General features: G+C 41.1%; 1 protein-coding gene across 5 annotated transcripts; it reads right to left on the reverse strand.

Annotated features, from left to right (window-relative positions):
* Window positions 1-10,495: 10,495 nt before the first annotated feature.
* On the reverse strand, window positions 10,496-60,149 carry SSX2IP (SSX family member 2 interacting protein). Of its 5 annotated transcripts, none has more exons than XM_032798886.2 (15): window positions 60,018-60,149; window positions 37,880-37,937; window positions 35,217-35,348; window positions 34,284-34,453; window positions 33,839-34,039; window positions 31,289-31,399; window positions 30,075-30,210; window positions 28,887-28,962; window positions 28,626-28,803; window positions 22,573-22,723; window positions 16,173-16,309; window positions 15,501-15,677; window positions 13,920-14,031; window positions 11,744-11,864; window positions 10,496-11,503 (listed from the first exon to the last, which is right to left on the reverse strand). In XM_032798886.2, the coding sequence occupies exons 3-15, from the start codon at window positions 35,257-35,259 to the stop codon at window positions 11,386-11,388; spliced, it is 1,731 nt and encodes a 576-aa protein (XP_032654777.1). In that variant the 5' UTR covers window positions 35,260-35,348; window positions 37,880-37,937; window positions 60,018-60,149; the 3' UTR covers window positions 10,496-11,385. The 5 variants fall into 5 exon arrangements, with proteins under 5 accessions (XP_032654777.1, XP_032654782.1, XP_032654781.1 ...); XM_032798891.2 differs by lacking the exon at window positions 60,018-60,149 and adding an exon at window positions 47,885-47,945 and having other exon boundaries at window positions 15,501-15,626; XM_032798890.2 differs by lacking the exon at window positions 60,018-60,149 and adding an exon at window positions 47,885-47,945 and having other exon boundaries at window positions 15,501-15,674.
* Between the last annotated feature and the right edge of the window lie 11,940 nt (window positions 60,150-72,089).

The raw sequence follows: 72,089 nt of genomic DNA on the forward strand, positions 1-72,089 counted from the left end.
ACACACCTGTTTGGGGTTAGTAACAGATTGGGTTATGATGCACACACCACAGGCAGACTAGAATCTTTGATGTGACTCAAAGAGCCAGGTGTCCCATATGATCTACATGCTAGATCCCCTAACTGGACAAGAGTGTTGTCTGAGGCAGAGTAGAGGAGATGCCAGCTATGTGGAGAAAAGGGCAGGGGTGGGCTTTCTTGCAACAACACAACATCTGAAGTTGTATCCTGCTTCCTTGTCTAGATTGGCCCCTCAGAGACACAGCAGTAAAAGACTCTGAATGCTGGCTGAGCAAAGCCTGAAGTACAATGAAGAGAGCAAGAAGATCAACTGCCGTTCCCACCTCACCCCACCCCCACATGCGAAAGCATGCAAAAGTACATTTCATCACCCCAGAAGATATCAGTAAATATCAGCCTAGGTCTGAACTAAGATCAATCACACGAGCTAAACCTTTGGAGAAGCAGTTGTGAAAATCATCTGTAGAGCAATTCACAGGGGTTCAAATTACTCTAGCGCCCACTGGAGCATGTGTGCATGCGCATGAATGCATCTCTCTGTGTGTTCTTAACTGTTTCCCAAGCAGATGCTAAAAGCCAGAGCTGTTACCAAATCAGCAAGGGATCTCCAGGTTAAATCAGTATTGTTCTACAGCTGCTGTAAGTGCAGGATTTTAGAAGCTATTCTGAGCCTGTGCCAGGCTGCCAGACAGACACAGGCATTGTGTTAAAGTAGGGAGGAAGATATATTAGATAAGCAAAGTTTAATGTAATCTGTATGAACAGTGAGGTTAGCAGGAGAAAAGAGCAGCTAGAAAGAAGCTACCAGGAAGTTATTAGATGAGCGGCACTTCCTGAAAATCAAGGCAAGGAACAACCTTTGCCGCCAGCAGACATTGAGCTAACTGGTCAGGCAAAGGGAACAACCTCTCCCCTTGTCCTTCCTGCAAAATTCTAAAAGGATTGTTTTTAACTTGCTCATCAGAATTTGATCTAATGATTAACTAATTGTAGTAATTGGTGAGGCAGATAAAGTGAACCATTGACCTATTGGTTATATCTTAATTGTAACCTCAGTTTGATCATTGTGTTATACTTTTATAAATTAACTTAGGAGAACTATAAATTAATGCAGCTAGTGACATATTTCACTTAAACTCATATTTGTTTTATAACTGCTAGCTTAATTCTTTAATACTTGTATAAAAGATACACTGAACTGGTTTATTTCCCAACACTTCAATGCAGACAAAGTAACTAGTGTAAAAGAAAAAGGTAAAATCATGAACAATCCATTCCCGAGCCCATCCTATTTTTTAATTACTTAAAATAAGACTGAGTGAGGGTGGTTTTGTCACAGCGGTGATTTCCATGACAAAACCCATGAACTTGGAGATTTCAAAAAATAGTTAAGAGCCACAGGTTTTGTCAGTGCTTTTTTGAATAGCCAGTTCAGTGCATGGGTTTGAATGCTCTGTTTCTTTGCACAATAAAAAAATGCCATCTGACTTGAGAACAGTGAGACTCCTGAAAGAGGCTTCACTCTGGTTCCCTATCCCTGGAATACTGTGATCTTGGGAAGGCGAAGAAGATTAGGGCTGCTGAGAATAGAAGGTGACATGAAAGATCAAATATATTCTCCAAAAGTAATTGCAAATGAAGAACCATTCACTGGGGACATTTCTAATTGGGTCCTGCTGTTCGTGGCCCAATACTATTCAATATCTTTAACAATGAGCTGAAAGAAAACGTAAGATCATTACTGGCACAGTTTGCAGACAACATAAGAATTGGTGGAGTGGTAAGTAAATAAATTATAAAGGCAAGTGTGACTTGATCACAGTCTGTAAGTACCTATTTGGGGAACAGCTTCAGTTTAGTAGACAAAATACAAGATCTACCGGTTAGAAATCGAAACTAGACGAATTCAGACTTGAAATAAGATGTGAACTTTCAACAGTGAGGGTAATTAACCACTGGAACATTTATCAAGGACTGCTGGTGGATTCTCCATCACTGGAAATTTTTTTAGAGATCATATTTTTTTTAAAAGATATGCTCTAGTTCAAATAGGAATTATTTTGGGGGGTGTTCTATCACTTGTGTTATACACGGGGTCAGATGAGAAGATCACAGTGGTCCCGTCTGGGTTTGGAATCTATGAACGATTGCTGGTAAAGTCTGCAGACAACACAGAATTGGCGGAGTAGTAAATGATGATAAGGAAAGATCAGTTCTACAGAGGGATCTGGACAGCATGGCAGGTTGGGCTCACTCAAACAACATGCATTTCAATACAGCCAAATGCCAGGTCACACATTTTAGGAACCAATAATGTAGAGTCCCACTTACAAGATGGGGGACTATTTTAGAAAGCAATAATTGAGCAAACAACTCAGGGGTCATGGCGGATAATCCACAGAGCATAAGCTTGCAGTGCAGTGCAGTGCTAGGAGAGCAAATGCAATCCTTGGATGCATTAGTAGGGGAATAATACTGCACAGAAGTAGGGAGGTGTTATTACCACTGTCCACAACATTAGTTAGACCGTCACTGGAATACTGTCTCCAGTTTTGGTGTCTGTGCATTAAAAAGGATGTTGACAAGCTGGAAAAGGTTCAGAAAACAGTGACTAGGATGAGTCAAAGCCTGGAAAACCTGGCTTATAGTGAGAGACTTAAGAAACTCCGTTTATTCAGCTTGCCAAACAGAAGGTTAAAAAGATGACTTGGTCACAATCTGTAAGTACCTACAAAGGGAAAAAAAATGATAGTAGAAGGCTCTAAAATCTAGCAGAAACAGACATAACGAGAGCCAATGGCTGGAGTCTGGAGCCAGTTACATTCAGACTAGAAATAAGGCACAAAGTTTTATGTGAAGGTAATTAACCACAATTGGTGAATTCTGCATCACTTGGAGTCTTTAAATCATGGTTGGATGTCTTCCTATCAGTTATGCTCTGGCCTACCCACAAGTTTTGGATTCAGTGCAGAACCCACCTGGTGAAAAGCTCTCCCCTGTGTCATGCAGGAGGTCAGACTAGAGGATCTTAATGCACTCTTCTGGCCTTGAATTCTGTTCAGCTGTGCTGGGACTGGAAGATGGGAAGAAGAAGAAGAAAAAAAAAATCACATACCACAAATGTTGGTAATTTTCTCCTACATATAACATAATAAAATCCCTGCTTTGTTGTAAATTCCAAATAGTAAGTACACACAGCAATGACTGATCAGAATTCAGATAGGCATTTTTAAGGCTGTCAGCATGTCTGCCTAAGCACTGAAATGTTAAGTAATTTACAAAATAAGCAGAATGCTCATTTTCCTTTCAACAACAAACCTTTTAAATTGATATTTCCAGAAAGTTTATTAGATCCCAGTTAAAGTGTACATGGAATACTTATGATAAGATCTTGGCTGAAGGGTCCACATTTCTTCCAGTATAATCCATGGGGAAATTCACAGCTATTTTTAATGCACCTTAACTAAGGCAAAGTGAAACTCCATAAAAGCTGTTGTAAGCTCTTCCCAATTTGAAGGCATGGATTGCTTCATAGAGAGGCATACACCAACAGCTAATATTCTTTTTAGTATGGTCAAGAATGAGTTTAAAATTGGGGCTGGAGGAGACAAAAACTTAAGGAAAAGGAAGATTTGTAGCATAAGGAAGGGAGTTCCATGTACAAAATAGCACTGTCAGGCCTTGTCCATTCAAATGGGAGTAAAGTGTTTTGGTTTGTTTTTTTCCCCCTCAAATGAACTCTCTGCAATCTCCATTAAATCATGTAATAAAAGTTTCCAGAGCCTGAGCCATAGTGAAGCAGCACTTAGTACAGCTCATGAGTGAGACAATTTAAGTATGCACTACACCCGTCCTGGGGCTGGCTCTATGCTGGTCAATTTCCCATGCACAAACTGGAACAGCCTAAGGGCTGCTCTAAATTATGCTAGCTGCTATTGGCCCCAGGGGGCTGCTATGGAATCCACAGATTGCCATGCTGTGGGGGACAGAAGGTAGCCACTTTGAAGACTCTAGTACATGGAGAATCCCTTTAGAGGCAAGGCACCTTCTCAGAAAAATTCATGGAGGAAGTTGTGTCAGTTTATATTTTATATCCTGCAAAGCCCAGGTGGAGGGAGTGAAAGACATAATGGAGCATACAGACCCATAGAAAGTTGGGGAAGCAATGTCCCTTCTGGCCCCATAGCAAGTGACACCTCTGCTTACAGAAGTGCACAGGCAAGTGATCCCATTGTAGCTGATCATGCTAGCTTTAGGGCAGCTTTGTACTGGTCCCCCAACCAAAACTGTACTAATGCAACTCAGAACTTGTCTCAAAACCTGAGACACTGTGCCTGCCCATTTGCCAAGAGCATGTGTGGGAAGGTTTCCCTTTCCCGGCTGAATTTAACAAATACTTGATTTATGTTGTGGACATTTTTAGCTAGCATAGTTGAGGGGATCCTGGTCATCAGCTAAAGCAGTCCCTGGCAGATGGTGATTTTTAATATCTCTGGTCTTATAAACAGATATATGATTTTCTCCCATTACAGCAAGTTTCAGGTTTGTAGGTAGAACAGTCTCTATGCAAAAGAATAAATAGACACAAATCTGACATCAGGAATCATAACATTCAAAAACTAGTGGAACACTTCAACCTCTCTGGCCATTCAGTAACAGATTTAAAGGTGACAATTTTGGAGTCAAAACCAGACTCCAATGAGAAACTGCTGAACTTGAATTGATATGCAAACTAGATACAATCAGTTTAGGCTTAAATAGAGACTGGGAATGTCTGAGCCATTACACACATTGAATCTATTTCCCCATGTTAAGTATCCTTACAGCTTCTTGTCAAACTGTCTTAAATGGGCCATCTTGATTATCACTACAAAAGTTTTTTTCTCCTGCTGATAATTGCTCATCTTAATTAATTAGCCTCTTAGAATTGGTTGGGCAACTCCCACCCTTTCATGTTCCTTGCATGTTTATATGTATCTCCTCACTGTATGTTCCATTCTATGCATCCGACGAAGTGGGCTGTAGCCCACGAAAGCTTATGCTCAAATAAATGTTAGACTCTAAGGTGCCACAAGTACTCCTGTTCTAAAAGCACCTCTGTAACTCTCAGACAGGGCCAGCTACAGGCACCAGCCGACCAAGCACCTGCTTGGGGCAGCACCTTGGGGTGGGCGGTGCTCGGGGTTTTTTTGTTTGTTTGTTTGTTTGTTTTTTGGTTCAGCCAGGCAGCACTGGAGGGTTTTGTTTGTTTGTTTGTTTTTGTTTTGGCTGGGCAGCACTTGGGGGGGCAGGGACTTGGGCAGTGCAGCACTGCTGGGGGGCAGGGGACTTCAGCGGCGCAGTGCTCGGGGGGCGGGGACTTGGGCAACACGGGTGTGGCATTCGGGGGGGCGGGGCACTTTGGTGGCATGGCTCTCAGGGGGCTGGGATGCTTCGGCGGCATGGCGCGGCACTCGGGGGGGGCAGGGGGCTTGGGCGGTGTGGCACTTGGGGGGGTTGGCAGTGCTCGTTGGGGGGTGTTACGGTGGGATGGCACTCTTTTATTGCTTGAGGTGGCAAAAAAGTTAGAGCCGGGCCTGCTCCTAGGGAGACAGGCACCTTACTTGTGTAGATGCTTTTGAAAAAAATCACACTAGACACTCATCTACATTGTCCAGTGTCCAAACACCTTTGAAAACCTAACCTTATGTCCTGCTGGCTGGTGTTGGTTCACTTCCCAGATCACAGTTATAAGTCTGGTCTTCTACACGATTCTGGTGAATCATGAAGTACAGGAACAAATGAGGCTACCTAGTAAAATAAGAACACTGGCAATGCTAAAAGTTTGGGGTAATCTCTTCTGGCTGCTTTCCAGATTGATGATGGATAAGGCGAAACCTTTCTTCGAAGGTAAAAGTATCTAGTTCCTCACTTTGGGCCAAACCCAGTTGCTACTGAAATAACCAGAAATCCTCCATTATATTAAATGGGCTGGTTGGCCTCAACATAATCCAGGATTTAACAAAAAAGTCAAGCATACAATAATGAAATTCCTATTTCTATCATGGATATACCACATTGTACTCCACCATGTTTGTAAAGTAGATGGGCTTTTAGGCATTGAATCCCAGTGCAGCTTTTAATTTGTTGAGCATGGTACATTTTAGTTAGCCATTTTATGACCCTTCACTGCTAAACTCATAACAGACTAAGATCCAGAACCATGAATAACTAAATCCAGGCAAATAATCTTATACCTGGTCAACCTCCCATACTTGGAGAAAGCAGTATTATTTTTGTCAAGAAGATTGACAAGGTAGCCTAGCATCCATAGTGTTACTTGCTGCAGACTAAGGATTCTGTGGCAATCCTATTTCACCACACTATTTCTATTAAACTCAGAACCGGCCACCTTAATATTGTATATGTGCAATATTACTTCATCCAGTAGTAGTAATATTCGCATACCGCATGCAGCTCTAAAGTACATACTATTACACTAAATGGGTGAACTCCACCCCTAATCTTCTCAGTTTTCAGGCCTCGGTCTATCCATCCCCTCACTCTGTGGGAGTGGAATCACATGCTTCTCCTACTCTCAGGGCACGATCCAGATTACAGGCCCCTGGTAGTAACTGAAATTTCCTCAGCAGGCCTAACCTAGGGCTTGGCTACACTCGAAACTTCAAAGCAGTGCGAGTGTGGTCGCAGCGCCACGCTGGGAGAGAGCTCTCCCAGCGCTGCAGGTACTCCACCTCCTCATGGGGATTAGCTTGCAGCGTTGGGAGCTGCACTCCTAGCGCTGCGGCACTGTTTACACTGGCGCTTTGCAGTGCTGTATCTTGCAGCACTCAGGGGGGTGTTTTTTTCACACCCCTGAGCGAGAAAGTTGCAGCGCTGTAAAGCGCCAGCATAGCCAAGGCCTTAAGCTCAGACGTTCCAGTTCTGTTGCCTCAGAGAACAATATGACGGTGGTTAATACAACAACCAGACAGTTCCGTAAAGCAAAGTTATCTAATTAGAACAACAAAACAGGCTGTACTCGTTGCTACCTTTCATAGACTTATAGACTCATAGGTCAGAAGGGACCAATATGATCGTCTAGTCTGACCTCCTGCACAAAGCAGGCCACAGAACCCTACCCATCCACTTCTATACAATCCCTAACCTATGTCCGAGTTACTGAAGTCTTCAAATTGTGGTTTGAAGACCTCAAGCTGCAGAGATGTCCACCAAGCGAGACCCATGCCCACACTGCAGAGGAAGGCGAAAAACCTCCAGGTCCTGCCAATCTGCCTGGAGGAAAATTCCTTCCCAACCTCAATATGGCTATCAGCTAAACCCCTGAGCATGTGGGCAAGACTCACCACCAGCACTAAGGAAGAATTATCTGCAGTAACTCAGATCCATCCATCCAACTTCCCATCACAGACCATTCAGCAGACCTTATCGCTGATATCCACAGATCAATTGGCCAATTAAACTATCTATCATACCATTCCTTCCATAACTTAATCAAGCTTAGGTCTTAAGAGCCCAGATATGTCTTTGCCCCACCTATCCGCCCCTCTCTCCGCTTTTTCTCCACTTGGAAGCTTGTTCCAGAACTTCACTCCTCTAATGGTTAGAAACCTTCGTCTAATTTCAAGTCTAAACTTCCTAATGTCCAGTTTATACCCATTTGTCCTTGTGTCTACATTAGTACTAAGCTTAAATAATTCCTCTCCCTCCCCAGTATTAATCCCCCTGATATATTTATATAGAGCAAGCATATCCCCCTGCAGCCTTCTTTTGGCCAGGCTTACCAATCCCTGGATCTGGGAAGGCCCAACTTCTTCCGAGTCTCTCCTCTGGGTCTCTCTCCATGTCAGCCTGTCTCCCTAGACTACTTTTGACAAGTTAACCCTTCTTGCCCTGAGAAGGGCTTTCTGTTTAGTGCTCTTCATCGCCAGGCTCCTAGCTTTGGCAAAACAAGGCTGGCAACTTGTTGGAAACCAGAGAGAGGATCCTTGAAGCTGAGAGCTTACCTCCACTGTCTTTCAGGCATGAGCTGGGGTATCATTATCTAGATCTATTGTGTTGCTTTCCTGTTTGCTCTTCCCACAGCCCCCATGTTACCTCCATACAGGTTCACAGGAAATTCTAATAAACCACCATCCATATACAGCAACTTTACCTCACTGACCAGGTCACCTCCAATAGTCATACCGTTACTACAAATCAGTATTTGTACATTAACACATAGCAGATCTGTGACCATTCCACACACACTAGCCCAAAAACTTCAAGACTGATTATAGCTCTACTGTTACAGGATATTGTCCATGTTGGCAGAACTTAAAAATTGGCCTACCAGTTCACCACAGCGTGCCTCAGTTACATACAGGCTTGCAACACAACCAGCTTTCACGGAGGCATTAAAATTACATTTACAAGTTTGCATGACTCTTCTGAGGTTTTCCCTACAACTAAAATGCATGTAGTTTGCAAAATTGTAAGCAAATTATTACAGACAGCCCCCAGTTGCTACTATTCAACAAGCACAAGAAATTTGATGAATAAGAAACACTTATTTAATCCTTCAAAATTATTTTATTACCCCCAAAAAATCTAATGAGGAGAAAGTGTCAAGTATGGGAGTCCAACTAAGTTCTTTAACAGGAAACTGACTAAGCTTCCCAGAGTCTCATCATATACAGAACACCATTTAATTAATTTAAAACAACAGCAGCACCTAGTGGCATGCTGGAATTACCAGTCTTATCATAGAGCTTGAATATTCAATTATATGAAAACAGAATAAGAATTCTATACATGACTTTAAACTCCTGGCACATTCCTTCCTCCCTTTTGAGAGATTTTTACAGCTTTGAATGTGTTCTTTATTTAACGGAAAGCCTGAGAGCATAAATTGACCAGCCAAGTTCTGCCCATTGACTTATGAGGGTTGTTGATGGGAACCCAGTGGCATTTGGGAACTGTTATTCAATTTCAGTAGAGGAAATGGCTCAAACTCACATTGATTAATTGGGAGGAAATAGAAAATCAAGAACTATATTGTTAAAGATGCTGTTATTTTGAAAAACCTATGGCATTAAGACAATCTGAATGACTAACCAACTAACTAAGGATGGCTAAGAGGCCTTAGGCCTTCTCTAGGCAGACCAAAATTCACTATGCACGTGGCTGCCTGCATCCTTAAGAGCGCTTCATGCAGAAGATATTATACTTGTGCTCTGGAGTTTACACTGGCTTCCAATTCATTTCTGTTTGAACTGGAGATGTTGGATTGACCAGGAAAGTTCCAGTGGTTTCCATCTTGGCTCCTTTAGTGACCTCTTCTTCCCCTCTCTTCTCATGTGATACCACAGCGGTTGAAATCAGCTGAGTCACCTGAACCAACTGCACCCAGGTTTGAAGGAGACAGAGACAGTGGCACTGAGGGCTCTTAATGCTGGAGTTCATTTCCCTGCCCTTAGTCTGACAGAGGCACACTTTTCTCAGGCTCCCTCTGAAGGAGCTGGGCAGGCACATGTACATGAAAATATACACATGACAGAGACCAAAGAGGGCTTACATTCATACTGGCTTGGGGGTGCAAAGATTTTGACATAAATAAATGATAATTTGGTGCTGGAATATATTAATTGCACTTGGAGCAAAGACAAGGCACGCTTTAAAAAACCAAAACAAATAAAATTACACTAGGCCAAAATCACACATACCCAAAGAAGAGAGATGACAAATAAGAATTAAGGATTGCTATTCGGGACCCTAGGGCTTCCTTGGCACAAAAAAGGAAGCCTCTGCAATTTAACTCTGCAAGGCAACAATGCCTTCACAAAACGTCTCTAGATCTGTTTCATTAGATGCTGATTTTAGGTATAGGCACCTATAACACAGGGCTAGAAGCAACACATTCTACTAGTAAACTATTTATGCATAGAAGGCTAAATGCCATTAACATCTTAACAATGCTATCCTGCTCTGAACTACTGTACCGGGAAGGAATGGAAACATTTTTACCCAACAGTGACCTTGATTGCCTCAGTTGTCCCTTCAAAATAAATCAGTTAACTCAGAAAACATTTTTTCTGCGATCATAATAGTTGTGATTCTGTAGCAGTATTTATGGCATATGCCTCAGTAAAGTACCTTAATATGAAAGAGCTGTAGAAGCTCCAAATGGAGAAGTGAGGTCATGAAATGAAAAGCAATCACAGAAGACACCAAATGCTTTGCTGTTGGTACCTCAAGTTGAAGGTCAAGTTGAATCCCATCCCTTTTATCTCTTACACAGTTTCAGAATTCTGTCATATTCTCTTCTTCCACCCTCCCATCCCCACTGTGAATTTTTATTTTTATCTCTACCTACCCTTTTGCTAAGACATCTCCCTTATGTACGACCACTTCATGGAGTTATGATCAAAATGGATTTCCTTAAATCAAGGCCAAAGTAACTCGAGTCCATTAGAAAGAAACACATACCATCCAGATTTGTTGATGTAGGACCATGACTGTTTACATCTGGTTAATACAATAAGATCATGCAGGACTGCAAAAAGTGAATGCACATAACATAGGCGAATACATTTCTTAGAATATACTTTGCACATTTATTGTCCAATTATGTTTCGAAGAATTTGATTCTTGACTGAAACAATTACAGTCCTAACACATCTGTAAACAGAGTATCACTATAAAACCAGCTTAAGTTGGCATGTAAAATACTATGATTATAGATGCATGTTTCATTTCATGACATCTTAGCAGAATCATTTATACTGTCTATTTACAAACATATAAAGATCTTGCACTTTAATCATTGGAAAGCTATGAAAGAGGTACTTTCAAGTCACATGACTTAATAAATATATAACCTGCTTTGTTAAAAATCTACAATATACTGTACATTCAAGTTGAGACAAAAGATTCAATGCTAGCTATACTTGATATAAATGTACATTTACAATAATTAAACAAGTCCTAAAAGTGCTACCTTTATCTGTGATGAAAAGAAACACTAAGATTCTAGTGTTTCATTTACAATAAAAAAAAAAAAAAAAAAATCTCATACATTCCTTTATTCACAGAATCTGAGTGCCTGTTACTAGAATATCCAAAGCTTTTTCTTTTTATTTAAAAAAAAAATCTCTCTCAAAAGTTGAAGACAAAGAAGGGGCAAGAAATTGTTTAAAAAATAAAAAAGTCACACCCACACACTGCAACTCATTTAATCTCTTAGCTCACTGAAAGGATGATCAAACTCATAACACCTTGTTTCACCTTAGAAAGAAAAGTTTATGGACACATTTCTTTAACAAAAGACAGCAGACAACCCTAGAAAGTCTAAGGCAGTTTATCTACATAACAGAGAACATGAATTTTAGAAATCTTCTGTGACCGAGGTCTTGATGCATTTTTCAGTTTCTGCTTTGTTGAGTCCCTTCCATTGTTTTGGCTTGCTGTCTTCAGTAGTTTTATTCAATACAACACTCGAATTGCTGGAAAGAGAACGTTACAGTGTAACTAATATTCCCCTTTACAAATATAAGTAGAATAACTTTGATAGTGGTTGAAAGTTGTATATTAATTATGCTAAATAATATATTTCACTGTAACTCTTGTCAATCCCTAGTTCAGAACTTCCCCAAGCAATGGTCCCTTTCTCTAATCACTACTACTCCAGCTGAGCAGATCACACACACTATAAAAGTAAAAATGGGTGATATCATTTCAGATACCTGTTGTGTGGGATATGCTGAATTGTCTGGCAAAATTCCTCTGAAGGAGGTACACTAGGCAAACAGTGAGGTTTCTTTTGCCGAGACCTGAAGTTCATTAACTGATTGTCTGGGTCAGAACCTGCAAGACATACAAGTATATTATTAAACAACAACGTTGTTATGAAAGTATCTAGAGAGAGAGGAATTCTTCCATGACTCTTATCTTCTCCCAATAATAAAAAAATAATAAATATGCACATCCATTATTGTTAAGGCTACGATTTTGCCATGGATAATTTTAGTAAAAAAGTCAGACACGTCACAGGCAATAAACAAAAACAAAAAAAATTAAAGCAGCCGTGACCTGTCCCCAACTTTTACTAAAAACATCCCTGGCAAAATGGGGAGAGAGGAGGGTCCAGCATACTGCTGCACCCCCCTCATCTCCCGCAGCAGCTGCGAGCTACAGGGACCCCATTGCCCAGTGGCTGGGAGGGGTCCCCCTGCTGCCCTGCAAGGCTAGAGCTGGGGAGTAGGGCTACCCCCAGTGCCCTACGGGGCTAGGAGATGTGGAGGGGGCGTTCCTTGCCAGCAGCAGCAGATAGGGAGCTGCTACTGAGCAGCTCTGGGGTCCCTGTACTGCCAGCGGCTGGGAGCTTCAGGCCCCCCCCCATGGCCGCTGAACAGCTCCAGGGAGCTGTGGGGGGGCTGCAGCTTGCAGTAGCTGAGCAGCTTCAGGGGGTACCCCTGCCAGTGGTGGCGCCTGGGGACCTGCTGGGCCCCTCTCCCACCCACTGAGCAGCTCCGGGGTCCCTCTGCTGCCAGAGGAGGCTGGGGACTCGCAGGGTCCCCACGACCACCATGATATAATCTTAGCCTTAATTATTACTGGATGTATTGGACTATAAATGATATTGAAATCGGCATAGGTACACACACATACACACACAGTACTGTGTGTTACGTTTTTGTAAATATTTAACTTGAAAACAAAAAAACCAGGAATACAAACAGCCACACTGAAGTCCATGGGACTATTCATGTGCTTAAAGATACTCATATGAGTGTTTTCTAGATCAGGTTTTTACTTCTTGGTTAGCAAACCTTATTTCAACTGATTCAAGGATTACTTCTGAGTCCAGGTTACCTGGCAACACCCATGCAAAAGTCACTTATGTCAACATGAAAGCTCATAAACTAGCCCAAAATCCAAAAGAAATTAAATGGAATAAATAGCATTGCTTAGCACTTTCTATTCTAGCCCCTCATTTAAGTGAACGAGAAGATCTGCATTAACTACAATGAGAGGTGGATCAGGCCCTGGAATTCCTTTTCATTTTTAGATTTGAAAAGACTTCAAAAAGGTGGGCAAGCAGAATTACACAGTATTACACGGCACTTCTTGTAGGGTTATAGTACTTTGGAGTGTAACATAACAAAGCCTTAAAACTAAAGTAAAAATATATAGTTTTTTAAAAATCATTCTAATGAAAACAGTTATGTAAAGGTATCCAAATAGCATTATATCAAGATGGTGATCCTTTAAGTGGCAAAGGAATTCTTTAATTTTTATATTCTTACATACCCTCAAATCTAAGCTATGGGCAGGGCTGTTTAATGCTACATTCTCTCTTAAAATGCACTTAACATCCAGACACACACAAATCCATAAGTATGAAAACAAATCAGGAATGCTATAGCACACAAGTCTGACAACAATAAAATATTCTTTTTTAATGACAGCACCCAAATAATCTTATTTCTGTCCCTAAACATAAATGTTTTATACCAACGAAAAGAATTCTACGTAAAGAGAGGTCTATAGGAAGACCAAGGGTGCTGCACATTGGAGGGAGCAGCAGGGCCTCCCATTTGATTCACTAATTAAACATGCTATATAATGCTAAGAGTTATGTTATATAATGGACATTCAATGGGTCCCTTCTCAAAGGGACGTTTATCATGTAGCCATGACTGGATTATCAGAATTCCCTTCTTAGGTGAACTACCAGGAGAGCCTAGCAGCCCTGACTTGCATACAGATTTTTAATGTTTTTTATATATCACATCATGAATTCTCTTTATACTTAGGAAGTCTCCATTTCCTTGTGTATGTATCTTCCAGCTGAGAGAGACAAAATAAAACAAAGATAGTTTTATGAAATGTACAAAAGTTAGTGAGTTAAATACTTGCTTCCTGAGTAGGCACTTTGAGTTTTCACATGTTCAGAGTTCTTGTGATCAGAAGTCATGCTCAAAAACTGTTGCTTCAGCCAAGTCCCTCTATCTTCTTCAAATGCCTTTCTCTGAAAAGAGAAATGTCAATTTATATTCTGTACAGAAAGTGGTAGGTTTATAATGATTGATTTGCTTTGCATGTGTTCATTCTTATATTGAAAAAAGTGGGCAGTTTAACAGAGACCTACAACTGTGAGATCCCTGAAAGGATCGAATGGCAAGGGTGTCTGCAAACTGAACCCCATTGTTTGGCTCACAAGTATGTGCTAAGAAGGTCCTTGCAAGTGCCTCTTACTTTACCTTAGGGCAGGGGTTCTCGAACTGGGGGTTGTGAAGTTATTATGTGGGGGTCGCGAGCTGTCAGCCTCCACCCTAAACCCCGCTTTCCCTCCAGCATTTATAATGGTGTTAAATATATTAAAAAGTGTTTTTAATTAATAAGGGGGGGGGGGTGTCACGCTCAGAGGCTTGCTATGTGAAAGGGGTCACCAGTACAAAAGTTTGAGAATCGCTGCCTTAGGGCTTTTGGCCGGGAAACTACCAGTCAGATGCTAAACCCACCTTCTATGCAGCTGCCAGAAACGACTACAGCTCAGTGGCGTAAAGGTAAAATAAATAAATTGGTAAACTAATCTATACTCAACTCCACATTCCCCCAGTGAGAAGTGGGTAAATGCTATTTACCCTCCACTACAATACTACGGTACTGATCATCTCACAACTCCAAGTGACTTCTGGGAAGAGAAAAAAGAGCTGGAAAGTAATCCTGACTACTCCCACCCAAATCTGAGAGAAAAGAATGAGGATTTCCTTTTCATGTGACTCTGTAAGCAAGGGAGGAGAGAAGTGATGTCAATATCAAGCAGTCCTCAAAAATCCAGATGGCAGCAGGATGGGGAGGAGACAGTTCCTGTACCTCTTAAGAGACCAGACAAACATGAAGTACCGAGGAAGAGAGGGGACAGGATGTAAGAGCAAGGGAGCAAATTTCCCCATTGTTCAAAATTTTTCTTCCTATGTCCAAGGAGACACAACAAACCCCAACTCTAGGCTCAGGGACTGCTGCAAATTTTTCATAAAGATCTACATAGATCACAGTACAGAAACAGAAACAGCCTAAAGTTAGGTTCCTAAGTCTCTATTTAGATACCTAAATAAGTGACCTTATTTTCAAAAGCACATGTGCAGATATTTGAAAAATCTTGGCCTAAGCTTATAAAAAGAAAATGAAAATTAGTTATCCTAGGTCAAGCAACTGTATTTGCCAACGTCTGTACACAAAATGTAGTATTCTGTTATGGGCGAACAGAGTGATCCATCATATTGTCATTAGTCCTGCATCATATGGTTTACAAGATATGGTGGAGGAGAGAGAAGAGAGAGACCTTCCAATAGAAAGACAATAGCAAAGAGATAATACACACAAATGCATATTTTCAACATTGGCTAAGTTTTTCCGCTTACTGAGGTTACAAGACTGGCTAATCTTCAGCATTAAAGATCAAAGGCCTATAAAGATACCCTCCCTTTTGAATACCTCAAGTCCTAATCTAATAGCAGCTTCTGTAAAACTTCTTCGCTCTCTCTCAAAGTTCTTTTTTTGTTCTCTAAATAGTTTCCATTCTTCCTGGAGGCGCTCTCTTTCTTCCAACAAATAACAGTCCTGTAGTAACACAGAGGTATCATCATCATCACATGGAGACATAAGCTGCTGCTGTAGATATAAGGAACACAAGTCAGAAATGTTATTTAGAAATCACCATTCAGACTTAAAATATGTTTCTACAAGTTTAGATTTAGATGCGAGCAAAAGTTTATTACATGAAAGACAAACAGGCTTGGTTATAAATGGGCCACTGGCACAGGAAATTACAAAGTGTGGAAGAAAAAACTGCAGAAGGCAAACGAAGTTCAGCGCCCTATTCAGAAAGCTTTGGAAAGTAGACGAGAAGCTTTCTGAATAGGCTGCTAAACTTTGTTGCCTTCTGCAGATTCTCCTTCTATATGTTCTAACTTCACAACAAAATACTGTTTGCCAAGGTGAGAGTCACATCCCCTCTCCCTCTGCTCCAGTCTCCACCATTATCAAAAGCAGGAACACCCAAATAAAAGGAGACATCACTAGAGTGATGCTTCAATTCCTACCCGAAGAAGGGAGGAAGAGAAGAAAGTACAGTTAAAAAAAAAAAAAACATCAAAAGATTCCGACCTGTAATAGTTGTTGCTGAGTTTTGATCATTTCTTTGCACTGCTGAATTTCTAATTCTAGCTTTTCAGTTTCCAGTTCATGGTCCTCTCTTGAAATTACATCGCTGCCATTCAAAGCCCCTGAATGCGCACGTGACACTAAAAACAGGAAAAAAGAAAGAAGTTGTTTTTTTATAAATAAAGTAAAAGAGGCAGCCAATGGTAATGTCTTTCAATAAAGATGCTAATTCAAGATAAAACATGGTTTACAAAATAAATTAAAAGGCATTTTAATATGTATCTGTCCAATCTTGGAATTTGAAAGACCCTGGATATGTCTGAATAATCACAGGAAATACTGAATAAGTTCTAGCAGAAATATACAGTACTGGATCTCTACACAATCAGCCAGATATAAATTACAATTCAGTGGATCATTTTATTACAGAGAAAGACAATACCACTGAAATACCCTTAACTATTTCACAATTTCTGAACTTAGCAATTGTCTCTCTGGACCCCTACTTGTAAAACAAGTAGTGTGCTTTCAAGGCAAATAGTTTAGACAAAGTCAGATAGGAAGAGTGAGGGAAGAGCCCATTTAAAATAAAACAAACTCTCCATGGTTTAGATAATACTTTTAGTATAAACCTTGTTACCAAGCTATTTGAAGATACTGTAAAGAAAAGCAAGTTTAACAGGTTTTGAACAAAATAAAAACAAACATTAAGAAATCAACACTCAGACAAGACAACAAGAACAACAAAATAAACTCAGGGAACTATTTCCTTATTACACATCTTAACTTTTGGATTATCCTACCCACTCCTGGTGGTCACCATTTGGTAGCATACAGACCAGGGGTAAGCAATCTATGGCACATGAGCTAATTTTCAGTGGCACTCACACTGCCCAGGTCCTGGCCACCGGTCCGGGGGTTCTTCATTTTAATTTAATTTTAAATGAAGCTTCTTGAACATTTTAAAAACCTTATTTACTTTACATACATCAACAGTTCAGTTATACATTATAGACTTATAGAAAGAGACCTTCTAAAAATGTTAAAATGTATTACTGGCACGCGAAACCTTAAATTAGAGTGAATAAATGAAGACTTGGCACACCACTTCTGAAAGGTTGCCTACCCTTGATATAGACAGACATGCACTATGATCTGCCATTCTCTCTCTGGGACAGAGAGAGTCCTTTTAGGCTAGGTATTAAGAGAAGTCTTAGACTCTGGTGACAGCCTTTGCCTAGACCACAAGCAGGCTCCCCACTGCCTACTAATAAAGTCTCTCCAAGATAGCTTCTGAAGCTTGCATTCTACATTTCCATGGAAACAGCACGTAACCACCAGAACATTCTACGGCACTTGCCATTTCAACTTCAGAGAGTATATTGTAGTTCACAACATATGTGCCTCATTAATCAGAATTCAGATATTTTAACCACAATAAAATGATTAGTATGACACATGAGCGGGCTACACAGATCTCAATACGAGATCAAAATCTGGACTTGTGCAAAGCCTTATTAGCTCTTGAATTTAGTATTGTAACAGCAATATTATGGCCAAGAAAGGTCAGGTCCTTTCCATATGAGGGTGCAACTTCTATGCAGGAGGGGAAAAGTAGTTCCTGTTCCCCATTCCCAAAAAATGTTATTAGAGGTAGGTGAGTGAAAAGGTCAAAAGGTCTGCATGGACTCCTCCTGATGGTTGAAATGACAGACTGGACTTCTACATAGAGTGCTTCCACAGATGTGCACAGGCTGAAATTGTGAACAAACAGCATCACTTGCTCCATAACGTCAGCCATACAGAACACAACGCCATCCACAGCCTCAGAAACAACTCTGACATTATAATCAAAGAGGCTGACAAAAGAGGTGCTGTTGTCATCATGAACAGGTCGGATTATCAACAGGAGACTGCAAGGCAACTCTCCAACACCACATTCTACAGGCCACTATCCTCTAATCCCACTGAGGAGTACCAAAAGAAACTACACCATCTGCTCAAGAAACTCTCTGCTATGGCACAGGAACAAATCTACACACACACACACACACACACACACCCACACCTCTAGAGCCCTGACCAGTGGTATTCTATCTGCTACCCAAGATCCATACACTTGGAAATCCTGGACGCCCCATCATCTCAGGCATTGGGACTCTTACAGCAGAATTATCTGCCTATTTGGACTCTCTCCTCAGAACTTATACTACCAGCACTCCTAGCTATCTTCGAGACACTACTGACGTCCTGAGGAAACCACAATGCATTGGTGATCTTCCTGAAAACACCATCCTGGCCACCATGGATGTAGAAGCTCTTTACAACAATATTCCACATGAGGATGGACTAAAAGCTGTTAGGAACAGTATCCCTGATGAGGCCATGGCACACCTGGTAGCTGAGCTTTGTGACTGTCCTCACCCACAACCTTTTCAGATTTGGGGACAACTTACACATTCATGTCAGCAGCACTGCTATGGGTACCTGCATGGCCCCACAGTATGCCATTTTTATGGCTGACTTAGAACAATACTTCCTCAGTTTTCGTCCCTTAGTGCCCCTCCTTTACTTGCGCTACATTGATGACATCTTCATCATATAGACCCAAGGGAAGGAGGCCCTTGAAGAATGCCACCTGGATTTCAACAATTTCCACCCCACCATCAACCTCAGCCTGGACAAGTCCACACAAGAGATCCACTGCCTGGACACTACAGTGCAAATAAGTGACGGTCACATAAACACCACCCTATACCAGAAACCTACTGACCGCTATACTTACCTACATGCCTCCAGCTTCCATCCAGGACACATCACACAATCCATTGTCTACAGCCAAGCCCTAAGATACAATCGCATTTGCTCCAATCCCTCAGACAGAGGCAAACACCTACAAGATCTTTATCAAGCACTCTTAAAACTACAATACTCACCTGCTGAAGTGAAAAAACAGATTGACAGAGTCAGAAGAGTATCCAGAAGTCACCGACTACAGGACAGGCTCAACAAGGAAAACAACAGACCACCACTGGCCATCACATACAGCCCCCAGCTAAAACCTCTCCAGCACATGATCAAAGATCTACAGCCTATCCTGGAAAATGATCCCTCAATCTCACAGACCTTGGGAGGCAGGCCAGTCCTCGCTTACAGACAGCCCCCCAACTTGAATCAAATACTCACTAGAAACTATACATCACACCACAGAAACACTAACCCAGGAACCAATTCCTGTAACAAACCCCATTGCCTTCTCTGTCCCCATATCTACTCTAGCAACACCATCAGCCACACCATCAGGGGCTCATTCACCCGCACATCTACTAATCTGATATATGCCATCATGTGCCAGTAATGCCCTCTGCCATGTACATTGGCCAAACTGGACAGTCTCTATGTAAAAGAATAAATGGACACAAATCAGACATCAGGAATGGTAACACACAAAAACCATTAGGAGAACACTTCAATCTCCCTGGACAGTCAATATCAGATTTAAAAGCAGGGTGGATAAAAATCTATGATGTTGTTTTTTTTTAAGTAAAAAAAAAAAATCAGAATTTTTAAATTTAAATCAGATGTTTTTGATAAAATTTTGATAAAATTGAGGAAAATACCCATCTAAAGATAGTTTTAATTAAGATACATTATAGATCAAAAATATCTCATCATGGAATAGGGATTATAAATTTTAATTCTATAGTACGAGATAATATATTCATGCAATGTTTAAGAAAAGTTTTGGAAATGAGTTCCAATTGTTCATGGATTAGGGACCCAATCTTACCGTTTCCAGGGGCTTCTGTATAGATTATTTAGGTTAATCTTTCTACCTACCCAATGGGACTCAGTGCTCAGTCTTGAAGATACCATCAGAGATGCTTAGTTTTGCAGTTCTCAAACTGTGGATTTGTGTCTCCAGAGATAACATGCTTGTTAACAGAAAAAAATGTTTTTAAATAAAATAAATAAAATATAAAAGGTGAGAAATAACAGACCTCAACCATATTGTCCCTCTGCAAATTTGTGTACACAGGGTCACAATCCCCTACCTCTCTAAAAGTGCAAAGTTTCAGAAAGTTCAATGAACAGAAGATTGTTGGAGGCGGAATAGATCTGGACAAGTAGAAAAGTCTGGAGATAAATTTAAGCAGGGAGGGAAAGGCAGCAGAAACAAAAGTGAAACTGTTTGAACAGCATATTCCAGAAGTCTTGAGGTCTTTCTGAGTGTAGCCTTCATTGATTTGAGATCTACCATACCATTCTCTCACTAGAAGGGAAAATCTGTAATGGCAGCAGGCCATAAAAGAGACCCAGTTTGGGAATATTTTAATGAAGTTCCTCTACCTGTGATGAATATGTATTAAGGTTGTAACAACCAACAAGAATGGACTTTTATGTACGAATCCATGATTAAACAGAGTCTTCCTAACCAGTAAATCCACCCTGTTTAAAAGTAGCCATCCTTCAACAAAAAAACTTCAAAAACAGACTTCAAAAGAGAAACTGCAGAGCTATAATTCATTTGCAAACTTAACACCATTAATTTGGGTTTCAATAGAGACTGGGAGTGGCTGTCTCACTACAAAAGCAATTTTCCCTCTCTTGGTATTGTCACCTTCTCAATGTGGGTGCGGAGCACAACCACCTTGACTGAATTGGCCTTGTCAGCACTGGTTCTCCACTTGTAAGGTAACTCCCTTCTCTTCATGTGCCAGTATATTTATGCCTGTATCTGTAATTTTCACTCCATGCATCTGAAGAAGTGGTTTTTTTTACTCACAAAAGCTTATGCCCAAATAAATCTGTTAAATCTTTAAGGTGCCACCAGACTCCTCACTGTTTTTGGGGATTCAGACTAACATGACTACCCCTCCAATACCTAAATACAAATGTTAAGCATTTTTATAATATCATCCTTAGATCAGAGTCTCAAAGCAAGTGATTCAACCTGAAAGATATAAGGTTTTAGATCTTTTCAAGGCAGGATTAACATTTTAATTGAAAAACATTTGCCTTTTTCCTCCATGGCACAAAATGAATTCCATTCAAGAAAATCTGATTTCCAAACATCACACCAAAAAAATAAAAAAAAATAAAAGCCAGTTTCTACATTTATACTGAATCAGGTAAACTGAAGAAACCTTTTAACTGAAAGTTATCCAGTTCTTCAGAATCCACTATATTTTTGGAGTTATTAATTTCATTATAAAAACCTAGAGGGGAATTACTGTAATATAGCCTATTTTTCATTGGAAAAGTAAGGGCTCAATGTATTCTATGAGCTTTATGAAGGAAACACAGCTCAAACGAAAAACATTAATACATTATTATGATTATAACCTTTCAAACATTTATCCCAGGAAGGGGGAAGATTGGAGAAAGATGTCTTTTTTCCTACAACAACTGCCCCCTTGCATATACATAATATTTTTTAATTATTACATGTTATGTTACTTTAATTTCAATGTGCAGACATAGCCATTTGTATATCTGGATGACTGCATTATGAGCCAAATCTTGATCCCACTGAAGTCAGTGGCAGAACTAATGACTTTAATGGGAAGAATTTGGACATTGGTGCACACATACTAAACCAAAAACTGACGACAGAAATGCCCAAACATGCAAAATGATCTTTTCACTCCGTATAGCTGCCTCTCAACCAGTTTCTCCTCTACTCCCAAACCTACCAAATCAATATTCTTCAGAGCCAACATTCTCAAACATTATCATAGTGTGGACAAATTTTAATACAGGCATTTTTTCATTGACTATCTGCCTCCCATTCACAGTTTCGTGGGTGACCTCCCTGCTTATTCATGATTGCATAACATCCACCTGATAGCTAATGGAAAAGTAAAAATATTTATGTATTTTAGCTATTTCTAATGCTATTTAGCAGCTAGAAATTAATAGAAACTAGTACTATGCCACCAGCCAGTTCTGTCTAAAAAGCCATGTGAAGCCCAAAAACTCTGAAAATGATTTAGATACTTTTTGTGCTTAATTATTTCAAGTTCTTTTATTTTCACTACACTGGTAACTCAAATAGCCAGGATGACAGACAACAGAAGTCAAATTTAACACAGGCCACCTTTCTACTAAAGCCAACAATGAGAGATATCTTCCTTCAACAAATAACCTCAGTCAGGGATAACAGTGTCGCTACATGAGAATTTCTCAGCGCTCCTGTAATTAAATCTTTCGTATTTCTATTTCTGTTGCATGGCACTTGAGGCAACCTACCATGTCATGATTTTTTTAATGTTCTTTCAAAAACTTTCTAGCTTGGGTATTGTTATGTCAGATGGGTCAGAGTATAACAAACACCACTATGGAAATGGAGTTGCCACAAACATCATGATGATGCAGAATACAGACTTATGATGACACTCACCTTGGTTATCCAGTTTTTCAACATGATTTTTCAGCATTCTCCACTGCTTTCTAATGCTGTTGGTAAGCTGTTCTCGCACAGTTTCACAAGAAAGTTCCCACATATTCTCTTTATTTAATTCTACAGCATCTTCCTCCATGTCTGATAGTACCTGTAAAAGCAAAAACAAGAGTCTGCTGAAGCACTCCTCTATACTTTCTATGGGCCTTATTAATTATGAGGGAACAGGAAATTCTGAGTTTCCATTTAAGTGCATTTGCCCAGTTTGTACCTGGCAGGGAGTTTGACTCCCTAAATGCATGGATTTCAGGAGTTCTGCAGGGCAGACCTTCCACATTACTTCCTAGCTGCTCTTATCCCCCAATATGCAGAATGAATATCAGCCAGCAAGATACTGATGACACAAACACATATACCGCTTCCTGAAGTAGACATTTAAGGTTCCGAGGAGTCAAGCTCCTAAATCTTCACCCTGGCAACTGCCCTTGAAACACCAATTCCGAGAGTGAGGAGCTCACTATGCAGCATGTGACATGTTTTAAGAACATGGGGGTGGGGTTTGTATAATCTTGTATGTGGGGATTACTCATCTAGACATAGGCAAAGATTTATCCTGTGGAGAGCAAGTAACTAGTTCTGCCTCCTCATCCATAGTGCACCAGTGGAGGCAAAGGCAAGATGAGTGAGAAGAGGGGGTGAAGTACAGTGAACAATGCTGTGGAGCCAGAATTCCCTTGTCCCACTTCTCTTTAGCATCCCTAGGCCTGATGCCACCCAATGTAAATCCTCTCTACTCAGAAGCAGACAGAAAAGATTGGATCCTAAATTAATTCAGACAGACAAAACTGTTTAAGAGTGGAAAAAATGGTTCCTCTACATATGGTGCAACATTTACTCACTAAATGAAATTTAGTGCTTCTGGGGGTTTTGGAAACCGCAATATCAGCAAAGGAGGGAACAGAGAGAAATTTAACATTCTACCTAATTCCATCAAGTCAATTTTTCTTGAGGTTCCTATGTGTACAGTGCCTAGCACAACGAGGTGTCATAAATAGATAGCTAAGGGTTAATGTTTCTTTTACCTGAAAAGGGAACCAAACACCTGACCAGAGGACCAATCAGGAAACCGGATTGTTCAAAGCAGGGGAGGGAACCTCTGGAGGTTTTTGCTTTTCCTTGTCTCTTTGGTTCTTTCGGCTATGAGAGAACAGCTTTTTTTCTATCTCCAAGCTTCTTCTACCCTGCTGTTACCAATTGTGAGTACAAAAGGAAAACAATAGGTCCATATTGTAGTTTGTATTTACATGTGTGTACTTTGCTGGACTGGTTTAAATTGGCTATTCTTGAATCAGACTGTTTATTTCCTATTTTCTTATAAGTCAATGCTCTGTATGATCTCTTAATGCAGAGTGATATTCTATTGTAATTTCTTTCTTTTATATAAGTTTCTTTTTAAGACTTGTTGGAGTTTTCTCTCTAGGTAGATTAAGGGCAAGGGGAGGGAATTCTCTTTGTGTCAGATCTACGGAGGGTAGCTCAGCAGCACCACGGAGTTGGTGGGAGGGGGAAAGAGAGATAGGATCATCTCTGTTTCCTTGTATTTGGGGTTTGTCTCTGTGTGGAATAAGGAGACATGCTTCTTGGTACTGTGATGTAAAGAGATTGCATCAGCTCTCTCAGGTTAGCCCAGAGAGGAAAGTCTGGGTGGGAGAGGGAGGGGGAAGGGAAGTGGAGGATTTCCTTTGCCGGTAGACTCAGAGCTTCTGGGTCTTGGGGGTCCCCCCAGGGAAAGGATTGGGGAGACCCGGGAGAGTTGATCAGGTACTCCGAATCCTGACTGGTGGCAGCGAGATCAGATCCAAGCTAGTAATAAGCTTGGGGGAGTTTCATGCTAAGCCCCCAGATTTTGGACGCTAAGGTCCAGATTTGGGACAGAGGCTTATTACACGAGGGCCCAACCCTGACTGGGCCTCTGGCTGCTACTGTAGTAATAAATATTAATATCAGAAGTACCCTAGTCCAAAGCTCTGCATTCCAGTCCAATAATCTCACAGGACTCAGTATAATGCTGCTATGTAACAAGAACCCAAGCCACCGGTGTGAACATTGGGGCAGCAAAAGATGTTCAGGATTTTTTGTTTTAAACCGAAGTTCATTTAGGCAAGTTTGATTTGAATCAGTAATAACTGCTTTAAAAACAAAACAAAGAACCTCAAATAGGTTTCAGAGGGTAGCGTGTTAGTCCATATCAGCAAAAAGAATGAGGAGTACTTGTGGCACCTTAGAGACTAACAAATTTATTTGGGCATAAGCTTTCGTGGGCTAAAACTCACTTCATCGGATGCACAAATAATGTGTTGTCTCTAAGGTGCCACAAGTACTCCACGTTCAAATAGCTACGTTTTCCTTTTTTACATAAATAATTTAAGTATGTTTTTTATCATTTGATTACTGTACATAAGTATCAATAACTAGCACTGCTTTAGCTGGAAGTCTACCAGAAGATGATTATAATTCCATTTTTAGAGGTTTATCAAAATTTCACCCCGGAATGAGTAGAACTGTAGAAATTTGGTTCAGTCACCTAAGAACATCTCATTGCAAAGCATAAAGTCCTGTTATTCCTCCAGTTTGTCTTGGTAAGCACATGTATGCCTCAGTCCTGAAGCTGGATCTGCAGGGTGGCCCACAAAGTTTGGGCCGAAACCTACTGTCTTCACTGCGTCCCAGCCGGCATGGGAGTCCACCCGTGCATAGCCATTTACAGGACTGTAGCCACAGTATGTAATATGCATCCTGTGCATAAATGGCGCCTTAGCAGCGGAACAGTTCCACAATACTGAGTTGCAATACTACATTACAGTGGAGTTGCATCTTACGCGGGGGTTAGGTGCTAAAGTCAGCACGTAAGGCGAAAATTGCGTATAGTCAAACTTACCCTTGAAAATGCCTTAAATCGCCCATAAAGTACAGCATACTGTACATGGTTTTGTGTATACAGTAATAAGCATAAGTGTATAATGTATACAGTAATGTACAGTATATAATAAAGAGTACATATGTAAAATATAATTTTACAGTACTGTATTTTTAATTACAGGGCATAATTACAGGGGGTCGTCAGAGCTTGATGTCGATCCAGGAAACGGGGGTGACAGAGCTTGAGTGATGGAGAGCAAGTCGTAGACGAAGTGGTTGGCTCTGGTTCAACTCGAGAAGTTGATTGCGTAGGCTCATCTGCTGCTGGCTGTTTTTCCTTGAAAAACATGACGATCGGCAACTGTCGCTGTTGTCTGCTCAAACATTTCTTGATATGGTCTCAAATCATCCATAATACGACGTGTGATTTTGAGGATTCATTCCACAGAGGAATCATAATCAGAAATTAAATCATTCAGGTGTTTCACTGTTTGGAATACTTCAGCAAATTTATGAAGATTCCAACTTGCTGGCTCTTCCTGTTTGTCGTCATCATCTTCATCTTCTGTAGACGATTTTATCAGTTCCTCTAACTCTTCGTTAGTCAATGTTTCTCTACGGCTCTCAATTAATTCTTCAATTTCTTCCTCAAGGATGTCAACAAAGCCATCTCCACCCACTTGCCTGGCCACCTGAAAAATGTGTTTAACTTCTTTGTCAATTGTTGGGAAACCCTTAAAATCATTCACGCAATCTTTCCATAGGTTTCACCAACATGCATTTACTGTTTCAGGCTTGATTGAATCCACTGCCTGTTTAATATAAGTGATGCAATCAGCAATGTTGAAGGACTTCCAACACTTCATTACATTAAGATTGGGATCAGCATCCATAGTGCTACATATCCGTGAGAACGTAAGCTTCATGTACGTAGCCTTGAAACAGCGAATCATGCCTTGATCAAGAGGATGGAGGTGGTATTAGGGGGGAGAAAGATGACTTCAACGTCGTTATGTGCAAACCAGAGTGACTCAGGGTGGCCAGGAGCATTGTCTACAATGAGCAACACTTTAAAGTCAAGTTCTTTCTCTGCAAGGTACCGCTTGACCTCCAGAATGAAACACTTGTGGAACCAATCCAGAAATAATGCTTCCGTCACCCAAGCCTTTTTATTTGATTGCCAGAACACAGGCAGGAGATATTTGTTCTTGCCTTTAATGGCATGGGGATTTGCAGCCCTGTAGAGCAAGCCCGGCTTTATTAAATGCCCAACCGTATTGCCACAAAACAACACAGTCACACAGTCTTTTGCTGCTTTGAAGCCAGAGGCTTGTCTTTCTGATTTCAAAATGTAAGTGTGGTTGGGCATTTTTTTCCAGAGGAGCCCAGTCTCATCAGCATTAAAAACTTGATCCAGAAGATAGCCCTTTTCTTATATGATTTTCTTTAATTGTTCGGGGTAGGTTTTTGCTACCTCTTCATTGGCAGATGCAGCTTCACCGGTAGTCTGCACATTTCTGAGGTTGAAGCAGGTCCTAAAACTATTAAGTCAACCTTGGCTGGCTTTGAATTCCTTCTCAACAGAAGGCTGTCCCTCTTCGGCGGGAGGTTTGAACAGCACATAAAGGCTAAGAGCGTTTTCTCGCAATGTGTTGCCATCGATAGGCACATGTTTACGATTCATGTCTTCCAGCCATAAGTTTAATGCCTTTTCAGTCTTCACTAAAGTCTTATCACGCACCTGGTTTGTCACTTTAGCAGTTACTGGAGTACATCAAGCAGTTATTGGAGTACATCAAGCCGCGGTGTGAAGAATTTCTCTCTCTCGAATCTTGATGGCATGGATGCTAGATTTGTTGCGACCATATTTACGCACCATGTTGGCGACTGACATACCATCTCTCAATAAGTCCAACACAGCCAGTTTTTCCACCAACGTTGGAATAGATTGCTGTTTCTTCGGTTGAGCACCAAACGAAGTAGATGGCTTGCGGTTAGGGGCCATGTTGTACGAAAAATCTGTATCTTTAAATACTACGATCACACTCAGAGCGGCAAGATGCTCACACTATGAGAGGCATGCGGGAACTGAGACCAACTGAGGGAACAGCAGATTCACGTCTCCCATCTCACGCTCACTCCGGGGCATAAGCTCATTGGGTGGAATCGCTCGCACTATTTACAGGTATCTCATTGTTTTTATTTTTTTTGCCGAGCATGTATAGTTGAAATCGTGAAAGTTAAATGCGCATATGATACAACTTGCCTGTATAAAGTGGAATTTCAACCTACAGTAAGATTCTTTCCTAAAGGAGTCAGACACTTAACATACTAATTAGAGCACTAAACACACCGTGGTCCTGTTTTGCCTGCTGCAGGATATACGAGTAATTCTCAGTGAAGTTAAGGGGAATTACTCATACCCTGTGGCAAGAATGCCAAGCCCAACGTAATATCTCAATTACAGTAAAATGCCTAAAACTACTGAATTCCCCAAAACACCACTTAATCAAGTAGCTCTGTTAGACATCTCATCCACAATGGTTTTGATTCTAAAGCACATTTAAAAGATTCCTTTATGATTATATATGTTTTCATATCCACTTTTGCCACAACATTTACAAGCAATAAAGCAATGTGTGACGGCCCTAGTGTGAACAATGGAAGGGAATTACTAGCAGAACTGAAAACCATTCTATTTAGCGATAAAAGTTTTCCTGATAGCAGCTGCAGATTTTTAGCAGAAACATTGATTCATCTAGCCTGTCAGACTTAGAGCCTACCCTATTTATAACCACCATGTTTTTCTAGACACATTACATCCTGGAAGTACAGTTTTCCAACATAAGCACCTTAAGAGGTTGTCCAATCACATTAAGGCATTGAAAATCAGCACTGAAGTCCATTTTCCATACTCAAATATTGATATGAGCAAACTGCAGGATTTGGACAGCCTAGTTAGGTCCATTTGAACAGTGGGCTCCTCGTGAGACATAGTAACTAGTGCAGGTGGCAAGTTTTAAGAAGCAAGGGTAATATTTTTGTATGACCCAATGACCATGCATAGTACTAGTTCAATATACAGTAAGGTTTAAAAAAGAAGTAAAACAAAAACAAAAAAAAAAGACACTTACAGGCCCAATGCCATCTTCAGCTCTTTCCTTAGGTTTCTGTTTCTGTGGTGGGAGAAGTGAAATCATCTCTCTCTTCATTTGCTGAAGAACTTTCTTGAGCTCAGCATTTTCCACTAGAAGTTGTTTTTGGCGTTGTTCATAGCCACCTAACAGAACTTTGTACATTTCTTCTTCATTCCTGAAAGCAGAAGCCTTACGATAAATAAATAATTACAAAATACACTTTGATTAAAATATATATTTATATAGGTATCAACTTACCTGGCTTCTGTTTTACCAGTTCTCCAAGCACCTCTCTTCCCATCAACTCTACCTACGTAATTTAGAACATCCATAGCTACAAATGAGAAGGGACATTAAAGACATTTCAGAGTGAAGTAAAAATCCTCAAAGTATATCTAAATATTCAGGTAACCCTACATTTGCCTTTACATTAAGAAGCCTTACAGGACTGAATATAAAAATCAATCTTTAGATTCACACGAGACCAAAATTCCCTGAAAACAAAACAAGAAAGGGTATCATGGAAACAAGAGAAGAAATTTTAATGGTAAAGTTATATGTAACATCTAAAATTAATAAATGAAAAAGACTTTAGAGTTTCTCACATGATGGTGTCTCTTTTAGACAGGCTAAACCAGACAGTGTTGGACACTTCACTGCCCTCATTCCCACATGCTCATTATGAAGAGTTTTGCATATTAAAAGAGCAGTACTAATATCTCATGCCCAAAGCACTGCATAAATTATGCTGCGCACAGAGCTTTTGTAGTCACATGCTGAAGACATCTGTCTTGGAAGAAACACTCTCACTATGTGACAGAGCAGCATAATGATTGTTATTTGCTTCCCCCTTCCCCTCCATAGGCTGTGCCTCCACTAGTTTTATTTCCTGTCTAGAATCGCCCATCTTTGCTAACATTAGTGCAGTTCCAGGCCTCCATGTGGTTGCCAAAATTTTAAGCAGTTTTGATTAAACCTGCTCATAGCTGGTGGACACAAATATAGTACTTAAAGTGCTCTTTACAGCCCAGTCTACATTAGCACTCAGAGTTGTTCCTACCACCATCAGAGCTGAAGTGGTATTAGCAAAGAAAAATTATAAGGATGAAAATATTTTCATTTAGGAACTGATCATGATTCTCATCAGGCAGCCAACTGGCCTTCTTTGGTTTGTGCCTATCAAAACAAGGGGAGATACTCAAAAACTGTTACAGGGCACTCTTACACTAGCAAAAATAGAAGATCAGTTCTCTTTAAGTCTACGAACAGTTAAGTTTAATTAAATGCTACATTTTTAATGCAAAACCTTCTTTGTGATCTACTATTCTGGATACCAAAGTGCATTCTAAGTAAGGCACTTGGCACATTGTTAATGCTAGAAGCTGAAGTAAATATCTTGAACATGCAGCTTTGCTGTATCACTACGATGTGGAAGACTTTACTTACCTATTTTTTTATCCTTTTTGTTCATGACTAGTTGATGTAAGCGCTCTTTTAGTTTGTTGTATTCTCTTTCTTTCCTCTTCATATCATGATTGTACTGAGTAGCACGACTTGCAATAATATTTTGTAATTTTTGTACCTAAAAAACCCAGAACCCCATACATTTTCAACTAAAGTTCACGCACATACATTTCTTTAAAGATAAAAACAAAAATAAAAGAGCTTGGTATAAATATCTGTATAAAATATAAATTTTAAGGCCTAGTAACTTTCAGTGTCTGTCCAATATTTTAAGCTGAACATTAAGATGCTAATTACATATGGACACCACTGGGATAGGCACTACAGAAAAGCTAATTGTGTAAATGTCCAGGTCCATGACTAGTGCTCCTGGGCATTGTAATCCAAATAATAATAAACGTATTTACATACGTGTGCGCACACAACTTCTGCTCAGGTTTTCCCTAAGCACCATCCAGTTAATTCAGGCAAAGTATTGTTTAAAGTAAACTTCCAAGTGGATTCTAGCCTTTCCCTCTTCCAGGTTCAAGGAGATATTCCAGGTTTTGACTGCAATTTTTGTTTGTTTGCTCTCCTATATATATCTGAAGTGTTACTTTGGTTTTGTTATACATTACTAGAAAGGATTTGGCAAATAGCTGGGTCTCGGAGCCTAGCAGCCAGGCTTTAGCTGACTTATCTCAGAATGATACATTAAAAAAGGCATCACAAGACTGCACATGTACTTATGCAATGAGACCACCACCATTTTTATCATTTGAGCCCATCAACCCTATTCGCACATGAATTGCACCCCATTAGCTCCGTGGTTCTCAATATCTTGTATTGGTGACCCCTTTCACACAGCAGGCCTCTGAGTACCACCACCCCCTTATAAATTAAAAACACTTTTTTTTATATTTAACACTGTTATAAATGCTGGAGATGAAGCAAGGTTTGGGGTGGAGGCGGACAACTTGTGACCCCTATCATAATAATCCCATGACCCCCTGAGGGGTCCCAACCCCCAGTTTGAGAACCCCTGCATTAGCAGCTAGCATGCCAAACTTCACAATGACCACACATGAAATTTGACAATTTTCTCTAGGCAAGCCTATGTATTCTTTTAAAATAAAACGCTACTAAAAACCTGAGGTTTTCTGTAAGATCAGTCAAAACTGTTTGAATGATTTGTGTAGATGTACAGGCTGACTCACCTCATCTTTTTCATTTTTAAGTAACTGGTGCAGATTTCTGTTCTTACATTGCTGTTGTCTGTCTCTTTCTTGAAGTCCCACTATTTCCCTTCTAGAAGCTTCCAGTTGCTCCTAAAAGAAGGACCCATTATTCAATCTCAATTAAAATTTACAAAAGAAAAAAATTAATTTGAGACAAGTTTGTTCTTGCTGAAATATCAGAAGTCCAATACACAGGCAAGGCCCCTTCATGGCAAATTAACCTTCATTTCTACAGCAAGAAGCCTAGATAATATGGTTACCCCAGTGCACCAGATTGTTCTATAGCAACTCCACTTCATGGAGATTTTTACTGAGTTAAATATGGAAAAGAATATAAGCAATACAGCATTATTACTTTTAGTCTGATACTGAATGCAATTACTCTTTCACTGCCATTAAATTATTAAGTATTCAATATGCTGCAATACATGCCTTCTCCACAGAAGTCAGAGGAGAAGTTAGATGTTTTGGCAGTTGGAGCTTTTGTTGGCTTGGATAAGTACATTAGCTGGATGTTTCTGCTACAGTGATCATTACCACTTTTGGAAGGGGCAGGAAGGTACACACAAAAGTTACATATTGTGGGCCAAATTAGGGCCGCTTCAACACAAAAGCACTGTGGAAGTAAGATGCAGTTTCTCTCCTTGAATACACCTGCACATGGGGTAAGTAGTTTGGCTGACTTTGCTGGGGGATTAATATAATACATAAGGTACGTTTTTTAAAAGCAGGAGTGCAGTTGTACAATAGCGTTTTAATGTTACATGCTAGCATTGTTTCCATGCAGATTATATACTCCTCAGGATAGAACTGTTGTCTTCCTCTGGATTCATGCACAGTGTCTAGAAACATGGCATCGTGATTCAAACTGTGACCTCTGGGTGCTACTGCAATACAAATAATAGCAAAAGTGGTAGGGGTAGTCAATCTCCTTGCAAAGTAGAACTAAGGAGGCTGAGTAAAGAACTGAAAGCAACAGCTGCCTTGCTAAGATGTTCCCATAGAAAAGAAGCTTATTTTAGAGTGGAGACAACTCAGAATCTGCTAATAAAGCAACTATACCTACTTTCAAATAAGATTTTTCCATTCAGTTCATGCCATCTAAGACACTAGCAATAACTGACTGTCATTTGGCCTAACATTTTGGGAGATGCTGGATTGTAACAGGTTATGGAGCCTCATCTACCAATTCAGTCTAAATTCAAAACCAGTAACCAAAGGTGTTGCTGACTGCTTCTGAACAGACACTGCGACAGGACAGTTGCCCTCAGGTCTCTCAGGGAAGCCAAAAACTGAATGAATATGGAGAATGAGCTATACACTAGCCTTTGGAGATGGTCCTTTGGAATTAGAATGAGGCATGTTAGAACAGCAACATGAGTAAGCTTGCTATACTTCTTATGGCTACATGAAGTGATTTATTTTCTAGGGTTGAAAAATCTAGCAACACTCATAATATCCCATTTAAAGATAAACCAGCCAAATCTTCCAAGATCTTCATTTCCATAATGAATCACCACCCTCTAATCCAGTGGTTCTCAAACTGGAGTTTATGAACCCCTGGGGGTTCACAAAATGTTACAGGGGGTTCTTAGGAAAAAATTCCCCAATGGTGGACATAGCCGTCCTTAGGGTCCCCTGGCCTGCAGCCAGAGCCCCTGGACTTCCAAGAGCTCAGCAGATCAAAGCAAGCATTGAGGAGATTTAAACTTCAAGACTCCCTATAAGAAATGGAAAGGGAGGTGGATATTTTTTGCTGTTTTTAAAATTAAATAGGCAGCTAGTATTGTTTTTAAAATTATTTTGAAGAACAAGTTTAAGCTCTGTTGTATCGTGCGTTGTTTGCCTGGACTGCTCAAGACCTGAGTGCTTGTGTAGGAGGAACTCTTTGAGTTGACTTCTTAAATACCTTCATGCTGTTTCACATGTGACACTCCTTGATGAAACATAGGAGCCTTGTCTTATAAACAGGTTTATTCAAAGTGCTACAAGCTATAAAAGTGAGATCTTGGAAAAGTGTTGCTGTTTTCATAATGTAATAAAAAAACTGTAATGATAAATAATAAATAATAATAAAGTGTGTAATAAGCATGTCATAAAAACACATTTTATATTTCCAAGATCACTGCCTTTATAATTTATACTCAGGTAAAGGAGAAAATCCCTGGAAATATACATTTTTAGGAGGGGGTTCATGAGACTTGACATTTTAGTGAAAGGGGTTCACAGGTTGTCAGAGTTTGGGAACCACTGGTCTAATCTAATCAATCTTCCTCAGAAACAGCTGGTCACGAAACTGTTCACAAAGTATTCATATCTTTATTAGAGAGCTATTTCTTCCACTCATTTTTCATTACATTTAATGAGTTTTCCATCAGTTAGAAAATACACCTCAGGAAAAAAAAAACTTGTAGGACAATTAAGCCTTAATAAATCAGCAAAATAACCTTACTGAGAACTTATAACATTTGTTAGCTGAGAGTGCCACATTGCATTATGATATGAGTTAAGAGAGAATTGATTTTCTACCTTTACTTTAGCATAGCAGTTCTGCAGGTGGTCCATATCACTACCCAATTTCAGATGCTGGATTTCCACCTCTTCCTGAGCTCGGAGGTTCTTGCGTTGGAGTACAAGCAATTCATTCAGACAATTTAAGACCGATACTACATTTAATTCTTTATCTTTGCACTCCGAATAAAGAGAAGGGAAACCTAATGTTGTCAACTCCTAGTAAGGGACAGAGAGAGCAATAATTGGACCAATTTCTTTCTGTCCTTGACAAAATTCTCAGACAGCATACTAGAAGACATTCATTTTTGTAAGGAAAAAAAACCTCTTTGACTTTCAATTAGTAACCAAAGGAAAGCCTACTTAATGGAAACAAACAACTCTCTCACCCCAGAGAACACTCACACATTTCCACAACTGACTGACAGTTTATTAAACGACCCCACCTCAGAAAGTGGCTTACCCTGTTAAGATAGGAGATACTCTGTTCAACATTCTCTTCTGTGCAGAAGGCACTGGAAAAGCTGTGCATACTTTTGTACAAAGGCAGTGGCGAGCGTAGCACTTGTTGCATGTTTAAACTTGAGGGGGACATCTTCTTTTCTGAGGTATTCTGATAAGAGATTTTGCTAGCTACAATTCAAAATATTATGAAACAAGTTTAGGACTAATTATTTAAATCAATTCATGAGACAAACAGGATTACTCATCATTATTTAGGAACTTTAGAAATGACATTTAGAACTATTAAGAGTCTGAGGGGAAATACTGTAAACAAAATGCTAGGAATTTGAGTTTCTATCAAAAGGTAAGACATCAACAAGATTTTAAATAAGGCATTTTCATGAAAAAATTCCTCTCCCCTCTTAAAAAAAGATTCTCACAAAAATCATTCTAATTACTAGTTTATTTGCTTACTTGGATTACTGTTTTTCATACATGCCCAAGATATGTACTGAGGATTCTTACATTCAGTTTCATTGTACATTTTAACCTACTTCCTCACCACCCCACATACATAAAAAAAAAAAAAAAAGTCTTGCCTTTAATATATTGTTAATCAAAACACAGGACAAAAGAGAAACAGAAAACAAAAAGAACATTACAGCAATGTGAGACATTCACTGACTGTAAAAAGCATGAATGTTTAGAATTCTCTCACATATGGTAGAGTAATTTTTAGTGATAACTATTCTGTAAAACTACCTTAACCAGTAGAAATTGTCGTATAAACACGATTATATTATTTGACATTTCCACTTAAGGCGTTAGATATTTTATGAATGAAACTCCAATCTAGCTGTTTAACAGCCTGTAAAATATTGTACCACTAGTGATTCTCTAACCTCTTAAATTAAAATTGTTCCCAGTTTTGTCTTCTAACTACAGAAGTTACCTGATGACAGTGCTGGCACTGTAATAGTCTTCCAATCTCCCATAGCAACAGACAGCCAAGGTACCTGAGCAACTGGTGCAGCAGTGAAGTATTTAGTACAATTGCTGGTAAAATCCCCTACACAGGCATCTCCTAAAATAGCAAGAACATTTTAGATTAACAGTATAATCTAGCTGTGTTAGATACAAGTAAGCATACAAGAGATGCCCCTGGGCTCAAGCCATATAAACTTTCTATATACAAACAAATCTATGAAACCCAGTGATTACAGCACAGTAAATAGAACCAATATTTAAATACAGATAGCCAGATAAGACAATTTTTGGTGCACGGTAATTTGTAGCTTAAGGTTATCTAAATAAGTCACTAAGCATCCCATAAAGAGGATAAGGAATCACAATGCAGAGAAACTAATCTAATTGTTTGTTATAGTGGTGTGCATCATTAGAGAAACAGTAAGACTGTTTCTCTTAAGTAGTAAGGAATTTTATAACCAAGCAATATAATTTTATTTATAGAAGAGTCACTACTTGGTTAAGAACAGTTTAATCATAGACTCATCTCTGTGGGCTTATTTCCTAACAGAAAAATAAATGTCTTCCAAGCTCTGAAATTAGTATACATGATACAGGAGCAAAGGAGAAATATCAACCTGATGAGAAAAAATTATATAGGTTTGAAGTTTAAAGAAAAGTCCTACCACATGGCAATCAGTTCAAGTCTTTGCCTAATTCTGTATTTTTAAAATTTGAAATAAACAATTGGAAGAAAAAAATAGAGTGGGAAAGATCCCAAACATGATGAAAGGAACAAATCTATTGGCTTGGCCACTGAACACAGCATAGGCCTTCTGGAAACCAAAAAAACTTGCACTCATAAGATAAAGCTGGCTGGGTCTTCCAAAAGAAAGAGAAAGATAGATGCATTAGACCCACAAATGCCATGCTGCCCTGGATCTAGAAAGCAACACAGTGGCATATGACCCCAGAAGCATGGTCTTTACCTCTCACAGCTGTGCTGAGAGCCACACAGATCCATGGATATCTGCAGCTTTAGGGGAACTAGTGTGACCAGACAGCAAGTGCGAAAAATCGGGACAGGGGATGGGGAGTAATAGGAACCCATATAGAAAAAAGCCCCAAATATCGGGACTCTCCCTATGAAATCGGGACATCTGGTCACCCTAAGAGTGACAGACCCACTTTCCACTCCACAGGGAGGCACACCTACCTCTCCGACTAACAATTTGGATGCTACCCTCACATGAGTTTCATGTATTCTTCTGAGGATTTTTACAGCACAGGTATATATTGGTCAGATATTGTTGCAATAAACAACAATAAAGTAGAGCAGTTAAGACTTTAGACTTCAGCTGTCTACAGCAATTAAAACCTACCCTTCCAAAATGGTTGCTTGATGCATACTTAACAGAGAGATTTACTCCAGCTGGTCTGTGACTCTTACGCCCAACTTTAGAATATGGTTGGAGACAGAATTTATTTATAAGTCTTTCTATGGCACTCAAATGTGTCACCACTAGATACTATGGCAGTGAGTTTATCCTGAAGACATCCCTGTGAATTATTTTCAAGATGGGGAACTGAAGTACAGAGGTTTTTTTCTTTGGTTTGTGTTTTATTCAGGAGCTCAAAATGGCAGTTTGGGAGACATAGAGGTGTATGCTGTAGCCCTCCTTCCCCCCAAACTTAAGACTTGGTTAAGGTTCAGGACTGGCCCACTCTGGCTTCTCTTTCTGACATGTCACAGACTTCCTGTGTTACCCTGGACAAGTTATTCAGGCTCTCTCCGTTTCCTGATTTATAAAATGGGGATAATAAATAAAATAATAAATACCACCACTGCACAGGGGTTTTGTGAGACTCAGTTAAATCATTAGTATTTGTAAAGTGCTTTGAGATCCTTGCATGGCAAGCGTTCAAAAAATCAAAGTATTACAGATTGAAGTTTTATTCTAAAAAAGAAAGAAAAGAAGCATACCATAGTGTCATGGTTGAGATTTAAACTCAAAATTATTCAGGAAATTCAAAGAACAGGGTACGAGTGCCTCATTCACAGCTCCCTACACCTTTTTAACTTTGCCCTAGCTCTAGGACATTGTGGTGCAACCATATAAAGACAGGCCCAACATTGGGGGAAAAGGACATATTACTGGGAGAATGCTTCACAGGTGTAAGTTCACCAGGGTAAAAAGGTATACAATTACTACTCAGTAGCTGCAGCAAATTAACACATTTCAACTGATGCATATGTATCCATCAGAAAACTTAGGTGTAAAGGAGTAATGGTAGAGACAATGTTATAAAAAAAAGAGAGAAAATGAGGTACTGCAGTAGTGCCAACCCCAGATGTACAAAAGTCAAGAGCCGGGCCCCAAAAAGTCAAGAGATATAAAAGAACTAGTTCTTTCTTATCCTTCTGTTTATTAAGTTATTAGGGTTCATGTTTCCCGCCTCTCTCTGAAACCACGAGGACTAGAAACTTTCAATGAAAGCTGAGATTCTCATGTAACCTCTATGATTTCAGGAGCAGAGTCTTTAAGAAGAGGGTCTTCCCTTCCCTCTCTCCCACCAAAATCAACTATATCTTTACCAAATAAACCCAGAATCATGCACAATACAAAGACCATACCAAAAAAATCTTACATGTTCATTTAGCTTCTGTTGGATCCATCAATTCAGATCAGGATTACCCATCGCAGTCCTGTTAATATAACAGAAAACCCAAATCAAACTACAGACATTTTCACATTACTGCCATTCCAATCACTTCAGTCCTCTGTCTTAGTAAGTCAGGGTGATTTCCTGGTACCGCGGCCAGTGGGAGTTGCGGGAACGATGTCTACAGACAGAGGCAGCGCGTATAACTGCCTGGCCACGCCTCCACTTAGCATCTGAGCGAGGGGGATGTCACCACTTCCGGGGAGCCCCCCAGGTAAGCACCACCCAGCGCCCACCTCACCCTATCCCCCATCCCATACCCAAGCTCTGCTGCTGCTGGGGGGGGCCCATGGAGCCAGGTAGGGAGCCTGCCAGACCCGCCAGCACCCTCCCACCACCAGCGGGGGTCCCAAGCCGTGCATCACTGCCTGCACACCCCCATCTCCTGCCCAGCACCCATGGGGGCCCCAGATAGCCCCCTCCAAGATTTATTCACTGGTAATTTTAGAAAAAGTTACGGGCCATGAATTTTTGTTTACTGCCTGTGACCTGTCCGCGACATTTACTAAAAATACCCGTGACTAAAATGTAGCCTTACTTATAATCAAAGGGCAACCTTACAATATTTGCAACATGACCTAAAGAAAAGCTCTGTGTCATTCAAAATCTTGTCTCTTTCATCAACAGAAATTGGTACAATAAAATATATTATCTCACTCACCTTACCTTCTCTCTCTAATACTTGCAATAGACTATGATCCAAGTCATAGCACAACCAATTTCATTTACCAAATCAGTTTTCCCTCTTTGCTCAAAAGGTAGACAGGTCAATCATGAGCCCTGACAAAAGCAGGGCCTAAAAATCCCTACTCCTTTCACTTTAAAGGCAGCCTTTTAACATCAGCATAAATCTATTTTACTACAGTACCTCTAACAGTTACTGTCATTTGCATATCTGCAAGGGACAAAGATCAAATTCCTTTAAATCTATGCAATCCTTACCTCAGTAAAAATCAAGTAGTTATACCAGATCTTCTTATTCATGAGAAGGGAATACACATACACACAGAAATCCTGAACAGTCCAAAAGTCAGCCAGCATAGCAATGTTCGATGATTGGCCAATTGCGCTTTATTGATGTCATATTGGGGCATCAATCCCCAATGGTTCACAGCTAGGATTTCATCAACAAACAACAACAAAAATCCCCCCTCTTTTTTTTTTTAACCTTTCCCCCTATTTTTAAGGGGTATGTAAGAATACAGAGGCTTCAGCTGCAAAGGCAGCTTGGAAGAGAAAAGAAAGTTTTAACATGCCTCCTCCCTGCAAAGTGCCAATGTTCCCTTTAAGCAGCCATCTGTAACTATAACTGACTTTCTACGAGAAAAATTACATTGCAGTGGAAGGATGTATCCCATACCATCTCACACAATTTTATGTTTTCTTAAAAATAAAATATGAAGTTACGGAGTCATAATTAATACTGTTACATGATGTCACAGTGTGCATTAATAGGCTAATGATGCTTTTGGGGCGTAGCCAAATGCACTCAGCTTCTGCCACACAGTGCATTCAAGTCATTCTCTTACTATTCTTTAGAGTGGCGTTGATAGGAAGACCCAGGAAATCTAACCCAGTGGGATTAGGAGCAAGCCACTTTCAGGAGTTCCTATTCCTGGATTTCAGAATGGATGGGGGTGCCACGAGGAAGACATGCAAATGGAAAAGGATTGGTACACTGAAGTCCTGAAAATCCAGGTGTTTTCTCCCCATGCCTGAAACAGAAGACAGATCCTTGTGTCTTGGAAAGCTCATCAGAAGCATTTAATAAACCAGACTAAAAGAGAGCAACTTGAAGACCCACTAAAGGGAAATCTAACCTCAAGGTCTAAAGTTGCTAAACCACCAGCAAAAGGCATCCTAAATTGTTATGCAGCATCAGGAGACCTCGCTAAGTCTCCAAAAAGTAACCATCTCTGAAAATGGCCAGTGTTTTGCTACTAGAATTATCTTCACCGTACAGTTTCATCTTTTTACTGGATTTGGGGCTGAATGCAAAAGAGCAGAGTGTGACAGTCCACCTATGCACAAGAGGAGATGCTACGAGCACACTATTCATGTGCTCACATCCTTTCACTGACTCCAAATGTCAGTTAAAGACCTTGCTCTTGATCTTCAAAGCCATCAACAGATTGAGACCCACAAACCATATGCTCCTTCCCCCATGTTGTTAATATTGTGTTGAGAATATGGTCACCATTAATATTTTTAGTGAAGACTGAAGCAATACACACATTAAACACCTCAGCCTTCTTGATGTCGTATCATTAGCTCTCCTTCCCCCCCAAATAGTGGACCTATAATTCCCTTTGTCTTTCTCTTGTTCCTAATGTAAGTTATAGAACTCAATGTCAGCAATATGTTCTTTGTGCATACTCTGAGCATGCCTGTGCTAAACTTACCCCCGCCCCACGGCTCTCTTCCTCAGATCCTCGTTCACATGGGAGGGGGAAGAGAGATCTCAGACCACCTCAGAAAGGCAAGGCATGCCCCCAGAACCTGGCTTACATGAGGAGGCAAAGAACGAGGTCACATCCCCATAAATGGGCAAGGGACCCCCCCAGATCTCATATCACTCAGGGAACAGGGACTCAGCTCCCCACAAAAGGCAAGCCCTCTCAGAACCTGGCTTCCAGGAGGAACGGATTGTCACACCCCTGTAGGTGGGCTGGGAGTCCCTAGATCATGGCACATGCACGGTGGAGGATGTATGGCTGAAAGGTGTCCCCCCCTATTCTCCTCCAGTGCTTCTGTCATGCACCCCATGCCCTCCATTATAGTATCCCAGTGCTCCCCTCCCCTCCCACTGGTCCCCATCCTCCCTCTGATCCCCCAACCCCTTCCCCCTATTCCCTCCTATTCTCCCACCCCAATCACCCTCCCTACCCACTGAGCATTTGCTTGTATAGTTTATTTTCCCTTCAAAAAAAAAAAGTTTCAGCACCTTCTGAATATTCTGCTGCACTCAGATTATGTTTCTCCAAAATAAAAATACTCCTTTAATGGTGGCACAGTGACGCAGAGGCCCGCTGGTGGTTAACTACTCTGTGTCAGCAACTCATGTCAGACCTGACACACTCGCTACATCTAGTACACCATTGCCATGATATATACCCAAGTAGCAGCATGTAATATCACTGGAAAACTTAAAACTGACTGATCCTAATCATTAATATTTTTGCGTGATGTATGAATGAGGCGTGTACAAAGCATTATGGATGTGTGCTAGATTTATGTTCTTAAAATGTGTTTGGCAAGCAAAGCATAAACCCAGCCTGCCCCAGACAATGGAATGTGTGTTTGTGTGTCTGATCAGCCTGGCCATCAGGGAGAGACAATAAAGGCATATTTACATAAAAAGCAAACAAAGCCATCACCTTAGTGAGTGGGGGAAAGAGCTCTGGCAGGGGTCTGAACCTCAAATGATAAGCAATTGAATCAACTGATTGTATACAATATTACTGTTATAAAAGTGTATTGAGTGATGTATTTTATGAAACCCTGTGACACACTGGTGATGACTATCAACCATATGAGGCATTATGAATACTCACTAATATTATGCTTTAAAGTCTAGACACAGGGAGAAACAGAATTTCGCCCAGACAAGAGAGAAGGGATATCTACCTGGCTCCAATGTAAGGTAAGTATTATAGAATCAAAACAATAGAACAAGGGTCGGCAACCTTTCAGAAGTGGATAGATAGGTAAGGGATAGATAATAAGATAGTAAATATAATAATGCCACTATATAAATCCCTGGTATGCCCACACCTGCAATATTGCATGCAGTTTTGGTCACCCAATCTCAAAAAAGATCTATTAGAATTGGAAAAGGTAGAGAAGGGCAACAAAAATGATTAAGGGTATGGAACAGCTTTATGAGGAGAGATTACAAGGACTGGGACTTTTCAGCTTGGAAAAGAGACAACTAAGGGGCAATATGAGAGATCTATAAAATCTATAAAATCATGAATGGTGTAGAGAAAGTGAATAAGAAGTGTGACATAACACAAGAACCGGGGTCACCCAATAAAATTAATAGGCAGAAGGTTTAAAACAAACAAAAGGAAGTACTTCTTCACACAAAACTCAGTCAACCTGTGGAACTCGTTGCCAGGGCATGTTGTGAAGGCCAAAAGTGTAAGTGGATTCAAAAAAAGCATCTAATTAGTTCATGGAGCATCAATGGCCATTAGCCAAGATGGTCAGGGATGCAATCCCACACTCTGTGTCCCTCTAGCCTCTGAATGCCAGAAGCTGGGCGTGGACAATGGATGGATCACTCGATAAATTGCCCTGTTCTGTTCATTCCCTTCGAACCATCTGGCATTGGCCACCGTCAGAAGACTGGACACTGGGCTAGCTGGACTATTAGTCTGACCCAGTATGGCCACTCTTATGTTCTTATATACAATAATGATTTAAAATTGAAATCAGATCTATAGTCATAAATTAGTTTTATAAGTTCAATGTGTGGCAGAATTTAAAATTATATATAGTAGCTAGATTACAGGGCTCACCATATACAACATATAATGCTAATTGTTTGAAGTACACAGATTTTCAATGTCAAGTTTGAACTTATGTAGACTGCTACTCCTACTCAACTGAGCTTTCAGAACTAGTTAAGACAAACTAGTGTCAGAACATAATAGCTTTTCATAGTACTGCAATGTAATCAGATTACACCATCTGGTCGCTCAACACCAGATGGGCAGATTCACAAAAGTAAAATAAAATATAAGTTGTTCAGAAAATTCCTCTCCAAAACTAGTTCTCTTCTCTCTCAGAAAGTTTTAATTTTTCCTGATGTCAGAACTACTCTACAAAAAGAAAATACTCAACTTCAATCAGTCAATGAATATCACAAATATAAACAGCCACTCCCTCAATATTTTAGTTACTACATTTTGCAGAATGCAGGTATGTTGCAACTTGTAAGTTGCCTCACAGAAAATACACAGAAAGCTGTTCATAAGACAGAACAAACGAAAAAAATATGGTAACATTTATTTAAAATACAACACTATTACTTCTGCTAAGATTAAATTCCAAAAGGAGATGTAAAGCTGCTTAAAGCTTTTACATTTGCGTAGTAATCCCCTCCACAGATGGCTGTTATCCAGATGAAACAAAAACATATCAGCCTATGGAAATTTAGGGCACACACAAGTCATTCAATTACAACTTTATGCCTATCTATCAAAATGCCGTAAAAAACTTGGTTTTATTTTTTGAAAATTCAGGCCCCCCCCCCTTTAAAACTTGACAGCTGCTCATTATTTTACTGCAGATTTTAATAATCTGGTTTGCAATTAGTGCTAACTATTTTTAAAGTATTTAAGTCTATTTTCATTATAGTTATAATAAAAAGTTACTACTGGATAGTCAAAAATGGACCCCAGGAATTCATAAACCCTAGTTTACTAGTTGATAACTATTTAACCTAGTTTAGTGATGTCAGTTATATTAAATCACAGAAATATGCATGGGTCATATTTTGCCAACACTTTTCTACATTCAGAGTTTTTAATTAAGGAGTTTTATGTGTCCATCTAAGCTATTCAAACTCGTCAAAGTTAATTTAAAAAAAGCAAACAACAAATTTTTCAGCCTGCAGTATCGTAGTATTCAGTCAATGCATCTGTAGATTATGGTCTTGCGAGCCAGCCCCATTTTGGAGTTTGGGTACCCATACCATAATGCCACTATATAAATCCATGGTATGCCAACACCTTGAATACTACATGCAGTTCTGGTCGCCCCATCTCAAAAAAAAGATCTATTAGAATTGGAGAAAGTATAGAGAAGGGCACCAAAAATGATTAGGGGTATAGAACAGCTCCCATATGAGGAGAGATTAACAAGGCTGGGACTGCTCAACTCAGAAAAAGAGACAATGGGGGGATATGATAGAGGTCTATAAAACCATGAATGATGTGGAGAAAGTGAATAGAGAAGTGTTATTTACCTCCTCACCCAATGAAATTAACAGGCAGCAGCTTTAAAATAAACATAAGGAAGTACTTTACACAACATACAGTCAACATATGGACCAAAACTATAAGTGGATTCAGAAGAAGAATTTGATAAATTCATGGCATATAAGTCCATCAGCGGCTATTAGCCAAGAAGATCAGGAACCCCATACTCTGGGTATCACTAAACCTCTGACCGCCAGAAACTGGAACTAGATGACAGGGGATGGATCACTCGATAGATTGCAACGTTCTGTTTCTTTCCTCTGAAGCACTGGCCACAGCCAGACCACAGGATACTGGACTAGATGGACCACTGGTCTAATCCAGTTAAGTTCATTCTTATGTTCTTATTTTGCATTTCTCAATTTCATTTACATTTCAAGAAGACTAGCAATTTAACAAGTAAAATGTTCATTTGAAGTTGACCAGCTATACACCTACAATGACACAGAAATACATAAATTTACATACAAGGGGAAGGGATAGTTCAGTGCTTTGAGCATTGGCCTGCTAAACCCAGGGTTGTGAGTTCAATCCTTGAGGGGGCCACCTAGGGATCTGGGGCAAAATCAGTACTTGGTCCTGCTAGTGAAGGCAGGGGGCTGGACTCAATGACCTTTCAGTTCTGTGAGATAGGTATATCTCCATACAGTATTATTATCTGGTAAAAGTTAATTCATATGCCTGAATGTTAAACAATTGCTCCATCACGTTCCTAGCTCCTTACACCATGAAGTTAGAATAACATTAACTGCTGAGCTGCAAAAAGTTAGCCCCTCCACACACACCCACTTTCACTAAGTATATTCAGCACTCTTTTCATTCAGCATCATCTACTATTGCAAGATTCAACCATGCCTTTTGCCTTTACAGATGATGGATCTTTTTTTTCACTGATCCAGCTCCCAAATCTTCATCCTGCCTTGAACATACCCAGTTCACCTCCACATTAACATCCCTCTACTATGAGAGCATTACCATCCCCTGTTAGGCATCTCTTCCTGGCCCTATTAGGCAGCACTTGGTGGCCATTTTAGCATTTTTAATAGCTTACAATGAGCTTTATGGTATTGAATCTGATATGATATATTTAGTCAATCTTCTCTTCTGACTTTTAGCTCATCCTCAATGCTGCATTTGACAATGACAAAATTCTTTGTGGAGATCTTGGGTACCTAATTCTTTTTGTTTCTCTGCATTCAAAACACCTACTACATGTGACTAGCACAAAACATTCTTCTTCCACTACACCTCACTTTAATAATCACCAAGATTTTAGCATTGGTACTTTTCCATTTAGTTCCAGAACACTCCTTGAGCCTTCTTTCTGAATTCAACTTTAAAAAAAATATGTATTTTTGCTTTTCCTTTTAATTTTGTTTGCAAGATACAGATAAGCTATTTTCCTACCTAGCTAGGTCTTTCTATTCTCCAGCCCAAGTTCTACTCACTTCAAATACCAGGGGTCTGTCTCTTGCTCCCCCATTTCTCCATCTCTCCAGTATGGAAAAAAATCCTGCTTCCATGCTACTCCTTCCCATTTGATGATGGCTTCAAATGATACCAAGTCCCCTCTCAAAACCACTTTTCCTCCTGGTTTACTACTAAGAATCTGTCATCTAATAAAGTCAAATCCTACATCATGGACCTCCCATTCTATTCATAACCAAACCATTCTCCTGAAACTTGAGCAAGGTGTCCACCATACCTACAGGAAGGACATATTGGATGCTACTAAGTTACTTAAATTTATTTGCATGCTAGCCTGGTAACTGAAGTGCTCTGTATGACTAAAGATATACAAAAATAGATAATATTAAAATGGTGTTGTATTGTAATTTGATCTTAAAGAATTTACTCTCTATCTTGCTATAAATAAAAAGGAAATCCTAATCAACAATTATTATTTTTAAAAAGCAAAACAAGGGTCAAGATAATGCAGTGTAAACACCATGGCCTCTTACCTCCTCCAACTCCTGATTTCCAATGTTAAACCAATTTAGCAGCAAAAGTCAGAATTATTTTGCAAATTCATAAGTCTCTTAAAACAGATGTAAGACCTTCACCAGCTACTTTCAGCTTCACACAGAACAACAACATGTTGGGCCTGATAGCAGGGGTCCAGCTAGCAATGTGAAAACTGTGCACAGACTAGATAATCCAGTACTGCATCTTCCCTACCAATTACCCTGAATCTGACAGGGTGTGCAGGATTTACAAGATCATCACTTACAGTTGGTATAGTTAGAGCCTAAAGCATCAACAAAATGTTGCCCCTGAGAAACTGGACACCATGGAATAGATCTTTACCACTCCACCCTGCTTCCAAACATGACTGACAGCGAGGGATACAGAGGTTGGGAACACAGTACTTAGTTATAAAGCTTGGAACAGCAAGGAAAACCCACAATACAAATAAAATTCACATACACTCACACATCATTTAGCAGCCTCCCTCCTATCCACCCCCAGATTAAAAAAAAGAGACAAGAACAGATGCTACACTGGCACTTTCAGGTGGTTATGCAGTTCTGTCGCCCACACTAGCCTAATTCCCTAAAGCAATTACAATACTGTGTTTGGAGACAGTTTGCAGGGCCCTCCCCCAACACAAACCACGGGTACCCCAATGACTGCAAACTCTCTCCATGTGTGTGCCCACTACATGTGCATTCCCCACTGCCAGGAATACACACATCGTCGTCGTCCCCCCCGCAAACCTCCACATACATGCACATATCCCCACCATATGCAGACTCCCCTCCCCCTGTGCATGCACATCCCCTCCAAGCTGCCACCACATACTAAGTCCCCCTACCACCTGTAAATTCCCCCTTGCAAACTGTGTGCGTGAACGCAGGTCCCCACCTCGACCTACAATCTTCTTCCACATATGTAGAGACATCCGCCAGCCGGCACCATCTGCAAGCTCCCCCGTGTACACAAGCATGTCCCCCCAGCTTCCCACCACCTGCAAACTCTCCCCCCGTGTGTACACACACATGCTCCTCCCAGCACACACACACACAGACTGCAAACTCCCCCCATGGTGTGGACATGGGCACCTCCTCCTATCTCCAAACTCCCATCCCGCCCCTGAGTATGTGCATGCATGGATGCCTCCCCCACACAAACTCCTCATCCCCCTACTAACTGCCAACTCCTCCACTTGTATGTGCATGAGCATCCCCCCACCATCTGGAAACTCCCCCACTTGTGTGTGCACAAGCATTCCCTCAGCCATTTGCACATAAAAGTGTCCCCCCTACCCCCCGGAGTGTCCTGGAGTCTCTAGAAATTAATTTTTAATTAAAGATTATGTCATGTGATGAAATCTCCAGGAATATATCCAATCAAAACAGGCAACCAGCTGGTGTGCGTAAAAGCGTCCCCATCTGCAAACTCCCCCCACCCCCGGGGCATAAGTGGTGGAACTAGGCGTGCTGTCCCAGGCACCCCCTGGCTTGATGGGGTTTCCATCACATACAGCATTTACAGTTTGGCTCACTAGCTCTCAGCACTCCCCACTATACAAATTGTTCCAACACCCCGTACGTGTGTGCAGGAGCATCCCCCACCCCCATGAATGCCCCCCATCTGCCAATTCCCCTTGTGTGTGCGTGAGCGTCCTCCCAGTCTCGGGGTGAACAGCCCTCTCGTCTGCAAACTCCCCCCCTCCCCCTCCGTGTGTGCGTCCCTCTCGTCTGCAAACTTCCCCCCTCCGTGTGCGCGTCCCTCCCGTCTGCAAACTTCCCCCCTCCCCCTCCGTGTGCGCGTCCCTCCCGTCTGCAAACTCTCCCCCGCCGCGGTGTGCGCGCGAGTGTGTCTGCAAACACCCCCCCGCCGGCAGCCGCTGGCCGCCCCCAGAGCCGGCTGGAGACGCAGGGAGCCGAACGGCCCCAGCGTCCCAAGCGGAACAGCCATGGCAGGGTGCGGGCTCACTCACCCGCATGGCACCACCTGCTGCTGCTGGGGGCCGACTCCGGAGCGAGCCTAGCCACCACCGCCGCCTCTCCGCGCTACCGCCCGGGCCCTGCAGGGTTAATCGCCCCAGCCCCCCTCCCCGACACGGCGCTGCTCCCATTGGCCGGGCTGTTGCTAGGAGACCTTCAACAAGGGCCTGCGCAGGCCGGACGGGCCGAGTCCTGAGCCGCGACACCCACCTGCCCCTCCGCCCGCAGAGCCCCTCTCGGGAGCCGAGCCGCGGGAGGGGGCGAGGACACGCGTGAGAAGGGCCTGCGCGCCGGGCAGGGGCCCCTCAGCCTGCCTGGCTCGTGGGGCCCGGGCTGCGCGCCGCGTGCCTGCCTGAGCGCGCGCTGTGCCGGGAGGGGCCCCGCCCTCAGAACAGGGGTTCGCCTGCCCGCGCTCCAGCGGCCCCGGGGTGAACAGTAGCGGAGCCGCGGCCCTCGGGTTAGCGCTCATGCAGCCCGTGCGGGAGTTCAGCAGCCGGGGAACACCCCTCCCCCCGCCTTGCTGTGCCCGCGTAGCCAACAAGTGTAGGGCCTGGGGCGGGGGGGTGAGGGTGGGAGCGGGCCCGTCTCCGCGCTGGGCTGCCATGGGGAGGGGCTGACCTGTTTTGGGAAGGGGCGACTGGGGGCTACGGACAGGTGCCACTCGCCCTGTTTATAGCTGAAGGGGGTGGTGAGAAGCGCCGCTTTTCCGGCCCCAAGGGAGGTTTGTGTTATATGCGTGAAAGACTAGTCCTGCTTGGGGGAGGGGAAGGAGACAGGCGTGCTAGGGTTAATATGTGCAGACTTGCATGAAAACTAAAGTCCTTATTGACGATATATGTCAGTTCTCCTTTAGGCAAAGGACAAGAAATAATGTACAACACTCTCACACTCTGTAGAGTCACCGCTCAGACAAGGATGAAACATGAAAAATACAGACAAGTCCTAATGAAATATAGAATCAGTGAGCACAAAGACGTGGGTGACAAAGTATAGTAGCGTTCTAGAGAAGAATCGCAGAAACGCAGGGCCGGGGGGAACCTTGGCAAAATAATTTAGTCCAGTTGCCTGTGCTGAGGCAAGAACAAGTAAACCTAGACCAGCTCTGACAGATATTTTTCTAACCTTTTCTTTAAAAACTCCAATGATGGGGATTTTACAGCCTTTGCAAGCTTACTCCCCTGGTTAACACGGGTGCCATTGCAGATTTTGGTAGGGGAGGGTAACTTTAACCATGATTCTAGAGGCTACAAAGGCAACTAAAAGCTCTACTTATTTTGCAGACAATAACTTAGAAATTAGCTGTGATATATATACACTCAACTCTAATCCAAACATGTTCTTACATCTTATGTAATGACACTGGTTAGGTTGAAAATTTAGCCCAGTGTCCTGTCTTCCGACAGTGGCCAATGCCAAGTGCTTCAGAGAGAATGAACAGTACAGGTAATCATTAACTGATCCATCCTTTGTCGCCCATTCCCAGCTTCTGCAAACAGAGGCTAGGGACACAATAATGCTATATAATGATTATTGTCATGATTTGTATTATTCGTTGACTTTATGGACTCTTTATGGGTGCAATTTCTGTTCTTTGTTCTGGATACAAACCCTAAGAATTTGAGGCATAAACACATTTGATACTCATTCCTTCCTTTTCTCGAACTCAGGGGGAAAAAATGACAAAACAAAATGGTTTTCAGTTAAACTATAAAATTTCACAGCAGCCATTGCTATACAGCCCAGCCTGCCACTCATTGGGGGTTTAGTGATCTGTCATTAGACTTTCATTCTTTCTCTCTTCATCCTTCCTAACCTCTGTGCTGCTTTACATGTTGTCAACCATGATATCCTTCCAATCACTTGGAATTGTTTGCTGGAGTCTTAGAGAACTGGCCTTCTTGGTTTTGCCCTTATCTATTAGAGTCCTCTTATGGGTGTTTTTTTGCAGCATAGAGCAGAGAGAGAGGCTGTTTCAGTGGATAGGGAGCAAGTTTTCAAAGACCTGGGTTCTACTTCTCCCTGGACCTCCTGTATGATGTCAGGCCAGTGCTGTAGGGACAGAGTTTTAAAGGTTTTTAGGCACCCAAAGATGCAGCTAGGCATCTAGTGGGTTTTACAAAGCACCTAATCTTCTAGGCACTTTTCAAAATCCCACTAGCTGCCTAGATACCTTTGAAAATCTGGCTGATAATCGGCGTATGCCTCAGTGCCCCCATCTGTACACTGGGGATAATGGCACTGCTCTACTTCAGAGAGGCTCTGAGGAGAAATAGGTTAGACATTGTGAGGTGCTCAGATACTACGGTAATGGGGCCATGTAAGTACCACAGGCAGCATGGGTTTTTCCTCTGCTAGCCCTTCCTTGGGTTGTGGCCCCTTTTCACCTGTTACCCTCACATCTTCTCTTTTCTGAATGAAACCTGGACTCTGAGGACTTAGCTGTATTTCTTCCCAGTCCCCTGGGTTCTGTCTTTACTTCCAGATCTTTAATTTAATTACCAGCACTTTCTTATCGTAATCACTCTGCCTCTGTAAACAAAATGCTGACTCCCTGCCCCCAGAGCACAAGCTGAGACCAGCCCCTATCTGATGAGCTCTCATTGCACACTCGTCAGACTGCATGGCAGTTAAGAGCTACGCCTGGGGCTAGGACATGCTCCTGTACGAAACTCGGCGGGGTAGGCGGAGCTAAATGGTGCCCCTGCTGCTTGACTCTCCTTACAGTTTTTCCTAATATCTAACCTAAATCTCCCTTGCTGCAGATTAATCTGATTAGATCTTGTCCTACCTTTAGTGGACATAAAGAACAATTGATCACTGTCCTCTTTATAATGTCCCTTAATGTATTTGGAAACTTATTAGTTGGTAGGGTTGGGAAGGAGGTAGGTGGTGTAAGATATTGCTCTTCTCATGTGATCCCTCCCCCATGGAAAAGATAACAGCTTGGCTCTTTGTGTTAAATAGCTGCCTCAAACTGCTGAATGATCTTTAGGGTAGGGAAGGCTGTGCCTCCCCAAACAGCCTGCCCCTGCCCCCTATCTGACCACCATCCACTTCCTGCCCCCTGACTGCTCCCCTCATTATCCTTGACCCATCCCACTTCTTGTCCCCTCACTGCTCCTCCCAAGACCCCCTCTCCAATCACCACCCTGGGACCCCACCCCCCACCAACCCCCCTGTCCCCTGACTGCCCTGACTCCTGTACACTCCCCCTCTTCCCACTGAGTACTGACAGACCCCTGGAATGCTCACAATCCAACCCCCCCTTCCCCGTCCCCTGACTGCCCCCCCAGACCCTCTGTCCCCTGACTGTCCCCAGGACTCCCTGCTCCTTATCCAACCCCCACGACCCCCTGCCATGCTGCTTACCCCGTCTCTCCCTCCCCCGGAGCCTCACTGCACGCATCCAGGAGTGGCCCTGGACAGCGCTGCAGCAGCCTGGCTCCAGCGGGGCCTAAGCTCCCACCAGTCAGCCCGGAGCTTGCAGCCCTGCCCCATTATCACGCAGCTCCGAGTGGGGAGGCACTCAGGTCCTGCCCCCTTACCATGGGGCTCCGAATGGGGAGGAGCTCAGGCCCCAGCCCCTTACCATGGGGCTCCGAGCTGGGAGGAGCTCAGGCCTGCCCCCATACCACGGGGCTCCGAGGAGGGAGGAGCTCAGGTCCTGCCTGAACCATGCCGTTTTAGCTCTGTTCAGGGCTGCTCCTGGACATCGCGCGCTGAAGCACCAGGGGTTGAGGGAAGGTAGATGCGGGGCTGGGGCTGGAGAATTCTCATGGGGTCCCCTGCAGGGCCTGGGGCAAATTGTCCCACTTGCCCCCCCCCCGGGCTGCCCTGCTCATGTTTTACATATGACATGCCTATTCAGAGCCATCCCTAGCCATTTGGGTGCCCTACGCAGCCCCCCTGTGGGGAGGGGAGAACTGTGGGGCCTCAGCTCCTCCCCAGGGTCTGGGTGGCAGCAGCTGTGGGGGGGGGGCACTTTGGGGGCCCCATAGGCCCAGAGAGGCCTGGGGGATTAGTGGGCAGTCAGGAGCAGCCCGCTCCACTTCCCTCACCCCAGTCCCAGCTGTGTTGCTCGGGGGAAGGGATCCACACCCCCACACCCACTCACCGGCAACGATGGGAAGCGAAGCAGCCCGGCCCCAGCCCACTCTACTCCGCCAGCTCCCAGCCACAGCGCTCCGCTTCCCACCACCGGTGAGAGCCAGGGGCGGTCCTTTCCCGAACCCGAGCGACATGGCTGGGGCCAGGGCAAGGGAAGCGGAGTGGTCTGGGTCTGCGTCTCTCTGCTTCCCGCCATCGGTGAGTGTGGGGGACGATTCTTTCCCCGCACTCACCGGTGGCAGGAAGCGGAGCGCCGTGGCTGGGAGCTGGCGGAGTAGAGGGGGTTGGGGCTGGGTTGCTCCACTTCCCGCTGCTGCCGGTCAGTGCAGGGTTGCTGGGGGAAGAGGTGAAATGGGGGCAGGCCGGCAGCAGAGCAGGGGGGAAGGGTAAGGGGCAAGGCAGAGGGAGTTTGGGGCCCTACATCACCCTGGGGACGGCCCTGCCCTTTGCAGTGAGGGCCAGCCAAGGGATAGGGCTGGTGCTGCCGCATATGCAGCACGCAGCTGCCTAGGGCACCATGAAATTTGGGGCAGTTTGTTGCCCCAAATTTCATGGTGCCCTACGCAGCTGTGTATGTTGTATATGCCTAAGGATGGCCCTGCACCTGTTAATACACCACAAAAGAATATTAGCCTTTTTCACAACTGCAACATGTTTTTTACTCATATTCAGATTGTGATCCACTAAACCTGCCAATTCTCATCAGCAGTACTACCGCCTATCCAGTTATTCCGCATTGTGTAGTTGTGCATTTTATTTTTCCTAAGTAAAGTATTTTGCACTTGTCTTTATTGAATTTCATCATGTGATTTCAGACCAATTCTTCAATTTGTCAAGATCATTTGTAATTCTAATCCTGTCCTCAAAAGTCCTAGCACGCTCCTATAACACAATGATAACTATCCTCATGTCTCTTACAGAGCTGTTTTAGCAGTGGGATATAAAAACATAGGCATTCCCAAATTAGATCGTTGGTCCAGCTAGTCTAGTGTGCTGCTTCTAACTGGGACCCATACCTAATATGTCAGAAGAAGCTGTAACTTACCTAAAATTTATCTTGCTAGTTGTGCAGTGATGTATATAGCAGAGAAAGGCATTCCTTCCAGGTTTCATTTATTATCTTGTATTGTGATGCACGTTTTGGTTACCTTTGTTGTCATTGCTTGCAAATCTAAAAGTGCTACTGATAATTATAAAACCCAGCCCACTGTATTTGACTTAAGGACCTCCTAATTAATCTATCAAAGGTATTTGTAAAATAATTATTTTGATATCTAAACACTGAATTCTGCAGGTCATGCATATTAAGTAGTACCTTAGTTTATTATACTAAATTTGCTGACCTTTATCTGAAGTCTCCTTGTCCTCATATTTTTTGAGCAAAGTAAACAAGAGGAACTAATCAGTTTTTACTATGTCCTTTATAATTTTAAATACTTAATTTACCTTCTCTTTCGCTCTTTCCAGGTTGAATAAGCCTCATTTTTATACTTCATTTTACATAAATCCTGTTATAGCCTCTAATTATCTTTGATGCATTTGTCATGATTCTGCTCTGGTTTTCTGAAGATGTGGTGACCAAAACTAGATACTAATTCAGTTGAGAAGCATACCATTTTCTTTCTCTTTTTAATACACCTTTTTTTTTTTTTTGGCAGACATCATTTCTACTTACTCTTTGTCTTTGGCAATTTAAATCTTCTATCCTTAAACTATACCTTCTGTGTTCAGTGACTTTTGGGGAAAGTATTTCTGTCAAAGGATCCAACACAAATAGTCACTGACTCAAAAAAATCAAAATCAAATAAATAAATAAATAAATAACAGGATAGGTTGATGGGCAGGAGTCTAACCAATTAGTCAAAAGCTAGTGTACAAGAGGTGGGTACAGGAGGAGTCAATTTTGAGAGGAAAAAATAGGTTTACTATACAGTGTACAGGATTGATCATACCACTAGGAAAACTTTGGTATCAAATATGTGAAAGCAACAGAATAAAATAAAATTGAAACGATTAACACTGAGTAGCTTATACTTCTTTGTTCACAATGTCCTTTTACAAGTCTGTAAATTAGGGGTTATTCTCCCAGTTTGTCAAACACTGGTTCTTTTTCTGTGTTGCTAATGCAGAAGGCAGCAACATGCTTCTTTTATACACCAGCATTTTCAGCAACAATCTGCACAACATTCTCCACAGTCAGGAAGGAAGGAGTCGTTGAAGAAAGTGAGTCATCTTTGTTTTCCTGCCACAGATTGGGCTGTACTACAAGTTATCACATCTGTGACCCACTGTACGTACAGTGTTTGGATTCCCTTTTTAGCTCAATAAAACATACCCAAATATCTATTGGAGGATGGCAAAACCATGGATAAGGTCAAGATCAGTGTTACAAAATTGTCAAGAAAACTGAAGTCCCTGGACACAAAGTTTACCTATCACATTCAAGATGAAAAGCTCAAGATATTTTTCTTGTTTGTCAAAAAACAGTTATTTGCTCCACGCAAGTGGACAAGTAGAAGTTCGCAGGGTTAGTAAATGGAAGTTAATTCTTGGCAGGGAGAAAGCATAACCCTGATTTTGTGTAGATATTGCAGAAATACTGATAATTTGGTTATGAATACCTTTTACACTAGTGATAGATGTTCTTTAAAAAAACATACGTACACTTTTTAAAAGCTGTTTGGAACCTGTCCATCATTCCTCATAATACAGCACGACATGCCTTAATGAACCAGATGCACTGTAAAAACTTTATACTGCAGAGTCTTTATTTGCTGCAGATGTGGTTGATTCAAGCTTCCTCCAAAGCAGGATTGTACAGAGTACCTATATTAATGACAGTGGCAAGTTGGATGACTGACTTTGTGTACTGGAGAGGATTATACTCCTGTATCTTTAAGAGATACCACACATGCTGGTGCTGAATTCTGGTAGTCTATTTGATCTTAGCAGCTGTTCCTAAAGGATGTTATTCAGAAGAGGGCTCCCCAAGCACTTTGCTGTGGATCATGTGTTTTTTTTTTCTTTTAAATAGACTGTGAGAAAGGGAGCAGAAGTCTTCTGGGGAAGCTCTTGGGCAGGAAATATATAGAGATAAAATATAATTATCTCATGGAAAAATATGTATACATACACTGTATTAATTTATAAAGGATCAAATCAGTTTGACAGTCTTCACAAAACCCCATTGAGAACAATTAATATATACATCTGAGCCTCTTGTCATTAAGAAATGGGATGATATATTTAGGAATTTGTGGGGGGAAGGGAATGTCTCCTTGGAAACTTCTGTTGTCATTGGATACATTGGAGGAACACATCAGATACTTCTTGTCCTTTAGCAAGTAAGCATATACATTTCCCACAATGCATACTAACTCTGAATTTAATCTATGTATGATAAACAAAATCATCAACAGTTTAATTCTCTGTACTTGCTTGTATCTAATTGCAAGAATTATTTGGAGACTTTTATTTATAATTCAGTAGTACATCAAAAAGTTCTTGGGTTAATTCATTGTGATTTCTCCATTACCTTTTGACTTCCTTGGTAGAGTTAAATCAGAATTAAAATAAATAAAAGTTATTAGAAAGGTTGATACAAATGATGATTAAAGTCATTCAAAGGTTTGTTGTTGTTTTGGGGATTTTTCCCCTGTATTTTCATTGACATCCTGGAGTAAGAAACAGGGTTAAGAAATCTAACAATAAATATTAAAAAGTGAGGAAAACTGTTGATCTTTTGGGAAATGAGGAGGAGGCAGTACATCTTGAAAAAAAACTTACGTTAAAATAGTATTAAACATATAGATAAGGGGGTCAAGACTCCTCTTGTTCTTACACGTTTACATTCAAGAAATGCTCACTTTCAAGATGAATACATTTTGTTTAGTTTTATCCTTTTTACTTATAAATCAGTAGAGCTGATGAATGACATGTTGACTGGCAGAACAAGCTCATTAAAATGTCTGATCATGTCATGCAAAAGGCCACAGTGGTTCTCAAACTTATTTGATCATGCCCCCCCCGCCTTTGTGTCTGTAGTAATTTAGCCCCTACTCACCGGCCACCCAACTCTGAAGGCAGAACAGAGAGTGGTGGCTGCTGGCCAAGCACCCAGCTCTGAAGGCAGCACCACCGCCAGCAACAGTGGAGAAGTAAGAGTGGCATGATATGGTATTGCCACCCTTACTTCTCTGTTGCTGGCAGTGCCACTGCCTTCAGAGCTGGGCAGCTGAGGAGAAGTGTCTGTTCTCTGGCCACTCAGCTCTGAATGTGTGCAGTAAGCTTTTTTCCCTAAAGCTTCCTCCTCCCCTCCACCTCCAATACATTCTGCCCACTGTCCAATTTGAGAACCTCTGCACTAGACTACTGGAATTTTTTTTAAATCCAACAGCCTTTTTAGAGCTTCTGAACATACGGATGTGGGCTTGTTGAACATGCTTATGATTTATGCATTGAATTATGCAATTAAAAATATCACCTGGTAGTTGTGCTCTTCACTGATAAGTGACCAATGTTTAATTACTGTTTCTTGGTTCAGTCAGCACACTAAAGGCCCCAGCTGTAAAATGAGCTCCCCACAGACAGGGTGCCTGTGCTGAGCTTACTGCAGGACTGGAGCCTAAATATCTTGAAGGAATATAAAAATATTACCTAACTGCAATGCCTTCAGCCATTAAGGGCCCACTTCTGCAGTTTTTAAACAAATCCCACTAAAGTCTGAGCTTAATCAAAAGTCAATAGCACTGCTCACAGGTGGTAGAATTGAAGGATTAGGCTCATTAGGAGCAGCACAGACATAATGAGGCTAGTAACTATTAAAGGGTTTCAAAGATCTACAGTATATGCAGGAAAACACTAAATCCTTGTGGGCATAACAAGTTGGGACATGAAAGATTAAATTAGTACTTCCCACCTCCCATTTGGAATATAAAATGTGGACAGAAAACATGGTAATTAGTTGCATGTCTGTAACATTTTTCATCCAGGGATCAGAAAGAGTTTTACAAATATTACTCTCACAGGCACCCTGTAAAATACTGTATTAACACAATTTTAGAAATAGGGAAATTGAGGGACCAAATGTTTTAAGAATTTTTCAAAGGTTCCACAGGCAGTCCTGCCCAAGCCAGGAATTGAACTCAGATGTCTTGACTCCTATTCCTGATCATTAGGCCTTAATACTTCTCAAGCATCCAGTTCCAGGAGAAATGTGCCTCTAAACTCCACAGCATGGGTTCCTGCCATTCTCCACATAACCTGCACTAGGATGGCAGTAGTAACTATTTACAGTGAAAATGCCACCCTCGAGGGTATGCATATATGCATAGATAGGTTCCATCTGTATGAAGAATACTATAGCATCACTTCCTGAATGTAAAAACAACTGTGCAAGCATCAGGATAGAAGACACTCAATAGTTACTACCAGGTTACCAACCATACTAAGAAAACAACTGGGAAAAACACTACATAGTCTCATGAAGATTTTAAAATGGGAGTTCACCAAAGTACAGTCCTTTTTACGTGACACCCACAGAATAATACTAAGGAAAATAAAACAATATAACAACTTTACTTCAGCCCAGGGTCAGCTTAACCTAAACCATCCTGTGACTAGCTCACTGAGCAAATAAACAGCAACTATCCACTGTGAACACAGCTGGTGCTTCTGTTTTTAAAGTGTTCTCAGCTGCAAGTAGAAATGTTGCCTACCTCAAGAGAGATGCCTCATGTCAGACCACTTGAGGATAGCCTGAAATGGAGTGAGTATATAGCTAAGAATCCCTAATCAACTAAGAATCCCTTTTACACCTAAGGGTGACCTCAACTAAAGCATTTGAGAGATAAAATTATATCTGTGATTCCATTTTAGGCCTCAGTCTTGCAAATACTAATCCACATCTCTAATATTATACACACAAGTTGAATAGAGTTCAAATTTACATTGTTCTGTTAGTTAAGAAAGGCACTAGAAACACACTGCAGCCCCAAAAGAGACTTTTTGGGAAAATGCCAGATTCAAATGACTATTTTAATAGTATCATGAGTCATTTACCATATTAAAATATATTTTAAAAAATGAGACAAGACAATATATAAATAAGTGGGTTTTTGCCAGGACCTGCAGGATAAATTCCTTCTCCAAAAGAGAACCTATATGCCTTCTTTATTCTTCACATGCATTGCAGAAACTACAAAGATCTCTTTAAAATGCTTTAAGATTCAGACAGTTTTAGGAATTTACTATAACTAATTTTCCTTTGCTGGTCAGAATACCTCCAATATTTGGAACTGATATTGAAGCCTGCAAGAAGAATCACCTCATTTCCTCACATATATTTAGAATATCACCAACATTTCTAGTACAACAGTGTTCAATCTTTAGTTAGAAAGACAAGTATGAATAAGCAAATGATTTTTGCAGGTCCCTTGAGTAGTACTTTAAGAAAGGTTTCACAGTATTTGATAACAAGCTAAACTGTTGCCAAAAAAAAAAATTGTCGGGAGACAAATATGTAGATCTTTAAAAACATGTCTTAGCAAAACAATTTTTATGGAGAATACTTATCAGAGCCCTAGTTCTGCAAACAGGTTGCTCAAAGATTATAGTTATGCACACATGTGCTCGCAGAATCAAGACTATACTTTATGATTATGGTAACATCTGGATCATATGCTTCTCCCAGCTACGCTTGCAAGCTATCTATGTGCTATTAGGAATTTTAGTTTGGAATAAATATTTACAATAGACCTGTTTTCAGTGAAGGAGAGGCTTGCTTGCCTTTAGTCCCAGACAGAAGTTATTCCTTTGTCTCTGCAAACTCACACAGTATGTACAGTACCTAGCACAGTGCTAGCACTTAGTCCATGACTGGGGCACTATGGTAATACAAATAATCAAAAATAACAATGAGAATTTGTGATAAATTAACTGAAAAACAATATGTAGTCTATAGCTAATTTATGGAATTCACTGCCACAAGAGTGCATGGAAACAAATACCCTAGCAGGACTTTTTAAAAAAAAAAAAAAGAGAGTGGGCAACTTTATCATCATGTTTTCTGACATTTTGGAATTGATTGGATGCGGTTTTCAAAAGTTATTGCACTGCAGTCAGGCAAACAAAAATTCCATTGTGTCGAGCATTAGGCCTCACTTTTTCAGCTTGGTGTACTCTTAATACTTATTCCGGCTAGCTACATCAGTCAGGGATGTGAAAAAAACACCACTAGTGATATAGCTATGCCAACTAAACTCCAGTGAGTTGCAGCTATGCCGACGGAAGAGAGCTTATGTCAGCATAAGTGAATATAATTCGGGGAGGGGGCATTCTTACACTAGCAGAAAAGATCCTCCTGTCTGTGTACGCAGTATCTGTACCAGGGGGCTCTGTCGGTATAGCTATACCAGCATAGGCTCGACAGTGTAAACATAGCATCAGTCAATTACCCATTGTTGGAGGAAGGACGTAGCTGTTAATTATTATCCCTTATCTATTTTTATAACACAAGACATAATTAGGGATTAAAATCTCTATACCTAAGAAATATTTAAATAGTTTAAGATACTGGCTGTGTGCCATACTAAGCCTAAATGGAAAAAATATTGTTCACCTCTCACAAATGATCTGACTGACCTTTATATAATTTTTGGAGAAAAAACTATGAATGTTTAGTTAAAAATTATGCCAGTCTGGATACTGAGGCCCTGATCCTACAATCTGATCTTCATGATGCAATGGTCCTGCTGCATGGAACTGCTTGCAGAATTGGGGCCTAAATTTGTAATTAAACAATACCAAGAAAAATAAAATAATTTGTAACTCTCATAAGTTTAAGTGGAAAATCCTGTTTTTTGATCATAATAAAAAATGCAATCACTGAACCTGATCTTGGGGAGTACACAGCACCCAAATACCCATTGAAGTCAATGGGAGTTATGGGAGTTCATGACCCATTACACAAACAGATAGAAATATTCTGTAACATTACTACTGTAAGCCTCATCTGCTTACCTCTATTCAGTAATGAGCTGGAAGACCCAATATCAGGCTACATCATGCCATCTGAAAAATCTCATGAAGAAACTTTAGAATTTCTGGAAAAAAAGAAAATAAAAGCCCATTTGTATGAAAGGAATTGGAGGATGAGCCTAAGAGTCTTTTTTTCTTCCCACTTCAGTAGTATGTTTGGGGCTCCATGGTGGTAAGGAGGGGGCAGGGACAAGCCCAGACCATGCTCTGTAGCATTCTCCTTGAAACTTGTGAAACTATTTCAAGCGAAACATAATACTAACACCCACTTCTCTGCAACTGCAAGTTCCTCATGAGGGTGCAGCTGGGACAGCTGTTGCTGGTCATTGCTCCTGAGAGAGCAGTCAGTACTGCCATGCCGTGGCATTGGTGGAGTTCAACGGTCCTGCAATTAGCGTACAGGCACTGGTTGGCTCTGTGAATGCTGCACTTTGTCCATTGTAGTTTCCTATAGATTTGGAGCCATCTGTGGGTTCAGAAAGCCACACACCCTGCCTAGTTGATTGTAAGGAGAGTGCCAGTCCATGCTCCATAATGGGATGAGTCCATTGAAATGGCATGAACTGGCCCTGTTTTTCAAACTTACTATTATTTTTTAATTTAATAAAAAGACAGTACACGGTAAAAGACTTAGAAACCAAAATAATATGAAAACACCAATGTTAAAAATTGCTTCACTGAATTATCTGCTGTACAGTTCCTTTCTCTGTTACATGGCTACTGCAAACAGGCTCTCAGCTTTACTTAAATCGATAATCAGGATAGCCTGTGTCTCTCTACAATAGGAACAGAATGGAGATTAATAGTTAACTGCAGGTACAGGTGGTTCACAGCTTGGAAGACCATTTTGCCCAGAAGCTAATTCTAATCCAGCTCTTCAAATGAAATGCTTCTTCCTTTGCTAGGTGCTACATTCAGATATCTTCTATAGATAGCTTCCATTTGTTGCATTTTCAGTCTCTCTCTGCAATGGTAGCATCATTTCTACTTTGCTGGGGAAGAAATAAGCCAATCTCTTCTATTCAGAGATGCCAGCAAATAATACCAACATGTTACAGTCAGTGAATGTTTCCCCTTCTCTAGTAATGATTTAGAAATTCACCTTTGGGGAGGGAGTCTCTTTCACTCTACCATCCAGTTTTCTTTATACGCATGCCATCTACTTCTAAACATGTTGCATTCTATTCTGTGTGCCATTAGTGCAATCTTTTAGTCTTACTTCATTTTTATTTTATTCACCCCTCACAGACTTTCTTGAACCAGCTGTTTTTACTAGCCTGCTTTCAGGAATGCAAGATATTACCTCTCATTTCTGTATCGGAATATTAATCGTAACATAAAAGTATATATTTCAATTGTGTTCCCAGCAGATCTCACAGGGACACAAAGCAATTGATCAAAAAAATAAAAATCCCCAGTTGCCCTCATTCCCAAATTGGAAAGTAAATTGAGTTTTGACTACCTACAGTATTAGCTTTCTCATTTGTACAGAGGCCTCATTAGAGGAGATGAAGCTTGAAAGGCAGGTGAGATGAGATTGCCACATGCTGGAGGGGTGGAGTCACAAATAGAAGATGGGGGGAATATTGTGGACAAGTGGAGGTGGGAGGAGTTTGGTCCAAGGTAAGGAAGGAGCTGGGTTGGAATACAGTTTATGGTCCTTCACACAAGTCCAGCAGGACCTGAGAATACTATGGAAAGGACCTCACATTTTTGTGGACAAGCCCTACCCAGCATTGGCTTTGGTTGGATGAAGAGGAAGACACATGTGGAAGCAGAGAAAGAACTGATAGGAATTTGTAGGGAATCTTAATGCATGATAGTCTTTGTTAGCAAGAGTTAGGCTAACTATGACCTTAATAACGCAAGATTTGTAAAAGCAAAAATTGTGTAAAGCAAGTAAAAAAAAACTGTAAAAAGTTGTTTCAACCTTATGTAAATAATACAAAATGTAAACTAAAATCTCTTAAGTAAAAAAAAAATCAAAATAACCTATGTATAAATAAAATACAGCTGTTGCTTATTATTGTCTATAACAAAAATATAAGTGCTGCTGTAATTGTTTACCTGTTAAAAAACCTGTCAAAAAAAAAAAAAGACCCTATGTCCTAGTGCACTCTCTCCCTGCTGTAGCTGCTAAACAAAATAAAGTATCTAACTTTGCTGTACCCAAACAAATAAGTAAAAACTAAGTTTTTCTCCAACAATTTGGGAGCTCGTCCGGGATGGCAACACCTCCTGAAACATAGGCAGCTGCTACGGATCATTCCCCTTTTCTCCAACTCACAACAAGTGTTTTTTAGCCAAAAGCCCAGGTCATCCTCACAGGGCCTTGGAAGGGAGAGGTGCTCTGATATCTGGTGAGAGGACTTTCTTGTGATGGAAAACATCAAATACTGAAGTAAAGCAAAACATAAACAATTCCAGATTTAGGTCTTATTTTATAGTGAAGATCTCTATTCTTCTCTAGTCACACTTCTGCCTTTGAGGAGATCCTTGCAAACAAACCAGAAAAAGATGACAGCTGGCAGCCTATTTCAGTAGAACAACAGTGGCATCCAGTGGTCAGTTACTGTCATTCAAAACATTAATTCCCAAGTAATTTACAGTAAAATTACATTTGATTCTGGTTTCTTCTCATAGGAAAGATGGCAGTCACCCACACTATTTCTGACCTTTCCTTGATCAATTTTTCTTCAGAAAAAAAAATGGATTTCCCCTTGAAAATTCCATGTGTTGAGAGCCAATTTAGTTCCTAAACAAGGCATCTAGCATTGCTAGGGATCATGCAGCTGCTTCGGTGCTTTTTATTAATTACAGCAAAAACTGTTACACAAAACCTCAGCCCAACTTTTCTAGTGTCTAATATGGGTTGCCTCAGTTTTTGGGTGTCCTTCTTGAGACTGGCTGAAAGTCATCTTCCTATCTGTAAAATGCATATAAATAGAAGAGCACTTTACAGTGTGAGTCAGAATGGGAGACTCAGGAAGCCAATCCATGCAAAATCCTACCAGAACTATTCTCCCTGCAGCCTGCTGAAATAGGATTCATCTCTCTATTTCTTCTCTAATCTATTCACTTTTATGCTTACATCTCTTGCAGTTTCATCACCTGCAACCCCAGGCTGCAATGCAACTGAATGGCCCAATATTTTGGAGGTAGTTGTCCAGCTCCTAGAAATCTCTCAGATGCCTGGATCTTGTATCACAAGCCTGAAGTTAGACAGGTATGATGTGAGGCCTACTTCACACGTTAGCCTTACCTAAGGAAGAGGAAGAGAGATGCTGCCAGTGCAGTTCATGTGCAAGCTTGGTGGAGGGAAGGGAACAAAGTGGTCACTGTGGGAACTGGTCCACCAGGCAAATGTCCAGTTGTTTGGCAGCTTAGGCCAGGCTTTTGTGAGATTAAACTAATTAATGCTTGGAAACGCCTTTGAGATCCTGAGATAAAAGCATAAAACACATGCTATGCTATGGAATGATTCATTTTCCTTTAATTTTAGATATATACCTTGTACAGTGGTATGTTAATCCAGTATCTAAAGGGTTAATTATCTTTGAGTCTATTTCAGATTAATTAATTAGATTACAGCGAATCCAGAGTCATCGCTGGCATAAATCGGTATGCTCTAAGACAGGGGTTCTCAAACTTTTGTACTGGTGCCCCCTTTCACACAACAAGCCTCTGAGTACGACTTCCCTTATAAATTAAAAACACTTTTTTAAATATTTAACACTATTATAAATGCTGGAGGTGAAGCGGGGTTTGAGGTGGAGGCTGACAGCTCGCAACTCCCCACGTAATAACTTCATGACCCCCTGAGAGGTCCTCATCCCCAGTTTGAGAACCCCTGGTCTAAGATCCCTGTTGTGTTAGAAGTGCCTGAAAATAGACAAAATGTTACACATTGTTGCAATTAGCATTGTAATTTGCAGCTATGATTGATTAGTCTGCAGGTAACTGTGCTGAAGAACTGTTTGCTGGCTTGTAAACTGATGAAACTACTGTTTTGATTGCTATTACTCCTTGGAAACCTTTAACATGCAATTGAAGTGGGTTGTTTTGTGATTCCTCAATATGCAGCATATAGTGAACCCACAGTTCATACCTAATCAAAATGTAATTTTAAAAAAAAAGAAGCAGATTTGATCTTTAACGTTAAGCTGTGTTTGACCCCCAAAACGTCAGTCTTGCCCTTATAGTCTGCAACTAGAGTTTGTATTCATAAACAGATTGATAATTTTAGCTCCCTATGTACATCGATAAAGTATTGCGGCAGTTGCTGGTCCTCAATAAGAGAAGAATGACACTGCCTGCTGCACCATCACGATTGCTGAACTGGAGAACAGAAACCAATTTAAAAGAAATCAGACTAGGTGTACTTACTCTAGCAACCCATACAAATCGATCATTTGTTTCTATCCTCTACTATATTTATTAGATTTCAAATTTGGTTTGATAGAGAAAAAGGCAGCTGTAACAGTCTCAGTTCTATAGGAGCTATGAGAAATTTCAGGAAAAATAGACAAGCAAATGATACTACACAGATTTAGCGGGAAGGGACATGAACTAACTTGCTCTCAAACACTCCCTATGAACTTAATGTTTTAAAGACTTATCTGGTAAGTCGGAGATGGAATAAAAATAGTTTTGAGTTGTATTTCTTCACATTAATTACACATCTGCCAGTCAACCAAGAGGATTAGTGAATGAGAAATGTTTTTAAATCTAGAACTCAAATCTGTGTGAGTTAGATCTTTGGGCCTCTACTTTTAAATATTTGGATAAGTCAAATTTCTGTAGATAACCTGAACAGGCATACTAGTGGGTGGAAAGATTTCTTCAGGTTCTGTGAAGATCATTAGAGCTCTTCTACCCTCTAAGATGCTGTTTCCCCAGTCATTTTATGTGTATACCAGAAGGTAACCAGACAGCAAGTGTGAAAAATCACCACTTCCCGCAGCTCCCATTGGCTGGGAATGGCGAACCGCTGCCACAGGGAGCTGAGGGACTCCATGCCTGCAGATGCTCCAGGTAAACAAAACAACACTGTATTAGATATTCAATTCAATGATTCCATAGAGTTTAAAATCATTAAATTTTGGTGTAGATCCGTTTATAAGCCGACCCCCGTTCTTTGATGCATCACTTTTTTACCAGAAATAGCCGGCTTATAAACAAGTATATACAATATATATGTGTTATTTATATTTCACATTTATAACAAAATATTTATAGCATATCATTATTCTTAATATTGTTTTCTTCTAGGTGCCAAATCCTTATCTTGTTGAAGTCAGTTGCAGTTTTAGCACTGACTTCAATTTGGCCCTGAATCTGTAAACTCATGAAATGGTTTCAAACCATTCAGAGTGCAGGTAGGTGTTGTGTGTGTCCCATATCTCTGCTAATGAATTTCATTCTTGACCTATAGTGGTCCCTTTATATTCCAGTTCTGAACCTCTCTTGAGCAGAGCAGGACCAGCTCTAGGCACCAGCAAAGCAAGCACATGCCTGAGGCAGCACAATTCAGGGGCAGCACTTTTTTTATTCTTTTTTTTTTGCTTTGGCGTTGCGCTTTTGGACCTTGGGATGGCAAATTTTTTGCTTGGGGTGGCAAAAAACCTAGAGCTGGCCCTGAGCAGAGACTGAAAGTGTGTTGTGGTTTTATGCTGCTTGTGAAAAGGGACCTGGAATGAGTGGGGCTTTATTCGTTACATCAAGAGTTACTGATGTAAATGAGAATTTGAACTCCATTCTCCAAATGAAAATTTGTAGCACCTCAGCTTTCTGCTTTCTAATCCTGAAACACTTGTGTGCAAAAACCACAGGAAACGTCTAGTAGGAATCAGCAAGATATACAGAAATTGCTTACACATCAGTAATCTAACACTTGGCATCTAAGCATGGCAAAGTAGGCATTAGAGGAAAGCAGCACAATGCTGTACCTGTATAACCTACCTGAAAGAGACATTATAATCAGACTAGAGACTCACAAGTGCAGCCTGGAGGAACACTGTAAGTTATTGAATTTAGCTGCATACCTAATGACTTCAGCAAGAAGAGCAGTAACCATCTTTCTTCCCGTGACCCCATCTGAATGTACTAAGGCAGTTTCAGCTTGTTCTCTGTAAATGCTAAGGCAAAAAAAAAAAAAAAAAAGATTTTTTAAACAAATGTAGCAGGAATCATTTGTCTGTTGAATGTACGTAGAAACAATTCCAAATAACACTATAAGGCTGCATAAGGAGATGAGTCAGGCTGAGGGGGAGATGTTTAAAATGACAGGACTTGTAAAAGACTTGTTTAAGGAAGTAACCTAGAGGACTCATTCAGCTGCAAATCAAACTGCTGAAAGGCAATTAAAAATGAGCATAGTGTAAAGCACACAGGGGGTGGCATGGTCTGTGAATTAAGGTGAACAGTTATCTACACATTGCATTTTTACAGCATCAGTTCACATTAAAACATTTCCAGATGCTGTTTAAGGACCAGCACTTGTATATATGAGGAATTCTGCCAATATGAGCGGAGACACTTATTACTCATATGCATGTGTTTTCAGGATCAGGCCCTAAGATGTTACAGCAATCAGAAAACAGTGTCATATGTACAATATTGTTGCCCAATACCTGAGATTAAGTGCAAAAATCTAAATCATTTTGTTTACAGTGCACTTTCGCTGCTATTGGGGAAGGGGCAAGTAATGTAGTGGACAGCTTTTCTAGATATTCCAAATTTAATAAACTGTTAGGAAATGCATGTGAGCACTATTATCCAGAAATCACAGGTCAATATAGAAGATGTGTTTGCAAAGAGATGGTGGAGAAGTGGATAGCTTCCAATCAGTACTTATTCTTCTTGCTTATCTGCATCCTTGCATCTCATCCCATGAACACAACCAAGTGCTTTATTTTTTAAAGGATTAATTAATTCTCACAGTCTGGTTTATCTGCAGAACATAATTTGCCTCACCAGCACAATTCTGATGATTTGATTAGTAAGATGTTACTATGGTGCTGTAGTCAAGCATCTGCAAACCTGGAAATCTAGGACTCAGTCAGACGAAGTCTAAATACAGCATAATTAAGGGGCACTGATGAAGAATATAATTAACTTGCTAGCTATATATTGGACATGACTCACCAGACAAACCTAGAATGGCATTAAATTTGGGAAAAGCTGTCTGCAAATCCCTGACTAAGAGAAAATGCCTGCAGTAATAGATTCCTTTATGAATGTCAGTTTAAATAAAGAAAATGATCAGTTGTGTCCATGTGCCTTTTTAGATATCAAAACCACCAAACCAGTGCTTCTCTGTCTTTAGCATTACAGGAGCTACATAAAAAGGAACTATCCTCCACAGCAATGCCAGGTGATGAGTTCACTATATATGATTAGATTAGATAGAGAGTATAAAGACCGAGGAGAAGCCATGGTTACGAAATAATATCACAGGGAACATAACAGTACTGGACATCTATTTTTACCTAAAGCAGCTGATTTTTTTTTTTAATATACTTGGTTTTAAAACCCATCACCCAGCTTTCACTGATCTCCTGTCCATTTCCATGGCAGCAGGAAATGCAGCCTTTGGCAAAGTTGTCAGAACACTTGTAACATTCAGTGCATAGGACTGAGTCTTGCCAATGGAATTTTAACAAAAGGAACCCAGAGATTTTTAGAAGCCAATCTCACCTGCAATGTTTTTAATTCTGAACAAACTGTGAAGAAAAACACCCTAATAATGAGTATGCCTTTAAAAAAACCTATTTCATAAGGCAACTTTTCAGAAGGTTTTATTAGCCAGCAAATCCCAGCATGTGCAGTTATAAAGAGAAACCATGCAGTCCATCAGTGAAAATTCTTATTATACCCTCAGCAAGAACTCACCTCCGTCCTTGGTCTGACACAGCCCAGGTTTGTCAATGTTCACTTTAAGCTGAAAGAGTTACATGTTTTACCAGGCTTTCCTCAAAAATAGGTGGTAAATAGGCTATTAAAGGTGAATAGGCCATTAGCTAGTGGATTGAGCAGGGAGATATATTTGTCATTAATTCTATTTTTTAATGTTTTTTGTAAGAAAAATATACAAACATATGTTTCAGAAAGTTTTTTAAATTAAAATGTAAAAATCAATACCTACTCATCTTATAAATATGTACATTATATAGTCATATTATGGAACCAATAGCCAAGATTTTCAAAAGTGAATGATTTTTGGTACCTTAATTTTTGGGTATCCAACTTCGGACACTTTAAAAGGAGCAGTTTTGTAGAGAGTGGGTTCTTAGAGCTAGGTTCTACTCCTATCTCTACCATACTCCATGTGTTTCCAGGGCAGCATTCAAGCCAAAAGTTTCAAAATGATTGGTGATTTGGAGTGCCTCCATTTTTGGGATATCTTAAAGGGGCTGTATTTCAGAGGGCAGAGGCTTTTTAATTTCTGAAAATCAGACCCCTTTAAGACGTCAGGTTGTCCACTCAAAAATGGAAAAGCCCAAAAATCACTAGTTTCTTTTTAATCTCTTGTTCATTACTTATTAATGATCAGTTATATAATGTGCGTGCCTTCAGAGACAGCAGCAGAATCAACTGTCACTTGGAAACAGAACTAGAGAAACAAGCCCACGTTTTCAAAAGTGGCCTGTAATTTTGGGTCCCTTCATTTCCTGGATGCCTAATTTGAGACATATCAGGCCTGACTTTCAAAGGTGATGAGCACCCAGAATTCCAGCTGAAGTTGAGAGCCGTGGATCCCAGCACCTCTGAACATCAGGCCATTGGTATCCTAAGTTGGGCACCCAAAAATGGAGGTACACACAATTAGTGAACTCTTTTGAAAATGTGGGCTTTAATAATTAAAAATAAAACCATGACCAAACCCTAAAAAAACCCTAAGACACAAACTCCTAACCCACAAAAATTTAAAAGACAAACTATTTTAAGAAATGAAGCAATTATAATGTTAACTTCAACACAAAAAGCCAAACATGTCATAGCAGGGGATTACTACAGCAAACGATACTCTAATAAAGTGACGCTGCCCACAAAGTGACTCATTTGTATATACAGCACACGCATGGGGGAATATTCTGCTGGGTATTTTTGCTAGAAATACGGAGTTTATGTAACACATTTTGGTTCTTTTAGTGCTAATGGAAGGTGCCACACTAAAGGCTGAATTCCTCTTTGTCACTACAGACCAGATGCAGTCTGGACTGTAGAAGTGCAAGCTTCCCCATATCACCTTGCCAATATGCCTCAAATCCATCCTGGAGGTAGCCCTTCTAGAGATGAGATGGCTGGCTGGTTTCCAGAGCTATTCAATCACTGGCCTCTCTGCTGAGACTGCAAACCTGGAAACCAATTGTGATAGCGTTTTGGTGTATCTGGGACACTTCTAATCATGTTATTCATCTTGCCACTTTATAACCTTACTCAGAAATAGAAGATTTAATACTAGCTGATAATTAACCGGTAGTCCCATTGATCCTAATAAGTAGTAAGCACTGTGCCTGGCAGTGGTAGCAGAAAATCATAGGCAGTGAGTTATATGGGCCCGTGATGCCCGTGCTCCACCAATATTCAGGAATGTGGGCCCAGCTCCACCAATGTTTGGGCTTATATTTTCAGAGCCGTCCTGTCCATAGGACGGACCGAGGCAACCACCCTGTGCCCTGTGCTTTGGGGGTCCCTGTGCTTCAAGAGGATGCAGGGTCCTGGGCAGCCCGGGGTTAGCGGCCGGCAGCAGCGAGCAACCTGGCCCCAGCCCACCCTGCCCCGCCTCTTCCAGCCCCTATTCCCCCCCTCACATCACCCCTTTCCCAAGCCCCTGCCTCTTCTCACCCCTGCTGCGCCCCCACCCTGCTTCTTCCCGCCCCGATTCCACCACTACCCCTAAGTTCCTGACCCCTCCCTTGAGTGACACCAGGTTGCTTGCTGCTGCCAGTGCCAGGCCTCCCACTAACCCTCCCAGCCGCCCTGGACCCCGTGTCCCCCTGAAGCGTGAGGCCCCCCAAAGCACGGGGCCCAGGGCAGTTGCCCCGGTCTATCCTATGGATGAGATGGCTCTGCTTGGACCCATTCTGGGCACCACCAAAAATCATACAAATCTGGTGCCCATGAGCAGAATTAGACCTTTAGTTACAATTTGGATAGCATATCAAAGATATAAATGACTAAATACTATTATAGCAAGTCATGTGGTGATGATTTCAAAACAGTTTGAAATTATTGGCCCGGTCTGGCTACCATTAACTTCCGTGGTTCAGGGTCTCACCCACAATCCCATTTTACATGCTTGTAACTTTTCATGTGTTGGGCTGTATTTTACATGCTTTATCTTTGCTTGAGAATGAAGATTTTGTTGGTTTTGAAAGATTAAGCAAAATCCTTTCAGCTTTGGCTGAGTTGAGAGGCCCTGAATTAAAATGCACTTTGCCCACAATATAGAATATTCTGACCATTCTTTCTTCTTGTACGAGTAATGCAAAAAACCCATAACCTTTTGCAACCTCCCACTCAGCAGTAAGGAGTCTTAGGAAGGGGAAACATGCTCCCCTCTGGTCTGGCAGTGCAGGGAGTGGTCAGACAAAGCCCCCATCTAGCTCTTCCCCCTTCTTCTTTTCTATAATATTTTCTCCCTCAGTGACCCTAGGGTGCACATTCTGCCACTCACCCAAGTACGGGGACTGTAACTGTGATAGACTCATGCATGGGCCATGTGATAGGAGCTCTGTGTGTTCTTCTTTCCCTGGACACCTGAGTTGGGGCCAGTCACAAGCTGGCCCTTTATAAATAAAGGGCCTAATTCTGCTCTTTTTGAAGTCAATAAATTGAATGCAAATGACACCAAAAACTTGATTTTACATAAAACAATGTCTTTGACTTAAGACTTCTGCTTTGACTGGTAAAGTTTCCTGCATAAAATAAACACTCGAAAACCAATTTAGGGAAGTGATTTTCAAAGTATGCAGCCTGTTTGGTACATACATTTTTACTAACAAAGGGCACAGGAAAGCTCCTCCAGGAGCATCATCTACTTTTTCTATGATTCACTTTTCACTAGACTGTCTCTCCCGGTGGAACTGATAGGTAACATAGAAGCTGGATCAGCTGTCAGATAACTGCTCTTTGGACTAATGTTTTTCAAACTGTGCTGTGTGGAATCCTTAATAGCGCTAATGGGCCTAATGAACCAAGTCTCCCAGGAGAAGCAGGGAAAACTGCATTGACAGAGTCATTTAAAACTAGGCTGGACAAAGTGTTCAGGAATATACTGCTGGGAACACTTCTGCATTAGGGGAAGGTAAAAGACTAGGTGACTTAATACCTCTTTTCCAACTCTAATTTCCCTGACCTGTACAAAAATGCACAAAGGGGTCCAAAATAGCCCCAAGTTCTTTAACAAGGTTGCATTTGAATCCCTGAACCAATTGACTGGTGGGGAGAGGTTTTGTGCCAAGGCCACGAAAATTAGTACAGAATCGGGATCTGCACAGCTAAAGCCAGAATTTCTTAGGCATCCTTGGCCAGATGTGAAAAGCTGCAGCTTTCCATGCAGTCCCTCAAAAAATGGCAGCCTGACAGCCAGTCAGGTTGCAATTTCTGGCCCCTCCCATCGGAATAAGAGTGAAGAAGGGTAGTCAGTGCTCTTCTATGTTGAGTTATTTATTACACTGCTCTACAGCCAAAATGCTTCCGAAATAAATGTAGTCAAACTTTACTAATTCTGGGTCACTGAGAACGAAAATGATGCTTAAAGTTGTTGATTGGCTCTAGTCTAGCTGTTGGGCTCTAGACTATAGCAGTGGAATCTCCTGGCAGGTGATGTTAGGGTCTCCATGTTCCGTGACCGTCAAAAGGATCTTGTCCCATTCTTCTTCATGGAAGGTGATCTTGTAGCCTGCAACAACATCGATGCGTGTTATAGGCAGCCTCAACATCGTTCCACATGATCCAGATGAGTGGCACTGTTCATTGGATATCATAGAAAGATGGAGTCTTAAAGCTGTTTTTGCTACATAATGGCACAGTTTTGCAAATCAATTC

The sequence above is a fragment of the Chelonoidis abingdonii genome, chromosome 7 (genome assembly GCF_003597395.2).
Source record: "Chelonoidis abingdonii isolate Lonesome George chromosome 7, CheloAbing_2.0, whole genome shotgun sequence".
NCBI lineage: Eukaryota > Metazoa > Chordata > Testudines > Testudinidae > Chelonoidis > Chelonoidis abingdonii.

Coding starts and splice junctions, on each gene's coding strand:
- SSX2IP (XM_032798886.2), bottom strand. CDS start 35,259: ATGGGAGATTGGAAGACTATTACAGTGCCAGCACTGTCATCAG. Junction 16,310..22,572: donor TGAAAAACTGGATAACCAAG/GTGAGTGTCATC, acceptor TCCTGTTTTTAG/TGTCACGTGCGCATTCAGGG. Junction 15,678..16,172: donor CTCAGCAACAACTATTACAG/GTCGGAATCTTT, acceptor TTATATCTACAG/CAGCAGCTTATGTCTCCATG.